Source organism: Neltuma alba, unplaced genomic scaffold, assembly GCF_004799145.2.
Source record: "Neltuma alba isolate B1F8T4 unplaced genomic scaffold, ASM479914v2 tig00002358_pilon, whole genome shotgun sequence".
NCBI classification, from domain to species: domain Eukaryota; kingdom Viridiplantae; phylum Streptophyta; class Magnoliopsida; order Fabales; family Fabaceae; genus Neltuma; species Neltuma alba.
In genome coordinates this window covers 1,227-63,874 of record NW_021632830.1, presented here as the reverse complement: position 1 = coordinate 63,874, position 62,648 = coordinate 1,227, and the positions used below count along the sequence as shown (strand labels likewise).

Sequence of the window (62,648 nt, the reverse complement as noted above, 5' to 3'; positions counted from 1 at the left end):
CTTTTTGTGTCAACATCATCCCAAACAGAGTCTAAAGCTGTAAATCTTTGATTCTCATGCCCACTCTCTGCCTCTTTTTCCTGAGTGAACACTCCTTTTTCTCCCCTCTATATACTTCAATTCATTTCGCATAGCTTCGGTCAGTATTAGAATTCTTATTTCATTGAACAGCACATCGCTGGGGCGATAATGAAAATAAAGGTAGAATAACTTTTTCCTATGCTTTTTAACAATATTTTTTATAAATATATATTTGCATATATTTATATTTATATTTATTATTTATAATTTTTTTAATGATACATTACTTCTTTTATTTATCTAATACCAAGGTGCTTCCCCCTGCGTTGCGCGACACCTTCTCCAAGTTGTAAATTTATGTAATCTAGTTTTAACAATTACAAAAACTATTTATAGAAATTTTAATGCATGTTAAGATTAAAAATACCTTCTGAATGTAATTTAAATGAAACATAAACATAAAGCTCACATTGAAAATGATAAAAATTCTTCAAAATTATAAAGAAAACTATAAAAAAACACTGTGATTTTTAAATTAAAAATAGAATGACATGAACTATTTCACATGAAGGATGAACCGAAAATCTTGCTGTCATTGGGCCATCTCATATTTGTTGTTTTCAACTTGTATTAAAATAAATTGAAACTATCTGCATAATATGATATAATAATACAATATTATCAATCCAAGACACTCATCCGATGACTGTAATAATGAACTTGAAGGAAGGAATTTAATTAAATTAATGACTAATTGGAAACATCTGCCTCTAATAAAAAAGCTTTTGAATTGCTAGCCCCTGTATCCACAGTCCATTAAATAATCTTACAGGTAACATTACATTCAAAAATCATATATATATATATGGAGACAAACAAAGGCGAACTTCTTGTTTTGGCTCCTTCCTACAGGTTACAGGTTGTTGGGAGAATCCATACCCAGGAAATATGTAAAGAGTCACAATATATATTACCCCTGATACTAAATATAAAAGGTAGTTAGATAATTTGAGTAGATTAAAAAAATTAGTTAAATTAATTATTTGTAACAAATAAATGTTGTCTTCCTTAAAATATCCTTACTAATCAAGTATATTAGTTAGAACTGTCATTTAATAAAACATGTAATATATGCAATTACTACTAGAACTATTTTGGATAAAAATAAATAAATATGAAAGATAAAGTGGATTGAAATTTTATATTTAGGACCAAATTGAATATCAAAATATGTTTTATACCGGGAACAGGAGGTAGTATAAGAACAATGCCAAACCCATACCATTTCATTCTTCCTCACAATATCCTATAGAATTGCTCTTCAAACAGAACCAATCAAATTACCTCAAACTTCTCCATCTTCGGTGACAACCAGAACCTTGAGTCCATTATAGAACTTCGTAACAGAAAGGCCTTGCATGCATGAGCATAACAGCAATTCGTACAGGAAAGTAGAGGTTTGCACTCTTTCACAGGCTAGGGGAACCTTGAGAGTAAACAGCTTTGGTGAATGTTATCTTGGAAGAACAGCTTTGGTGAATATTATCTTGAAAGAAATAAATACAGCTACATATACATAGACGAAGTCATATGTCATCAAAGCTCATAGGGATTTTTTTTTTAATTAAATTGTTGGCTATTACTAAAATACGATACAATCACGAACGTACCAAGGATTTCCCGTCAGACAAGTTAACTTCTGAGGGAGGACAGTAGCTTATATTAAGAAGAGGACGCTGCCAGTGCCGACAAAGCCGCCATAGATAATTTAGTGGATAATAACAAAAGGCAAACGGAAAAGAAATTCTACTGAGTATATTGTATTGCCTCCTACAAGTCAGTCACTCGATTCTCTCCATGCAAACATGTCCTTAGTTTACCAAAAAATTAAGAGCACATGAAACCGACTTCTCTGCATGCAAATTAAAATTTCAAATTATTTATGATGTCAAAAGTTAAGCCAAAAAAAAAAATCCAAATAGCCCTCTGAGATTCGCTTTGCATAATCGGTAGCAACATGTTGTCTTTCGGTACCACTAATTGCATCATGATGCTGAGCAATTGCCAAAGCACCTGCCAAGGCTATTTGACCCTGATTTACTCCTTCCTTTAAAGAATTCGAGTTGTTTTGCTGCCTAGAAGCCAATATATAAAGTAACAGATGGTAACCAAGGGACAAAAATTGATTATGATTAAAGACAGCTCATATAAGGGCATCGCAAATCACCCTAGAAGGTAGGAGAAGCCTGAGAATTTACCTGATCGTAACCAAGCTCATCTCTCTGACATAACCGTTCAAAGTTGGCCGCATATTCAAAATTGACTAACAGTGAAATATCCAAGAGAAACTCACGAACAGAAATCATCAAATTCGAGTGGCCATTGATAAGTTAAACAAACAGCAACTTTACATGGGGGATAAAACATGAAACCACTGTTTGGTTTAGAGAAATCTCTCTCTCCTCTTCGCTTGACCAATGGCCAGAATTAGAGAACAAAACCTCGCGACCCTGACTCCATTCTTCCGTGAACCTCATTGTCTTCCACTGTTCTTCATCACCATCTCCATCCCTTTCACTCATCTCCTTCACCGTAGCCACCATTGATGACCTCCACCGTTCACCTCCAGCATCACATATCACCCAAACCACAACAGAAGCCTCACGAACTTGACTCCATCTTCTTCGCTTATCACCAATGATTAATGGGAAAGCTGAGAAATGAGGATTTATATCACCCTCTAATGCTTGAGAGAGAGATTTTGAATTTTGAATCTGACACGCGGATGATTCAGACAAATGGGAATTATGCCAGTCTTGGGGAAGGGGAAAAGAAGAAGGGATCAGCATGAGAGGTATTGGGAAAACTGGAGAAGTCGATTTTTTTTTTCATACATAAAAAAAAAGAGTAATAAATAAGTAATTTAAAATTTGAATTTGTAATATTACAGTAGAGTGCCTTGGGTGACAAAAAAGTTGAGGAGAGACGTAATGGAGATTTTATGGCAAAGTAGGCACAAAGCTATGTGATTAGTTAATGCAATACGTGGTTTCAACAAAGCCCAAGAAATAAGGATAGCTAAAACCAAGCCACATCAATATTTAAAAAAAATTTAATGGAGCCGGTTATTGCTTGTGAACAGGGAAATGAGTCTGAAGCCTGTGTGGAGCCATACTACAATGAGACTTGTAGGGAAATAGTATAAAGGATAAATTAATGATGGGAGAGGAAAACCAATGAAAACAAGAGACATAAATGAAAAGAGAAATTTTTGGGAAGAAATAGAAACAAATAGCAACTTTATATGGGGGATGAAGCATGAAACTTATCATTTGGTTTAGGAAAATCTCTCTCTCTCTCTCTCTCTCTCTCTCTCTCTCTCTCTCTCTCTCTCTCTCTCTCTCGCTTAACCAGTCAGCCAAGACTAGAGAGCAGAACCTCACGATCTTGACCTTCATGAACCTCCACTCCATTCTTCTAATAAAATCATCGTCTTCCCCCATTAGGTGACGAAAAAGTTGAGGAGAGTCTTGGGGAAAATTTTATGGTAAAATTGGCACAAAGCCATATGATTAATCAATGCGTTATATGTCTCCCAGAGAGCTTGAGAAATGAGGACGGCTAAAACCAAGCCACATCAATATTTGACAATTTTTTAATGGAACCAGTTTCTACAATGCAACTTGTAGGGGAATAGTACTAAAGGATAAGTTAATGATACCCTTGTTTTTTCAGTCATTTTACATTTAAATATGATTTTCAATATATTTTTATATTAAACGTATTTAATTAACTAGAATATATTTTCAAAATTTTTCCAATAATAAAATTTTTTATTTTTATAGTTTTAATCTTAATTATGATCCAGGAATTATCACATTATAAATATATAATATAAATATGTATTATTTAGTAAAATTCATGTATATCTAGATTCGGTTTTATATTAATCATTTAAACAAGTTTCAACTTGCCGAACTATCTTTTTTAATAAAAATCAATCCAAATATAAATCACGTTGTACTAATTATATTTGCAAAAATCAGATAAAATAAATATCATTTTTGTTACCACCAATCTAAACACACCCTATATGAGCAAGAAATGCTTAATCCTCAAAGACATCGCTCGGGGCATGTAATTGTGTTTTTGCGTTTTTTATTAATTTTTTCTTTTTTATTTACTTTTGCACAAATACATTAATATAAAATTATTGTATAATCACTGTTTGTTTATTGGATGTATTTAGGAACCTTGGGGCTTGTAAAGTTCAAAGAATCACAAGCCCGAAGAATCGATTGGAATAAAAATAAATAAAAAATAATAGAAAGGAAGACAATGAAAATTTTTTGGCCGAGTGTTTGGTTTACACTAAAATTTAAAATGGGTTCAATACAAAATTTATGGTTAGTTGAGCGAAAAGAGATAGGGAAACTGAGTTATTTTACCATATTATCCTTAATAAAATGGTATAATATTATTAAATAAAAAATACTTTTTTTGAAAAAAAGACAAAATGATATAAATAAAATTTTTTTAAAACTTAGACAATAATAACATTAGTAAAAAAATTCAATAAATTATTATTTAAATAGATAAATATGAATAATTAATGTAAATATAAAAATCACTATACATATTGGATGATTAAAATATTAAATAAAAATAAAATAACAAAGTATAAATAAAATATATTAAAAAAACTCAATTCAGATATGAAAAAGAAATATAAACAATTTTTTTCAATTTTTTGTTTATATTTTTAATCAATTGAGCTTTTTTGTTGGAGACAATTTATACAATATATTTTAAGGTGATCCCATGCATTTTGTTTTTAAATTGTAAGATATAATATGATAAGGGAAGAGCATATCTTTCTTAATTTAAATATAAATAAGTAAATAACACATCACTGAAAAGCTTAATGAACTTAGTTTTTAATGCAACCCTACCCATTCAAAAAAAATATTTTTATTTTTAAAGTTATGTCTAGTGAACTTTTGATGACAATTTAATAGCTCGTTATCTTTGAAGCACTGTAGATGTCATTGCTTTCCTAAACGTGTTAGCCATTGTTATGGGACTGGAACATGATGACTAAAAATTGCTTAAAAGTAAGGAAATAAAAGTAATGAGAACTATTACAAGGAAGAGAAATAAATAACAGAATTCGAGAAAATGAATATAAAAAAGAAACTGTATATAAAAATTAAAGCTACAGGAAAAGGATGAATATACGAGGCCCAGAGGCTCAAGCATAGCAGGATATGGATTCAGAGTGACGTCGTAATGAAAATCCATTGGCATACAATTTGCAAGAATCATAAACAATGTATAAAAAAACAAGATTCTACTAAGTAAGATGTAGATTTTGAGTGAAAGAAGAGACCTGAAAAATTAAAAAAAAAGAAAAAAGAAAAAGAAAAGAAGCTACATAAGCTACTTATTTTTAGAAAGAAAAAATTTACATCATAGATAATCACTAACAAAAAGACAGTCTTTAGATTTTGCAAACTCCAGTTAATCAATGTTTTAGGGGTAGTGAAATGTGCTTTGGTGTGAGTGACTAAAAATTTGTTCCCACCACTTTGGGTGGGATCCAATTTTCAGCTATTTAAATAAAAATCACCTCGCGCTTTCCATTTCATTCCAACCTATTCTGTGAACCAAACTAGTGCTGCCAACGGGAAATGGGAAATTTTTTCATTTCCATGCCCAAATTTTTCTTGGACCGAATGGACCCTTGAATATGTTTTCAATAGCATCCTAAACTAATTTTAAGCATATCTAACATTTTGAAATATTTGATAGAACCACTCAGTATTTAAATTTAGGGTGTTGTATACAATTTTTCACACTAATAATAAGTACTCTACATTTGGGATATTAAATGCTACTAAAAAAAAAATTCCAAAGAGCAAGTAGTAGTGAAAAAATATTTCAAAGTATTTGATGCATTAAAAATTAGTTTAGGATATTAAATGCTACTGGAATGTTACTAAAAAAATACTTTATAAAAATTCGATGCATCAAAAATTAGTTTAGGATCTTAAGTGTTACTGAAAAATACTTTCAAACGTTAAATTCAATTTAGCTGTATAAAAAAGTAGTGGTTATTTTATAATTTTATGTTATTAAAGCTGTACGAAAATAAATAAAATGGTGAAAACTAATGAAAAAAAAACGAAAAATATTATATTACCCCAAAAAAACAAAAACAAAAATACTGTGTTTGGGAATGAGTATTCCTTGCTAGTAATAGATGTCGTGAACAAAAAATGCAGATTCAGTTGGAAAGTGTACCCAAAAAGTTTCAGAGTTGAGAGTCCACACGCAAAACATTAGTCCTCAGTTGAAGTAGATAGATTGGCAATGCCAATAATTATTAGTTTAACTGATAAGATTATGAATCTCTCTATTAATAGCAAAGATTTTGTTAGTAGTCAATCTATAAGTATTTTTTTTTACCAAAAAAAAAATCTATAAGTATTTTTGTCAGCATTCTTTAAATTTCAAAGCATGTCCTAATGTCCTGATCCTAATGAGTTTTTGAACCCAACTTAGATAAATTTTTTTTTTCTTTTGCACCAGAAAAAATAAATTGGCATTGGAGAGACGAACACTGGCGGACGAACGGTATATGGAAGGGGGCGGGGGGGAAGACGTGCTCGAACTCACCTGACTCATACGCATTGGGATCTGTTGGACTTTAAATATGAATCCGTTGACGTCGCCCACCCAAGTTCACGGCCATCATATGATTAAAAGGAGAATTTAAAAAATATATCATTAAATTTCAAATTTTCAAATCGACTGCTGTGTTTTAATAACAAATAACATCATTTAGTCATTTCTAAGACTTTGAAATTTTAGATTTTTTTTTGTGGTTTTTCCTAAATTAAATTAATTAGTCATGAGAAATTAATTAATTTAATTCTTTTAATTTATTAATATTGCAGGCTCAAGAAGAAGTAATTATTTTTTTCACTCACCAGGATCCTTAATATAAAAAATAGATAACTAATTTGTGAATGTAAGAAAAATAATTATATTAGTTATTTATAACAAATATATGTTGATTTTCTTGGAATACCTTTGTTAATCATGGTTCATTGTAATTACTCTTTGATGAAAACTCCTTCATTGTGTACAACCAATAGGAACACTTCAAAAAAAATCATAAATTCAGAAAATAAACCGCTCATCTAACTCTTATACTTACTTAGAAGTAAATGTAACATAAAATTTGAAAAATGGATTTCTTCTTCTGCCTCCTTGGTGAATCCTCCGTGTACAATTATTGAAGTCTACTATGTGATTTCAATACACCAAGTGGAAATTTGAGAAGATATGGACAAACCAAAGAAAAAAAAACTCAATAGATTGTTTTTGCTGAAATACGTCCGTAATATTTTCTAAAAATTATACTCAAATTTCTTTAGTGTCCGAAATTATATTTGTGGGAAAGAGATTGAGCATCATTTTTTTTTTGGGGCCAACACTTATTTAATTCTTTATAATCCACATCCATATATATATATATATATATAGAGAGAGAGAGAGAGAGAGACACATATGCTACTGTTTTTATTATTTGATGAACTTATTGAAGTGCACGCAGGGAGAATCTGAGCGGCATCCCATTAGAATTTAGGTTCACTTTTTTCTTCGGAGCTGGGCTTTTACGTGTTGTGCGCTTTTCTTTTAAATTTGCTAATACTGAATTGTTTTCAATAGAGAATACTTTCGCATAATTGTTACGCATTATTTATATAGCATGTAACCATAACCACTCATGTGTTTCGGCCTGCATAAATAATCCTTCCAAGCTGCCAATGAAAAATCTTGGTCTCCCATATGTATTTTCTAGATATAGTTCTGGTGCATGAACAAGTCACCGTTCCTATTCTTGATATAAGAATTTGTCGGGATTGAATCCTGTTCTAATTATCATATCTCAATATATTTTATCTCTTATATTTATCATATCTTTTTAAATTAATTTACCTAACTTCTAACCTGACATACTTTTCTAGTTCTATTTATAATAAACTTTCAATATATTTTATATAGACTAAAATTTTTTTAAAATGTATTAACTCTTTATTAAAATATAACAAATTAACAACTTTTCAATTTTATTCCTATTTAATATCTACGTATTTAAAAATAATAATTATCTATATTATAATAAATGAAGGACGGAATAATACATTTAAACTAAAATTTTATAAAGTGACCCTCTCTACCCTATAAATAAAATTTGAGGACTATAATTTAATCTTATGTGATATTTATTTAATGAATCTATTTAATTTTTTTATTTACTCAAATTAATTAAATAACTCTTGTATTAAAAAATAGTCGGAACAAAATACATGAGTCTAAATTGCGGCATCACCAGTTTATAAACTTCGGGAATAATAAGCACCGTCCAAGTTTTATTGTCCTCGCTGACTTACTTCAACCATCGTGCCAACATTTTTTATAGCAAACGCTAGTGATACCGATCCAGTTTTAAATGAGATGGGTTGAGACCAAGAGGAAGAATGGGTGGAAATGAAATGAATCAGCCTAACATTTTGAGGATGATTTGTTCAAAAAACAAAAGCCTTTTGAGGATGAGAGAGAACCCAAACATATACATTAAATAGAATGACAATAAGATATTAACAGGAGTTGGATTTAACGGAAGGAGCTAATCTCTCACAACGTGTTGAACTAAGGTTTGAATTCCCGTTGGGAGAGGTACTCACATTTAGTATTCGACAATGCCTCAAATAGGATTGTTTCTAATAGGAGAACACCTATGTTTTAGCAAAAAAAAAGAAAAAAGAAAAAAGAATGACAGTAACATCTAAACAGGAACCAGTTTCCCTGTTAACTGCCTGATGAGCAGTATTGAGCACCACGTCCTCATCACCAAAACGCTCCGTTTTCATAATTAAGAGAGAAATGTTGGCCATCGATTGCAGAAGAATCGTAACTATCCAATTCTGAAATTTCTTTTTCGCAGTGAAAAGGCTACATATGACTCAATTCCTCTTCTTGGCTAAGCGGATTTTCCATTGGCCTCATCACCTGCGAGCCACATTGGCGGTGGCTGTCACTGGACAGCGCATTAATTTTCCAGTTTTTTGTCAAATCTGAAACTTGGAACTCTGTGATGTGGCATTTAGGATTACAAGGGATTTCGAGCTCAATATTTGACGATGTTGTCTAATTTTTGCCAGAAGACTTGCAGTACCTTGATGATGCTGTTGGCTTCTTGAAGAAGAGCAATCAAAGCTATGTTCTCCTAAGAATAACAAGTTTTCCTTTAGTTATAAATTATACTTAGATTTATTGGATGTTTCTTTCTAAGGCTTAATAGAATGATTTCGAGCTTTGCTTTGAGAGTTGTAGGTGCAAAGAGTGCAGCTATACGTGAGCTACTTGCTGGTGGTGAAACTGTTTTTTTGCCTTGCTCATTGGCACTGGTACGTTGCTGATTTCCATTTGACTTATATGCGAATGCCGGTTGGATTTCAATGCACATTGTGTTTTACTTTTATATCCATTAATTTTGATTAAGAATATCAGGCCCAAAAAAAAGAAATCTACTAAGGATAGCCATTTTTGTCTGGAAGCCCCCCCCCCCAAAAAGAAACCGTGCCTTTGCTGATAATCCTGATGCATATAAAACGACTTCGTTTGAGTTATCAGCAGCAATGTAGCAGTTGAATGAATGGAACATAACTGGAAATACGGGCCAGTCCGCGGGTTGCGGGCTCACCCACCACAACCCTCAGGTTATGCGGTGCGGGTTGGAGCAGACCGCATTTTAGCAGGCTGGAAAAATCCCAACCCTAACCCGTCACAGCGGGTTGGCAGGCTAGCCCGCCATCTTTTTTTTTTTTTTTTAATTCTCAATTTTCAAATCTCATTTTATTTATTTTTTAAAATAATAAATGGTGATTTAAAAATTTAAAAGCAATCACAAGTATAAATGATGTTTAACCACATTTAAAATAGTCAATACAAATATAAAATAATACATAATAAATATTTTACATGATTAACATTCAATATCAACTCATCAAGTGATAAATTTTATAATTTTTTTCATACAAACGCCATGCTTGATATAAAACACTATCTCTTAATAAATTAAAAGTGCATTTATCTAATTTTTTTTTTAAAGTTCATTTACCATGTTTTTTTAAAACACTTTTTTGCTGTAATAAATATTGTTTTATATGTAATTGTAGTTATTGAAGTTTTGCTATAAATATAGTATGCTTATTTCTAAAAAATATTTTTTGTTTACATATGTATTATGTAACATGAAAATTGAAATGTAAATAAGAGAAGAAAATTTTTAAATATAATAACATATTATTTATATGAAAAATTAAAAAAAAAAGTGGCGGATTAGGCAGGCCAACCGGCCAACTTACGGGTTAGCCCGCCACAGCCCGCAGGTTATGCGGTGCGGGCTAGAGCAACCCGCACCTTGACAGGCTGGCAAGATGCCAACCCTAACCTGCTCTTTATGGTGGGTTGGCAGGCTGGCCCATGGGTCCCAACCCATATTCCCGCCCTGCCTGCCGCTATTAATTGAAACAGTGCGTGTTGATTGATGAGCAGTTGGTGCTTACCATAGTGCTTAGTAAGGAAACTGGTTCCGATCTCAGGATGAATAAATTAACGACAGTTAAGCTCTTGACAAATTTTCTTACAAATACTACTCCCGGTTTTTAATATAAAAATTGGTTTGACTTTTATTTTTGTCCTAAATATAAGACCTTAATTCACTTTATCTCTTATATTTATCATTATTTTTTAAGGTAGTCCTTATAACGATGATAGTTTTAACCAGTACACTTGATTAGTAAAGATATTATTTATCACAAATAATTAACTTAACTAGTTTTCTGAATTTATTCAAATTAGTCAATTAACTCTTATATTAAAAAACAGATGTAGTAAATTATAAATATTGGTCTAGACAGTTGCAAATTTAGAAGTTTTAATTGTTAATAAGGCATTCAAATTTTAAATGTAAATTTTACTTTGCAATTAGATTCTTGTCCTTGTTTGTAATTAGATATTTGTAACTTATTTTTCAGAAAACTTTTCGGAAGTCTAAATGCTGTTAATTCATTATTTAACGACTTAAATTTTACTTTGCAATAAGAAATACCACTGGAACAGAAGGAAAAAATCACATCAGAGGGAAACCTAGTATCCTATGCTGTTGAGTGTTGCTGGTGGCTTTCTGTAGTGACCTGATGCACGCGGAGCCTAAAGGTGCATGATTGAAGATGCAGATTTCTCTTTCTTTTGGCTTTGATCAAACCCTATCTCCTCAAGTATTTCATTAAGTTTTTACCAAAGTTGATCTAACTTTGAATCATGAAAAAATTTTCCATTAAATTTCATGTAAGAAAAATAAATACAAATAGATTCTCAATGTCATTTAATACTAATAATTCTTAAGAAATTTAATATTTATGCACAAAGTTTTCATGCTTACAAGTTAAGCTGCGTCATTAAGGCAAGATCACCAACTTTGTTAGATGTGATTTTCCCTTGGTAAGCCCCTTTTCCTATATGCTCTCCTTTCTCATGTGTGGCTGCAAAATGAGGGTCATGTAAGTGTTTGTTGCAATTTGCTGGGCGGTAACTTTAGTATTCATTATGTAACAGCCATGGAAGCTTTTCAAAGCCTGGGACAATTGGTGTCTGATTCATATATTTGTAGTGTGCCGTATTGAAAACATTTCTTGTTCCTTTCGCCCTTTACCACAGCTATTCAGCTTGTCTTAATTGGATCTGACAAACACCTTACTCTCATAGACATTTACACATAGAGAGAGATAGATGAAAAATGTACAACCTCCAATTTAGGACAGGAGGTTGTACTCCCCTGGTCCTAAATGTAAGACCCGTATACTAGAGTGTATAAAGGTCTTACATTTAGGACCGGAGGAGTAGTATTTATGACAAGTGATATCCAAAACAAAGTATCAGATATGGTTTAAGAGTGTTTAACAACTCCAAAAAGCATTTAAAAAAATACTATCACAAAAATTGAAACAAAACTCTTCTCCTGTACATATTTTGTATGCTAAAATCACTTTTAAAAAATTAACCCTAAACTCTCTAAAAATGCAAATATGAATGCGTACATGAAGAAGCTTATGTGAGATAGAGAATTCCTCTACAACTTTTGGAATCATTTCTACTTTCTCTTTTTTGGAGTCAGTAAACAAACTGCTGGAAACCACTTATACAAACATAATATAAATGTAGACCAGGTTCTGCATAAATCAGATTCCCTTTTCAGTACAAGATGATAAAGATGCATATAGCAAGGGCATGACAAAATGAGAATAAGAAACAAACAATCGACATGTACATAGTATGGATATAACAAATCAAATAAAAAAGGCAAATAATGGGATACACAAAAAAGTAACTTAAAACAAAAGAAATAAATATTGTGAGCATAATAAAAAATCAGATAATATATAGGAGACAAATGCTGTTGGCATAACAAGACCAAATCAAACATACTATTGACAAAACAGAATGAAATGAAAGAGGCAAATACTAAGAGAACAGTAAAACCCAATAAATACATTAGACAAATACTGTTGGTATAACAAAACTAAATAATGTACTACCTTCGGTCCTTTATATAAAAGCTAGTTTTGAGTAAATTAAAAAAAATTGTTAAGTTAGTTATTTATAATAAACAGGTTGTGTCTTTCTCAGCATATTCTTGTTAATCATGTTTATTAACTAGAACTACCATTTGATAAAACATTTAATATGTGCAACCATTACAAACACTACTCTGAAAAAATGAATAAATATGAAAAACAAAGGGAATTGATATTTTATATTTAAAACCAAATTAAAAATCAAATTAGCACTTACATTAAGGATTGGAGGTAATATAGAAGACAAATATTGTGTTAGCGCAACAAAATTAGGAAATGTACATAAGACAGTTACCATGGAAACAACAAAACCATATAATGTACATGGCGTCACTTTTGTGTCCATGAAACCTGCAGAATGAAAGCGACCATGGGACATTGTAAACACAAAATCTCAGAGGAAGAAACTGCAATCTCTTCGAAGAAGAAAAGACAGCATGGTGCATAGGCTTGAACTTCCCCAAAGAATGGCACATGGAGACATTATTCAGAGACATCACATGCATTTTCCCCTGCTTTACTACTTATTGCAGGAGGAAGCTGTGGGAAAATCAGAACCACAAGAACACAAGCAGAACCTTTCGCTCCTATTTTGACTGTGAGTTTTGTCTTTTTATTAAAAATAATAATGTGTCTTCTCTATCTTGATATAGCACAACAGTCATGCTAGTGTCTTCTCCAACTGAGCTTCCAAACTGGATAATAGTAATTAAGACCTAGCACAAGGCTACCAGCATTCAAACTTGGCTATATAATGACAGCAGATTTGATCAGAAAGACTATCAGCATCATGAAAGTAGGAATAAAAGTTGTCAATAACACACATACAACAATAGAACTATGTACTTTACTTAAAATAGCAGAAAGGAAAAGGAAAAGCCTCACGCTTAAACAGTTTCAACTGAGAAGTTTCTTACCAGAATAGCACTTGATTCAATTTCCATCTCTTGCGTTCCATGTCACGTTGTCACTTTGTTTCTCTGTGTTGATGTGTTCTGGATGTACTCATCTTGGACAACAACTGACAGGAAGAGTTTTTGAAAACTTTACTATGAATAAGCTTCTAAGGCCAGAATAACTTTGTTAAGGGCAAATTTCTCTTAGTATTCAGCATGCTGATAGGAAAAAAGCAAAACAAATAGCCCATAAATTAGAGCCATATGATCCAAACTAGTTCCACCACAACAATTCTAGTGACAAACGAACCAGATATAAGAACATTGTACAATGACCAAGCATGAAAGCATTGTTTGCCACTTCAAATCAAAATCAGCATTCCTGCACGCAAATAAGATTTACTTATTTGTTGCAACCAAGCCAAGACTTTGTTCTCGACAATTAAAGAATAAAAAATGGTTTCAGAATTCTTCTTAATTAAAAAAAAAAAGGAAACAATTGGGCCAAAGTGTATGTAACTGATCATGGTAACTTTCTGCTGCTCTCATCCATAACTCTTCTCATCTGAACGTGGAGGTTAAGAAGAATTAACAGTTCTACCATCGGCAAGCTGCACTTTTCCTTTCCAGTTTCATTCCATCCTCTTCATAAATTTACCTGCAAGACATGACAGACTGAACATTATACAATATACATGTAAGTTGTGCTACGAATACATGCAAATTTAATTACCAAGAGACAATATAAACTAAGAAAGAGGGAATGGATTAAAAATTTAAAATTTTCAATTACAAGTGTCGATATCTCATTTTTTTCCCCCACACATGGTTCTTCAATATGACAGCACAAAATCGTGAGTGTGAGTATTCTCTAAATTCACCTGCAGTTATTGTTATTCTTCCTTGAGATCTTCCCAATTTTCCGCCAAACCTTGTGTTATTATTTCAGATTCATCAGGTATGAAATCATAAATAAGATCTAGTAGAAAATATAATATCATCTTTTATTATATTATTGACAGGGCAGAACTATGGAAACAGAGGCAAGAAGTCCTCAGATAGGTCTCATGAGAGAGGGCATAGAAGGAATAAGCAAAGGTAAAAACTGATAAAGAAAATTTCCATCAGCATGCTCTTAACTGCTTAAGCCAAATAAAGAATCTCACAGAATGTTTACTCTACTGCATCACGTTCTTGGAATCCTTAAAGGAAATATGTAAATGACAGGAAAGGGGTAACTGCTATCTTTTAGGAAAAAGGACGGGGAGTAATATATCAAAAAGCAGTAAACTTACTTTTACGGGCAGTAATGATTTATTTAGCATCCAACCAACTTCAGACAGGGAAGCCAATTTCCTCATTCTCTAGAGACTGTTATTTTCAATGCCCAAGTTACTTCCAATAGGTCCTTTGGTACAGGCTGTAAGACAAAGCCAGAGAAAATTTTCTTGCAACAACCAGATAACAAGACCATATGACAAATGAAATAATTCCCAACAATCGTAATAAGATTATGCAGACCACCTACCCCAAACTTAAATTAGCGTCACAGTTATGTGGGCCAAATAGATGGATTGAAATTGATGGTTATCACTCATTAGCTTAGGCTTCAAAGACAAGTGTACTTTTCATCTCGCAAAAGACAAGTTTACTGATAATTTGACATACATACAATTTCTGTCCCAACAGTCCCAACACCAGGTGAAATGAGCACCCCTCACAGACCAAGCAACACATAATGAAGTTTCATAACAGAAACGATCTGGATTCAATTTTTAACACTGACAATAATTAGAAATGAGAAGATTAAGAAAATGACGGCGTACCACACTCAAGCTAGATAAAAAGGATGTACTATGTCAGTTGAGTGTTCTAAGATAGTGTAGTTTGGAAAAGAAATGGCTCCAAATATAGTAAGAAGACTTGGAACAACTTTGGTTTTTTCAATTTTAATATAGGTTGAAGAAACTTAAATCTACTTACCCATGACTTTCCCATGTGCTTAACTGTGCAATGCAGCACAGGTTGACAAAAATGCAAGCTAGTACCAGATCTGTTGCCTCCAAATTTTTGTAACATGACAAAGCAAGGTTTGTGCTGACTGTATCTTAAATTCTAGACGATAGTATATGTTTTAGGTATTTATTCCATCCACTTTCATAGTACAAATGTGTTATTTGGTGATAGAATACTCGGGAGATAAAGAAATTTTAGGAATAGATATTATTTCAAGTTATTTTACATATTTTCTGTTTAATATTATTATCTAGTTTGTTACAAGGAAAACCCTTCCTGACTTATTTTAGGAGAAATAAGAGACATACAAGTTAATCAGCATTTTTATTTATTTAATTTCTTCTTTTTTTACCGTTGTTTCAAGTTCAATTATGGTTGAGAGTTACTAAGGGTCAAATACGGATTCACAAGGTTGTTACAAGGATCCCAACATCTAGTCTGTCATTGTTGGGGTCAGTTTCTATGATCTTAGGGATTATCAACATTTTATGTACTTCTTTCAAATGTATTCCAGCTTTATAAATAGGCTGGTCATGTGAGAAGTTAAGGCATCGAGAAATAAATTGAGTTTTATTCCTTTTAGAGACTCTCCTTATGTATCTGGCAAGCAAGAATTCTAGAGTGAAATCCTTGCTCTATCTTCCCTATTAGAGTTGTTTTCTTTATTTTCTAAGAGTTTTGCGCCCTTATCATTTGCACATAATTTTCTAACATTTTAGCAAGAGTTAGTGAGTTTACCAAAGCTGAAGCTGCATGTTTCTGTTAAGTTGTATTTCATCCTCTCCGCACATTACCTGTAAGATATTACAAACAGAGCATTACACAATATACATGCAAGATGTTTGAAGAATGCTTGCAATTCAACTATGAAACAAATAGATCCTCAAAACTAGGGGGGAAAAAATATCAATTGTGCTAAAAGTATGTGCAAATTTAATTACCAAGTCAATGGAGACAGAGCAAAGAGAATGTCTTCAAAAATTTCAATTACAAAGACAGATTCTATCAAAGCATAAATACCCTTGGGAATCTTACAGGTTCTTATACATAATGCAGCATAAAGTTTGATCATTCACTCTATTTGGTTGCAGTTATTGTTTTCTTCCTTCTTGCTCTTCCCCCTACCCCCATCCTTCCATTATTATTTTAGACTTTATCATATCCAGATATGGAATTTCTCCTCAATATGAATTAATGGAGTCTCAAATATATATATCTTTCTTAATAATTATCATCGTAGCAGAGCTTGCAAAACAGTGGCAAGAAGCCCTCAGATAGCTCTCACTAGAAATGGAAGAGCAAGAGGGAACCTGAAAGCTAAAAGTTGACAAAGAAAAACTCCCTACAGAAAGTTTATTGACTGTTCAGACCAAATATTGAATCAAGTAGAATTCAGACACCACCGCACCCCATCTTGGAAACCTTAAAGAATATATATTAAATGAAAAACACAGGATTTTTGTCCATTAAGCAATAAAATTAGCCTGATTCCTATGGAAAGAAGACTGGGAGTAGCACATCAGCACAACATCAGATACAGTAAACTCTTTCATTTCATATTACTGATTTATTTAGTGTCCAGCCCAAATTTAGACTGGGAAGTCAATTTTCTTGATTCCGAAGAGAGTGTTTTCTTCCACTTCCAAGTTACTTCCTGCGGCTCCTTTGGTCAAGGCTACAAGAATGTCATTGAAAGTTTCCTTGAAACAACATGATGACACATTTCACCATAAACAGAGCCCATATAATGAGTGCATACTAGATGAATTGGAAATTAAGGTCCTTCCTCAAGCTATAATGACAATCATACTCATAGGACGGCCTACGGACAGTCCCAAGACTGGGTGAAACGAACAACCCCTCACTGAAGAAGTAATGCATGACAGTGAGCTTTCAAAATGAAAAATTCTAGATTTAGTTTGACCTGATTATAATTAGAAATGAGCACAATAGATCAAGAATGTTGTGCCACGCTCAAGCTGGGAAAAGGGATCCATTATGCCAGTTGAATGTTCAGCTCTAATGTAATTTGTATAAGGAAATGGCAACAAATTCGGTAAAGAGGCTTGTAACAGCTTTGCTTCTTTTTTCCCTCACTTTTAATGGATTGCGTGGTTGTAAGAAACTTAAACTTTACTTATCTCCCGATTTCCATCTTCTTAACTCTGTAGCATAGCGCAGGTTTACTAAAACACAGACTGATAGCAGATTTGATCCCTCCACAGCTGTGAAACTTGACAAAGCAAGAGGCATGTTGCCGATATCTTAAACACTAGACGATATATTATACTTTAGGTATTTATGCCATCCACTTACAAAGTCTAGACATATGGAAAAGAAAAAACCAGACAATTTTCCTATTACTGTTACTGATTGATTCGATAACCAATATAATTCAAACGTGCCAATTTTAACCGGGGGGGAAAACCTCCATACAGATAGGTTTTTGTTATGGCCAAAAGAAGCTTCAGACGGGTAACCCATTCTCCTGAATCCCAATAGAGTCACTTTCTCCCATGTCAAAGTTACTTGTTGCTGTCTGACGTGTATGAATCTGTAGAATCATGCCACCAAGGCATTGAATAATTTCTTGAAACAATCTGATTGTTGGCCCAACCGCCAAGAAAGCCCATATGATGGATGCAGCCAAACCCAGGAACAGCGTCAAGATGAAGAGAAGTAGAACAACAAGAAGAAGTCCAAACAGAGGAGTAAATTGCTTCATGATAGCAAGGTAATTAGATTGATTTTGAAGTTTTAATTCCGCCATCAAACACATAACATACAAGAATAGCATCACAAAAACGGCTCTTATGATGTTTCCATGCTTATCAAACAGGGACAAATTCTTAGATTGAAATTGAAATTGCACATAACCACCTACGGTAGTAATCAGAGAAATTATGACAACATGTAACACTGCAAAAGATTCCCCTTGTCGCCGGTTGAAACTGCAGCCGCAAAAAATAAGTAATAAATAAACTAAATTAGCATAATAAAGTAGCAATAACAATAATAGGAAGAAACCACGCAAATAGTGGAAATCGGAGATGAAATTTGTTTAGTTGAAATTAATAAGAAGAACGGAATACAATGACTGGGTAGTGCTGATTAAACCAAAATAATGGGAATAATAGATGTAAAGTTAATTAGGTGTGGTAAAACCTTTGTGGAGAGCTAAAACTAGGTGGAGCTAGAGGCATGTTGGCCGGCGTCGGGGATCTACGATGGTGGCAAGATCAAGGGTCCCAAAAACAGAAGAAAGAAAACTCACAAATGATGCGCTGACTTAGGAAGGGCCATGTGGTCGTCTATATATAGCGAAGGAAGTGGGAAGAGTGTAGGAGAAGTGGGGAGCAGAAATATTAAAAAAGGAAAAGCGACTATTACTTTTACTTTTGCCGCAGGACGCGGGTGGACGACACCTCGCTGCCTTCCTTAGCTTCCTTTACCCAACGTTGCCGTTTTGGGTGTAAAAAGTGGGGTCCCCAACTTCTCATTGCCTTTTTTTTTGAATTTTTTTTTCATGCAGCGCCTATTATCTTAAAATGAATTTTGACGCACTCAGTAAGATAGAGCATTTCTTTCAAGAGCACCTCGTATGGTAAACAAATTTTTAAAACACTCAGCATCCTAAAATATCTTTTAGTAGTATGCTACAATAATTTTTGGTATACTTAACATCTTAAAATATTTTTTTAAGTAGTACCCAATATCTTAAGATAATTTTTAGTACACTCAGTAGTGCATTCAGCATACTGGAATATCTTTTCAGAAGTATCTAATATCCTAAAATAATGTTTGATATACTCAACATTATAAAATATTTTTCTAGTAACATGCAACATGATAGTTGTTTTTACCTTAAAAGCATTTTTGAAGTAAGCACTTAATGTCCTAGATTTAGTGCTCGTTGCTAAGAAATATATTTGAAGATATTAGGTATTACTGAAAAAATATTCTAGGATACTAATTGTAACAAAAAATACTTTAAAATACAAAGCGCTCCTAAAATAAATATGGGAAAACCATATTAAAGGTACCTATACTTTCTCTCAATTTTTAATTTGGTACCTATGTGTTTTTTTCCCTTTAATTAAACATTTAATTTTATCTTTTTGGCAACATTAGCTCTTATAACTTTGTTCTATTGATATTTTTAGTCTCTACATAAGGATTAATGATGTTAATAGAGGAAAAATAAAGATTTATTTAAGGACAAAAAACACATAGGTACCAAATTAAAAATTGAAAAAAAGTATAGGTACCTCCAATATAGTTTTCCCAATAAATATTCTAGCTTGCTAATTGTGTCAAAATTATTTTAAAATATTGCGTGACATATAAAAAAAATACTTTAAGATACAAAAAAAAAAAAAAAGAAAAAGATAGATCCCTTCTTTTTGCACCAAAAACTGCAGTATTTTGGGTAGAGGAGGGCCGTGGGCTGGACATGGCAGCAAAGTGAAGCCAGCTCCTCGTGAGCATTGTTAAGTTGGAATAAATAAAAAGAAAATTACGATTAGATCCCACCTAAGGGAATTAGATACAAAAAAATCCTTTAAAATAACAAAATTATCCTGAAATCTTAAGGCACTTTTTTGTAATAAATTTTATTTGTTTAATTATCAAGCTATCTTTTTTTTTTAAAACTTACATCGACAATTGAAAGAGCAGTCGTTGACAACTTAAGGTGTAAGGATTGACAATTATTGTGGCAGATATTAACAAGACAATTTCTCAGCACATCGCAAAATGTAATGTATTAGTTGTCAATATCTGCCGTGTCAGTTGTCAATATCTGCCGTGTCAGAATAATTAAATGATTTCAAGAGATTATTTTGTATTTAATTATCTTAGGTGAGACCCAATTGCAATGTTCTCTTAAAGGAAAGCCAGCGCTGTAAGGCGGAGGCCTTTAAGTTTGCATGCAGTTAGTTAATAATAAATGCTAGTTAAGTTAAGTAAGTCATTAAATTTGTTTCAAATAGATAAAAGTTACCTTTGGCCGAAAAAAAAAAAAGATACAAGTTACCTATTTTATTTTTTTATTAAAAATGTAATTAAAAATTCTCTTTTATTTCTCCTGCAATCAAAACTCTCTTTTCTTTGCGGCAAGGATGAAAAGTGAAAAATTATTATTAATTATTATGTCAATTTTTTGTATTTTGAACTAAAAATTTTTTAAATTAACTTCTTATACTCCCTCCGTTCCTTATTATAAGAGACAAATAACCGAAGTATGTTGATCAAAAAAACAGTTAAAATTAGTTAAGAACAATTAATGTATAAAAAGTATAATTTTTTTTCCAAAAATGCCCTCATTAATAAGGAGAGAGAGCATGAGAGAGAACAATTAAATTATTAAAAAAAAAAGAGAAGTGGGAGGGAGAGAGAGTGTGAGTTGAAGATAATAAATATGGGTAAAATAGTAAATCAACACAAAAAAGTAGAGACAACTTGTAAGTGTCTCTTATATATAGGAACATGCCATAAGCATCAAATGTCTCTTATAATAAGGAACGGAGGGAGTATTATGGATCAGGAAGTACCGTTATCTCCCACCTTCAATATATTACCTCCCGCTTACAATATACTCCTCCGGTCCTAATTATAAGACCCAATTGACTTATTTGAGGAGATTAAGGAAGTAAGTTAAGTTGGTTATTTATAATAAATAAGTGTTGTTATTCCTAAAATATCCTTGCTAATTAAATATATTGGCTAAAATTATCATTATTAGAAGGATTATCTTGGAAAAAAATGCATAAATATAAGAGAGAAAATGGATTGGGTCTTATAATTAAGACCAAATAAAAAGTCAAATTGGGTTTTATAATAAGGATCGGAGGAGTAAGATCTAGCTCAAATCCCAACAAGAAAGCCCGCTCTTAAGGCCAATAGTCGTTTAATAAGTTGCATGTTATTATCTTTGATACTTAATATAATACTTACTATAAGATCTAATTAGTAAATTAGTGTGAGGTTGTTGTTGTGCTGTCATCCCACTATTCAGTTACCGGTTCAAAACCTCTCATCTTCTCTTCTCCACTTTTTCCTTTTTCTAACGCTTAGATTAATATTTCAATGGTTAAGATTTAAATCTTTTTAAAACTATTATTTAAATATTAAATTATAAAAATAAATAATAAATTACAAACTATTAAAATTAATTCTAATGATTTGTAAATACACTAAATATTTTTAAAAATTTTGTTATAAATAGTTTGTAAAAAATTAAAATCTGAACTGTTAAAATATGTTAATCTAATGGTTAAAAAAAAAAAAAAGATAGAAAGAGAAGAAAAGAGGTTCCCGAACGATTCAGCACACCCCCCACTCCACAATTCGCACTTCCCCATCTCTACCTCTACCATTGGCACACCGTTTAATTTTAAAATTTTCCCTATGACGGGCATCTCCAAATTTAATTTTTTAAAAGCTAAAATATACTTCTAATCCTTTAAATTTGCACAAAATTCACTTTTAGCCCTTTAAGTTTAAAAAAGGTATCTTTAGTCCTATAAATTTAACACTGTTAATTCCACAAACAGAAAAATGTTGAATTGGCAAATTTAAAATGCTGACTCAATAATTCAATTTTGACATGCTTAAATTTAAATTTTTTTAATATAATTGCTTTTATATGTTAAAAATAAAATCAACCAAAGACAAATTAAGAAAGGGAAAACTATATTGGAAGTACCTATACTTTCTCTCAATTTTTAATTTGGTACCTATGTGTTTTTTTCCCTTTAATTAAACATTTAATTTTATCTTTTTAACAACATTAGCTCTTATAACTTTGTTCTATTAATATTTTTAGTCTCTATATAAGGATTAATGATGTTAATAGAGGAAAAATAAAGATTTAGTTAAGAACAAAAAACACATAGGTACTAAATTGAAAAATGAAAAAAAGTATAGGTACCTCCAATATGGTTTTCCCATTAAGAAAGGCTATATGTCTATTTCTCTTTCACTCTCTACATATCTCTACCCTCTCTCTCCTTCTCCTCACCTCATCCTTCCATTTGTCCTTCACCTTCGGTCTTGAGGCTGTAGCATTGATTACCTTGTGAGCCGCAAGATTTGAACCTACACCATCGATCAAGGAGGCAATGGCTTTGGCTACTTCAATGAGTCACAAGATCTGAAAGCAATCATGGGTTTGATGCTTTCTCTATGAATTCTGACTTTGAGATGGAAGACTCGGCAGCCATCAGTGACACTGCTAACCCTCGGCGTCGCACAAAGTTGTGAGAAGGCATTTGTTGCAATGGCTCAGATAGCTCAAAATTAGCTGCTCTCTTAAATCAATGGTCACCATTCGTTGCTTCTTCGCAACCATGGAAAGTTGTAACTTCAAACCGCGGTTTTAAAAGTATTTTTTTGTGAAGTAATCTCCTCCACATATTTACTTCATAATCTGTAAAAGCACTTCTGAAACCATGGTTTTGTTTTTATCCAAACACCCCGATTCATCTATTTGATGTTTCTAAGCTTAGGTAAAAGCAGCATACAGTGTCGCAAGATATCCTAGAATTAGTTTCAAGCTCTACGAAAATTCCGCTAATACGTAAGCTAGCTCATCAAGTGCCCCTTCTATGATGCTATTTATGTCAATGATGGCTACGAAATCCACCACTATAATTCCAGTGTTTGGGCTTCAACTTCTCCTATTCAAAACATTTGTCATGTCAAAGCAGCCAAAACTGGATTCTTAAGGTAAATAACTTCTCTCGCAGGTTTTTCTTTTGGGAATTTCTCAGGTATTGGATTGGTTAATCTTTTTGGCCGTAGTCCACTCAAGATGAATTGATGGATGATTTAAGTTTGGTGAACTAAGTTTCATAGTACATTAATATATTGTTAATCTTTGGTTGCTGAAAATGCTGACAAATTCTCGCTCATTGATGAGAAGGAGATTCTTGTTTAACACTATATTTTGTTGCTTTATGGTTTTGTCCCTTCATATTTTAATTGCTGCTCATTTGGCTACTATCACTGATACAATGAAGGCATATTGTGGGAAAAACTTTCCAAGAGTTGAACATGTATTTTTGAAAGTCAAAAACGAAATAGATAAGAAATATTTTTTAATTTTTATAAAACAAGTGAAGTTAATAATTATACTATTTTGTTGGGAACCTATCAACTTTTAACTTTAAAAGTAGTATAAGGGTTTATTGAACTTGTTGGCAGTATAAGAGGGTGTGATGATGGATTTTGAGACTCAAAATATTTGTGCTAAAATAGTACAAGGGTTTATTGAACTTGTCAGTGGCAATATTGAACCAGGTACTTCCAAATTCTTGTTGGTATATATGTTTTCATTATTTGTCCTACTCATCCTTTTAATATCTAAATAGAAGTTATGGGTACGGTACATTTGAAGGATTCTTGCAAGGTCTTCTTGAAGTTAGATTGTGCAACATATTATACATTTTATCAAACACTGTGACAAACATTTAACCATCCCAAATTGATATTTGAATATATAGGCACTAATTACATATGGACCTAAGCATAACTAACTTCTTTAAACAAATAAATAAGAACAGAACAATCTAAAACCACCACATAATTGCTAAATCAGTAGCCGCCGCCACACAATATTTTTGCAAACACCTTATCCCCGGACTATATACACTTATTATATACGCATAGATGGGCAGTACTGCTATGTCACATAGGAAATTTGGACATGCCAAATGGAACTTTTTTTTGGTGGAGAAGATTTCTTTTCTAGGCTATTAGTATGTTCTAATATGACCTTCAGTTTATAATCTTTGTACTTACTGGGTAATTAATAAAAAAAAATTTAGGAGAAAAGATACCAAAAGGTGAATCAAAAAGAGGCCAAAGGCAAACAAGAAGGGATCCCCATTGTCGCCACAAGAGCAAACCCCGCTGACATGGATGAAATCAAAGAACAAAACGTACTTATCCCATAAAATAAAAGAAAAGGGACGTACTAGACTTCTATTTGTAGAGGAGAGTTATCAAAGTTTTAGAACAATTGGAGTCATTTAAGTCATAGAACAATGGAGACAAGGGCTGCTGAGATATTTCTCTTTTACTCTTTTTAAATTCAAAATGATGGAGGTTTTGAATATTGACATAACTTTGAAAATTCATTAGTTTTTTAATTGTTTTTCCAATTTAGACATTTTAAATTTCATATTAATATGTCAGCATTAAATTGTTGAGTCGGCATTTTTAATTTGCAAAATCAACATTTTTCGTTAGTTCCACTAATGGTGTTAAGTTTATAGGATTAAAAATACCCTTTCCAAACATAAAAGGACTAAAAATGAACTTTGTATAAACTTAACAGATCTTTATCATTTTTTTTGAATTTGTACTTTATCTTTAAATAGTAAAAAAATCCCTTGGAGGGAAAAAAAAAATTAATGGACGAGCTCCCTTTTTTCTTTCCCCGGAAATTTGAAAAGCTAACTAGCGTCTTATACCGACACAACAAGCTCGAACCATCAGCCAAAAGGAGATCAGTATGACGCTTAAGGGGTTCACAAATGAACACCGGTCGGGATGAAAAGCAAGACAGTCTCGCATGGCAACTCAACGCTTTCTTCACCAAAATGTCATCTGCCTCGTTTGTATCCCTAGAACGGAGCAGAATTGAGACCGACCAATCTCTGTTTGTCATGCCCCGTATTTCCTCTGCGGGGCATTCTCATTACTCACTAGACAATCCATGTGTATCCATTTAACGGCCATAGCTTAACCACTCTCCACTTCAACCTTTCGTAATCCTTTGTCCCAGGCCAGCTTTAGCGCCTAAAGGATACCATCTCCGTTTCTTATTATAAAAGTTTAATTAATTTTTAATTTGATTATAAATATAAGATTCTAATTCTTTTTTTTAACATTTATTTATTTTTTAAGTAGCCATTGTAGTAGTTTCATATTTTAAATGTTTTATTAAATAATAATTATAGCTAATATACATGATTAGTGAGAATATTTTAAAAAAGACAATACCTATTTATAATAAATAATTAATTTAATTAAATTTTTTATTCTCTTTAAATTAATTAACTAAATCTTATATTAAGATCTCACGGTAGTATTATTGCCCCCAACACCCAAATTTATCATGAAACCGCTCTCTGTTGGTCCCACATGGTTACAAAGGATTCCGCCATATGCTATCTGATCCGAGTACCCGCTCCAAGCTCTATCCACGTTGATCTTCATCCTTGAAATCAATCCTGCGTTTGTTGGCCCACTTCCTTGTTTATGACGACTGCTGAGTCCTAACCACTGCCCCACGCGGGCGCACCCTAGACTAAAGTTCCCACGTTTGCTTCTCCGTCGTTGGAAGGTACATTAATCGCTGAATAAATGTTGGCAAAAAAATAAACTTTTTTTCCCCACTGGAAGGAGTTTTTGGAAAAATAAATAAATAAAATTTATGTTTTTAAAGACTAATTTATGCAAAATAACTATATTTTTGAAGGATTTCAATTTGAACCAACAATTTGATTTGGTTTAGTTTTAGACATTTAAACATTAATTTGACACTTTAGCTTGCCATTATTTATTATTTTAATTAAAAATTTTATTTTGTAAATGTTTAAAGCTTGATAATTGGAAAGAAATATATGCCTTGCAACGGTGAAAGAATAATAAACATTCGATTTAGAATTTTTTTAAAAGAATGGTAGCTAATTTTCTTAGCATTGTGTCTTGATGTTGATATTGCTAATTTGTGACTTAAATTTGATAATATTTCGTTTTCTTAAAATTAAGAATTTTATTATATTATTTTTATTTCTTCAAAAAAGGCCAAAACATAATGAACTTTGATTAAACGGCCTCAAAGCCTATAGGACAACCCTAAACGAGCAGGTTTATGGGCAAGTTTCACAAATAGGGCAGCCTCATGAAAGGTGGACTGTTGGGCCTGCTTGATTCAGACCTAAGCCCATCAAGAGCCCACTTGTTTTCGGAACTCTGGTATCTTCTTAATTGAAGTCAGCGTTCTATAGTGTGCAAAATTATTTGTGCGGAAAAGAGAATGCGCATCATCTTTAATTCTTTGTTATCCACACGCACACAAAGCCCATAGTGTTGACTGCGGAATACGAGTGCCAGGCCTATTACAATGTGAGCCTCAATATTTCCTGGATTTAATTCGGCTGATGGTTGGCAAAACAAGATCTCCTTTCCTGTGGCATTTTGATATTTCAATTAAGCAAGAGAGTGGCTTAAAAAATTCCATTACAAGTGCACATATCTTTTTTTCTTTTTCTTTTTTTCCATTAGGAAGATTGCATCAAACACGAACCCCCTAGGAACCATACATGGTTCTTCAATGCCACAAAGCATAATGTCACGGGTTTGATTATTCTCTAAATTTATCTACAGCAAACAGCTATTGCCGTTCTTCCTCTGGATCTTTTCAATTTTTCCTCAATCCTTATTATTTCAGACTTGATTATCATTTCTAAATATGACATTTTTGGTCACGTATAAATTCATAAAATCTAGTAGAAAATATGATATCATCTTTTATTGTTATCTCCTATTCTTAATATAAAAATTAGTTAGGAGTTGGATTCAATCTAAACATAAAATCTTAATTTACTTTGTCTTCCAAATTTATAATCTCCCCCAAAAAAATATCCATATTGATTGTAAAGGATTCTCACCAAGATGTAGTTTTAATGCACATGATTCAAACAAACAAACAACAAGCCTTATCCCATTAGGTGAGGTCGGCTACATGGATCACATAACGCCATTGTACTATGTCAACAACCCAGTCTTTAGATATGTTGTTGATCAGGAGGTCTCGTTCAATAATTTCATTGAGCGTTCTTCTCGATCTTTCTCTGTCCTTTTTTATGGGACTTCATATTGTCTTATCTACTCTCCTTATCGGGGCCTCCAATAGTCTTCTCTGTGCATGTCCAAACCATTTTAAGTGATGTTCAACTATTTTCTCTTGGATAGGTGCCACACTGATCCTTACTCTAATGTTTTCATTTTGAATTTTATCTTTTCTTGTATGACCACACATCCATCTCAAAATCCTCATTTTTAATGCACATGATTAAATAGGTTAATTTAGAAAAGTCAATACATATTTATTATAAATAACTAATTTAACTAATTTTTTTAATGCTCCTAGATTAGTTATCTAGCAAAAAAAGTAGTACATTATTGACATGACTGGAAACAGAGGCAAGAATCCTCAGATAGGTCTCATGGGAGAGGGCATTAAGAAGGAATAAGCAAAGCTAAAAACTGATCAAGAAAAATTCCCAGTGGCACAAAACAGAGATTAAAGGCCCAATAACAATTTTAAAAAATAAAAATATTCCATTGCTTGACAAAACAAAGAAAGTCTTCAACCATTAAACACCTCATGGCATAATGATTAATTCATTACAAGACGCTAATATTGAAAAAATCAAGGCATATGCTCCCCGATTCCTATCAATAAGAAAGAGATTTTCCTGAAGCTGCAATATGATGATCTTACTACACCAAAATCATCAGTTACAATCCAGCTGCAATATCATGCTGAATGTGTTTGAGAAGCACCGGAATAACAATGTCAGGTGAGCTCAGCTGCGGCAAATGGCCGTCTGATGACATAACCTCCACAATGGACTGACCGCCGAGGTGTTGATGAAGATACTCTGAAACCACCACCGGAACTGCCATATCCTTCATACTCTGTATAATATGGCAAGGTACTGTGACAAACCCCAGAATTTGCCTCATGTCACATTGATAAATTGTATGCAACACGCTTAGTGCTATGTCTGGCCTCATATTGAACAAGGTTCGGCTAAACTCTTGCACTGCCACAGATTCCATGTCTCCACCCACACATAGGGGGGCCCACCCCAAGCACCATGCTTTGTAATTGGACTTCATTGCATTGAATAATTGGTCCAAATCCTCCTGCTCAAATCCTCCATAGTAATCCGCATCATTCAAATACCTTGCTTAGACAGAAAATTCACAACTCTCAATTAGTGACTTCATTCAAATGTTGAGTTAGAGGGTGTTTGGCTTAGCTTTATGGAAGTGATTTTTCTGTTTACAAAGTACTTCTCTGGTCCTATTTATAGGACAAAGAGAAAAGATATTTTTTTTGTCCTATTTATAGGGGTAATTGAGAGAAATTTTTTGTATAGATATATAATTTTACCCTTCATTTATTATTGTGTTGACTTTGTTTATATGAGACATAATGCATATTGAATAGGGATAAAGTTGAAAACTTGTTGGATTTTAAATGAGAGTCAATGAAATTTAAGGTTTTTCTTGGTCTGTGTGAAACATGTAAAAAGTGACTTATAAGTAAGACCAAAAGAGTATGTAAGATGAGTTTTGTTTTGGTTTGCGTGAAAAAACTTCTGAAAAGCTCAAATAAACACCCCTTAAAGCATCAATAAGCAAGATCATGTTTAGATCGATTACCTAGGGGACGCGGAGAGCATGACGATCTTAGAGAAGATATCAGGGCGATAAACAGAAGCAATAACACCAATCATGGCAGAAACAGAGTGACCAACAAAGATGCAGGAATTGATTTGTAGCTCCTTCAAAATGGCAAGTAAATCATGTGCATAACCTTCTAGAGTTGAGTAACGTTCGAAATCGAAGTAGTCCGGGTTAGTGGTGCCGGCTCCCATGTTATCATAGAGAACAACTCGAAAATCCTCAAGAAGGTGAGGTACAAGGTGTTTCCACACTGATTGGTCAGTGCCAAAACCATGAGCCAAAACTATGAAACGCATGCCTGATCCCACAATCTTCACGTTGTGTGCTTCCTCCACAATTCCCATTTTCATTCTTTTTATCTTGCTATAACAATTTCCCCTTAACTTGGCTATATCATAATTGGGACGTTCCACCTATGAGGAAAGATGACTTCAGACTTAAAAGAGGATGATGAGGAATAAGCTGCACCACACCAGAGGCTAGGCCATTATTGTTATTGCTCTTCTGCAATTAATTAAAGCACTGCATTATTGAATAAATATACTTAAAGTCCAACCCAGAAAAATTAAGAATTATTGAATATATATCACTGTAAGAATTACAAACAATCAGAAGTTATTCAATGCATGTGAGGAACTGTGAATGCTTACCCAAAAAAACAAAAACAAAAAGAAAAATCCAAACATGAGATGTCATATAAACCACCTCCTCCAAAGGGGAAAAAGGCAGCCATAGTACATAAATATCCAAATAGAAACATCTCAAGTGCAATAGGAATACTTGATCAAAAGCTGAACTATTGCATGAAGTTGCACTATGTACGGATTTTCATAAAATCAGTTCAAGGTCATTGCAGATCCGGAACTTCATAGATGTCCTAATTTCTGAACAGCATTATCATAAATGGAGGCAATAACAGCACAAATCCCATCACTAACAGCATCGTAAGCATCGATCATATCGCCAATTTTGAGCATACTCCGAAAATCCTGATAATTACCTAACCTAATGAACTATAAAATTCACCAAATTTTGCATCGGTACCCAAAAAAAAATCATCAAAGTACGCCATTGACCTCTGTCTTTGTAAAAGTTCTAATAAATTCAACTTCCGAAATTCAAAACATTAGCTATAAAGATTAACATGGGACCCAATTTTGGCTTATTTTAAGGCCCTATACATATTTATGCCATAAAAATGTTAGAACTAAATCACACTAACAGAAGTAAAGAATTTGAGCACAACTCCATCATCTTGAAGTGAAAATGACAGCAGCAGCAACTTTTCCGATGTTCAGACTCTAAGCTAAACTTTGGGTGATCAACTGGCCAACTCTTGTACGTAAGAACCTCCATGTGAGGTTTAATAACATGACAAATTTCATCTTGACCCCTCCATTTGGATTCCCAGCTGCCCTGTTTCACTGCTTCTATAAAAATTTGGTATTCATGTTGCTGTTTAAATATTGCAGCCATTTTAAAACCTAACAAAATCAGCCAACATAGTACATGATCACAAGAATATGCATTCTTTGCTCCATTAGAACCAGAAAATTCAACGACAACGCACTACCAGTTTGCTTCGCAATTGGTCCCAATAGAACAGTTCGAATATTCAGACCCGAGTACGGAAACCAAAATTTCGAATGTCAGAAAGATGGAATTACCTCCCAAACAATGCACCGAACTGCTCCTTTTCTTCCCTTCAGCAAAACAATCCAAAATCAAACCGCCAACCCAATCTTCCCCCCACTTAAAGCTACAGAAAATATCACTTTATGAGAAACTAATGGGTGAAAAATGGATAGGGGGAAGTGTAGATAAATTTTTGGGAAGCAAACCTGGTGGCTAGGAGCCATTTTCAAATCCATGCAGGGAGATGAAACAGGCTCATTGTAGCAGCTGTCCTTCAAGTTTTTTCTATTCCTTTCTTGGTTATGAAGGAGAAAAGAAACAGGCCATCTATGATGGAAGCGGGCGGTTGACCAAAGAAACAATAAAATATAATTTGGTGGCGGAATATGCGATGGTATCGATCCACGATGTGTAAGGAAATATACTAATAAATACACATTTAAGAATAAATGTCCGCATATTATCAGAATATTTAAGTAGTTAACTAATCCCAAATAGGTTGAGAATTAATTAATCTTATGAGTTCCTTTTAACTCATAATTACATGACGAAGTTGGTCTGAAGACGCAACAAATAATCCATCGCATTATGAGTTCGGCAATCAAATCATCGGGCACGCTCACCCAAAAAAGACAGTTCAATTTCTTAGAATGTCTCAGCGCTTGGAATGACGTATTTGCAACCAGGTAAAGCATATATTAAGGGCTAGTTGACTAATTTAAGAAGATTAAGGAAATAAGTTAAGTTAGTTATTTGTAATAAATAGGTGTTGTCTTTTCTAAAATATTCTTACTAATCAAGTGTATTGGCTCGAGCTATCATTGTCAGAAGGACTACCTTAGAAGAAAATGTATAAATATGAGAGATAAAGTAGATTGAGATCTTATATTTAGGATCAAAATAAAAGTCAAACAAATATTATATTAAGGACCGGAGGTAGTAATTTAGAGTTAATTTCTTGGTCTAAACTTTCGTCACCATAAATGAAAAAAAGGCAACTAATGAATAGATAAAAACTTGTCATTACTAAGGTTAAAATCGTACTACCTCCGGTCCTTATTATAAGACCCCGTTTGACTTTTTGTTTGATCCTAATTATAAGACCCCAATCCATTTTGTCTCTCATATTTATGTATTTTTTTTCAAGATAATCCTTCTATTAATGATAGTTCTAGCCAATATACTTAATTAGTAAGGATATTTTAGGAATGACAATACTTATTTATTACAAATAACTAACTTAACTTACTTCCTTAATCTCCTCAAATAAGTCAACTGGATCTTATAATTAGGACCGGAGGTAGTATTAACTAAGGTTAAAATAGTGTTACTTAGCTATCAACAAACAGTCTGGCAGCATAAGGTCCCGCTAGATCCCCAAAGTATTACTTAGCTAGGTAATTTCAGTACTCATCATCAAAATCTGGATCATATGTATTTTGTATAATGTAAAATCAATTCTCTGCTATTAATTCAAATTATCACTTGTAATTCAGAATAAACTTTTTGCCTGGTACCGCTCCAATTTTAATTTTAAGCACAAAAGAGAGTAGCACTTAAGATGGTCTTACTAGAATATAACAAATGGATGAGCACATTTCAGGTTGAAAAGGAAAATCAAAACACAAATACCTTAAATCATGGGGCCAAAAATTTTGACACAATCATGGATTACAACTGAGAAAAAAACCTTATGCAATACTACCTCAATACTTAATATAAGAATTAGTTGAAAAATTTAAATAGATTAAGAAAGTTTGTTAAGTTAGTTTTAACATTTGATGAAATATTTAACATGTGCAACTACTACAAAGACTATCTTTAAAAAATGAATAAATATGAGAGACAAAGTAGATTGAAGTCTTATATTTAGGATCAAATTTAAAATCAAACTACTTTTCATATCAAGGGATGGAGATAGTATTTTAAAAATAAAATCAACCGGTTGTACCGGGAACAGGTCACTGGTCTAATTGGTATGTGCCCGCAAACTAAGTGAGGATCAGTCAAATACCTATTGGACTGATTCTGATTTGGACCCAAAAAAAGACAAAATAAAAAGGGAAAAACAATTTTTAAAAATGTTTTGGGCCCAGATTTGTAATTAGTTGATGTGCAGCTCAGCCTCATTTGATTGGCGACATTCCTTGTATTCGGAGGGGACTCCCCACCCCCTCATTTCGCGGGCGATGGCGGGCTTCACTGGGAGGGCGGGAGTGACTGAGTGAGCTGTAATCCAACCCAATCCGATTATTAGCCCTTAAATTAATATCTCATTCCATTTAATAATTGGTGGAAAAATAGAGGGGAAAAAAAGATGAGAGAGAAAATTTTAATACTCTTCTGATCCTTAATATATGACCTAATTGTTGAGTTAATTTTAATCCTAAATATAAAATCTATTTTTTATATTTATCAAGTTTTCCTACATTATTCCTATGGATATTCCCTTAATTATAATCAAATAGAAGAGGGAGAAAGGATATTAAAGAAGATGACTATGATATTTTAGAAAAAACCTGTCATATTTCTTATAATTAACTAACTTACCTAATTTCTTGAATCTAATCAAATTAGTTAAATAGGTCTTATATTAAGGACCAGAGGAGTATATTCAATTTAAAAAATAAAAAAGGATTATAAAATTTTATTAAAGAAAATGTGTAAAATGAAAGATTTAGAAAAATTAATTAAAAATTAACTCTATTTTCTCACTTTTTTAAAGCTAGTCCATTAAAAGTTTACCTCCCCTCCTCCATTTGTCTCATACTAAACAGGTTAAAGTGTTTGGATTTGCTATTTAGAAGTTATTTTATAGAGTTTGAAACAAGTGGCGAGAAAAATTTTGTTTCAATTTACATAAATACACTTTTTAAGTACTTCCAAACTCCCCCTAAATTCATCTGAGAGAATCCAAACTTCCCCCTTCACAGTTTGAATTTTGAAATCACCATCAGTAGTGATTCCCAATCGTTCTTTTCTTTTCTCCAATTTCCAATTTGTCTCCTATACCCAGCAGCTAACTGAATTCCACTTAAGAGTATTTGCCTCGTGTTAGCAATAGGAAACCAAAGTGTAAAGAGTGAGTTGAAAATAAGCGTACCTATAAGGAATAAAGCATTAATTTTTCCTTGGAAGTTCAAAATATGAGGTTAGATGTTTTTTTTTTTTTGCCCCCATCCTTTGTAATACATGAATACCTACGCATAAATTCCCATCAAATAGATACCAAACTAAAAAATTTTTTCGATACACAAACTAAAATATTCGATTAGATTTGAAATTCTAATAAATTACATTATCTAAGATAGTTCAAAATCATTTCTTATGATTTTTTTTTGGTTCATTCAAATGGGATTTGAATTAGAGTAGTGGAATTTAAAATAAACATGTGAGAATTCAAAATTAATTAATTATTCTATTTGAACCCCCAATTGACATACTATTTGATAATGATGCTTCCATTTTAATTCAATATATTCAAATTCCAATTAAAATATTATTTAAATTCAAAATTAATTGTTAATTTCTTCATTTGAGTTTCCAATTAAAATCTCATTTAATAATTATGCTCTCCATTTAATTTAATATATCCAAATCCCAATCAAAAAGTTATTCAAATATAATTAATTGAATATACTCAGATCTCATAATGTTATATCCGACCCGTTTTGAAATGAATTGGCTTTATAAGTTTTCAAAAATATGGTTAATAGTTGATAGTTGATAATTGATAGTTAATTAGATAGAGTCCCAATTATGCCTTCAATAACAATTGCTTATCCATTTTATCTAAACTAATGGCTTCCAATTGCTTCTATATATGATTTAACATGAGATCAGTTCACAAATACAAAGGGGAAAAATTAAGATGTGTTGATCATCAACAATCATCTGGATTGTTCCTCATAAGCCATGGCTAGTTGGGTATCAAAATATACATAATTACCTTCTTCCTCTTCCTCATCGTCTTCATTATCATCACCATCATCTTCATCATCACTATCAACAACTGGAACGAAGCCATTAACTGTGTTTAAACTGCTATGTCCTACAAGCTCATTAGCTTCATGCATTTCTTCTTCTGTTTTTGCCAGAGATAGTAGAATATTTTTTGCTTTTTGATCAGGATGAATTCCATTAGATTCCATTTCCTTAAACCAGAGAACAGCACTACCGAAGTCCCCATTTCTTCCATACGCATCCATGATTGTAGTTAAGATAGTTTCATTGGCCTTGATACCGCATCCAAGCATTTCCTCGTATTTCTCCACTACCTTGCCAAGATCATTCATCTTAGCATACCCTTTAATTAGGGCTCCATAAGTGACAACATTAGGCTTAAAACCATCATGTTTTAATCTCCTGAAAAACTTCTCAGCTCCCTCCATATCCGATGCATTCACATAAGCCGACAACATAGTAGTGTATGAGCAAAGATCAGGTGAATATCTGCATTGGAAAGGAGAAAAAAACATACAATGATGGCATAAGAGAAGCATGATCTATGTCATTCTCAACACAAACAGAATGGAATCTAATGGCCATGCATTTTTCTTGTTCAGTGTAACAATTGGAAAAACATCATACTACTTGCACCAGGAACCAGAGCATATGGCTCTGGAAAAACAACAGGCCATTTGCACCAGAAAAATATGCTGGCACCAGGTGACAGCATATAAGAGGATGTTATTTGTCAATGACTATCAGCCTGTCATTATGATCAAAGCAGAAATTAATTTTGACCAGACATCTCCCAAGAAAAAATTTCTCAAATACGACGGACGCCTTTGAGCATGAAACTCACATTAGCTTTCCTTCTCTACTGACAAAAATTACTAGGAAAGATAACTTTAGAGGATTTATGCTTTTAATTAAACAAAACTATCTTTCTATCTCACTTGTTTAAAATATAGAAACACGAATTTATAATATAAAAAAAGGCATTAAAGATTTCAACATTAGAGACACAATTTACCTATCCCTTCTCATGCTCTTGAACACAGTCCGAGCTTGCTCTACCATTCCCGATATTGAAAATGCATCAAGCAAAATATTATAAGCCTTTTGGGTTGGTCTGTGAAAAAGGATAGGATATTTAACGTTAAAATTGTTTTACTGAGCTGGAGAGTTTAGCAACTAAACCAGAAAATAACAGGAGAATTTTGTCGTCATAACATATATGCAGAAATCAACTGAAAAGTTGGTCACAATCTCTACACAAAAAAGAAAAAGTTTGTCACTAAAGGTATATTAACTGCATAGGCATGCAAGATATCATCGTAGTTGGTGTAATATGGTAGAAATGAGAAAACAAGACGTTAACCCATCCATTGCACAGAATTTGAGATGAGCTACACTACTTATAGCCCATGAACATTGCAAAATACCGACTTGATATTTTGCATTGATTGATTCCTGGTGATAAGGGTAGATCAATTTGAATACTTTATTCATATTGGCTTAAAAATGTTTTGAATACGTCACTCATAATGGCACCATGCAAACTGTGCTGCATTCATAGGTAATTGCTTTGTAAAATGCCTAACAAAGATTAAGAATTTGGTTACATGATTATTAGAATAATAACACATGAGACTCAAATCCTTATTACAAGGACGATACTATTATTAGAACAGTCAACAAGACTATCTTTATCATTGACTCTTTGACTTATCCCCTCCGAGAGAGAAGATTACAAATATTCTAATTATGTAATTTAAATGTTCAAATCAAATAGAAAGAACTAACAAATGATAGAACGTAACATGTGCACCAATAAGCTGCTTAGAAGGTTAGCTTCAAATTTAAGGGACAATTGATTTTATATCATCACTGTGAGATTAAATTTTATATAAAAACCTAAAAATTAAAATTCAACTGATTAACTTTTAGTAAGATTCCGTATTGTTTACACTTGAGATTTGAGACGTCAAATGTATATGCTAGTATATGCTTAATGTGCAGCTTCCGGAACATTGAGGTCTTGCAATAAAATATTTTGGCTTGCATACCTGACACCAGCATCAAGCATTTCCTCAAAGACAGCTAGTGCTTCGTCCTCCCTTCTAGCCTTCCCGTAGGCATTGATAAGTAAGGCATAGCTCACAACATCAGGCTGGAGACCAGCTCTTTGCATCTAAAATTAGGCATTCACTTCAAAATCTGATGAATTAATTATAAACAAGATATTAAATGCAGAACACAAGGAAAAACATCGTAATTGAAATCCAGTCCTTCAAAAACACCTCAAAGGTTTGTTTTTAAATGACATAAAGTGGGCAGTCATCAACATGTAGGAATCAGACAAGCCTCCTGTGTGTATCCATGATTCCAAAGCGATACCAAAATAGCTAACAATGAAGCCTTCAGTTAAAGAGTTACAGGCTATCAAGAAGCTGACGGAAACTTTACTGTTAAATTATTTTCAGCTGTGAAATAGGAAGCTTAAAGGACAAAATTCTGATTAAACCAACAACTTCAGTGGGAGATTGACAAAGTTTAACCAAGGCCTCACAGCTTAGCTGCCTACCACTCTGAAACAGAAAGATGAAGAACAGGAAACAAAATGAAACCTCACACACAGGTCTCACCCCCTCCCTAGCATTCAAAAGGCCAGCGCTCTCAATATTTCTATCAAGTCGTCGTTTACCCTTGTGATTGGCATGAAAGTATTATCTTCTTGAGCATAGTACCAATTTCCCTCTCGGTTACTTATATGATTCCTTTTTTTTTTTCTTTTCCCCAATAATGGGTTACGTATATGATTCTCCTTTGGGCATGTCTGATTATATTGAATTATCATATAATTCTTTTCTAAATGAGCAATTTAAATTTTTAGGTTCAATGGGAACTTTAATAAAAGTTTGATGCAAGTGCACAGATCCCAATTATATTCTTTTAGGAGTATATGCACGTCTATATATTGGATTAGCATCTTTTTTTTTTTTTTTTTTTGGGGGGGGGTGTTAAAAGAAAGAACTAATTAAAATATACAACATTTCCCTATTCTGATTTTTATCATATATTAGCAGACATGCAACACTATCATCTTATATAATGTTACACTAAACACAAGTTACACGGCGTAGTACGAACAATTCAGAAAGCCTTATACAGTCAAACTTTATTCTGTATGATATACCAAATGGGTCCTAGTGCTCTGGTACCACATTGAATGATCACAAGGCAAAAGCAGAGGGAAACATTCTTCTCTTTAATGAATGTTCTAATGCATTACAAATGTGGAGAGGCTTTTACTTATGGCATGAGGCAAAGACAAATATGCAACTTGAGCTAAGAGAATATAGGATAGTGTCCTTAGGAGCTAGTATATTTATAAAAGAACCAAAAATAGAGTTTAATACTTCCAGAATAGGCTTCCGCTTAACTTTTAAGTTTTTCTGTTGAAATAACCCCAAACAAAATAAAAGAATCCTAGACCTATCACTAACAATTGAAAGGTAAATCTGATCAATACTGAATTTACCTGGTCATATATTTTTGAAACTTCTTTGTAATTTGTTTCAAATGACATCAAGCTGTTATAAGTAATTGTAGATCGTTCAATTCCTTGCTCAGCCATCAAAGCAAATGTCCTACGAGCTTTTTCATGATTTCCAGCCTTTTTATGCATGTAAATCATCATATGAAACATTTTCTGATCAGGTTTCAAAGGTGGGTTTCCATTGTTCAAAAGGCTATCAAATACTTCTTCAGCTTCCCTATACTTGTTTCCCTGGAAGTGCACCAATAATACACATTAAAACTAAAAGTCAAACAAATATTTTATTTCTCAACACTCAATTCTAATACAGTAACTTCAGAAAAACTAGGCTAAATCCAGATCTAATGCAGTTAATTATTGCAAATCTAAAGTTCAGCAAAGAAATTTAACGTGTTGGAAATCAAGCAGTGGCATAAACAATCATAAATGTACAACTACATTTTTGGAGGAAGAGATACTTGACATGCCTATGCATAACCTCAGAGTGAAAAACAGAACAATATGTGGATCTTGAATACATTAATAAATAAGAGGAGATGCAAGAAAATTTCAATACAAGATTATAATTTGTTTCAACCCAAGGTTGTTGTCAAACAGTACCAATGGTGGCAGTTCAAGTCTAATTTGCATTCAAGTGAGAAGGCATGTACCATGTAGGACTTATAATTCCACTCTCGCAAAATATGCCAAAACATTCCTTGAAAAAGAACGAGGTCATATTCCATATCCGTTATCAAGGGAAAAGGTAAAAGTTATAAAAGCAAGCAATCTTGACACTTTGCTTCCACTTAAATTTATTACAGGGGGAATACAACAATACATAATACGCATATTTACCTCAACAAATGTTTTGAGTATTATCTGATAAGACAAAGCAGAAGGTTCAGGGCCTGAATGCTGCATCCGACGAAATATTGCTTCAGCATTATTGTACCGGCCCCCTCTGCCATATGCTTCCATAAGAGCAGTTTGAGATATCACATTTGGCACAAAACCCTTTTTATTCATCAAACACAAGATTCTCTCAGCACCATTGAAGTCCCCTAGCTTTCCATAAGCCGTTATAAGCATTAGGAAATCCATCTCTCCGAAGTCCCACCAAGTTTGAGTTAGGAGCCATTCAAGAATCTAAAGCAAATAGAAACATGCATGTACCAGCCAATCAGAATGCACTGCAAATATTGATAAAAAATGGTAATAAAGCCAGAATATAATCACATTAAGTTCAGCAATCAGAACTAAATTACATAACAAGTTACTACTTGCGCTCCACCGCAAAACCATAATGCTTCTGCATTCAGATGACAGAAAGCAGAATAGTACCATATCACAAATAAAGACGTAATCAAATTCTTAACCGGAACGTAATTGCTTCCTTAAATTCAAGTGACAAAATGTCCCTTGCTTACCTCGCAGACATGGTTCCATCTCTTCAGCTGCTTATATCTAATTAAAGTACCAACGACAAGGTCCCTAGGAATATTCTGGCTTTTTGTCCTTTCACTTCTCAGCACTGAAACAGCAGAACCAGTCTCATCAATTTCTTTCATCAATCTCCACCAGTTCTTCTTATCTGCTTCCTCAGCCGCATCCTTGAAAAATTCCATTTTCTTTCTTTTCTGCAAGAACTTTCTTGGTGCTAACATACCCATAGAGACTACTAGCGTTCTCCCACTTATTTTAACTCGGGCAATTCCATTGTCTGATTTACTGCAAAATATATATACAGTGCAACGGTTAGCGTATAATATAATAGAACCCAAAAGGTATTCTTATGAAGATATGCATGAGATAGAGAACAATTTAATTACAACATACAACAAACAAAGATATGAATTCTTATGAACTCAAAAGGTGTTTATGCGAAACCCGTTGATAAACCAACACAAACATTATTGTGGAACTTTCCTAGTCAGACAGAGGAAAAAAATCGAAAATTTCAACAAAACAAGTGAAGGGGGGGAGAAGTTTATGTGTAAGAGAATGAAGAATTGAAGGCACGGACTAGAATTTCACCTTTTGTTGTTAGGTAGTAAAGGAAGTTTCCCCCAGTGCGACTTGGAAACCACGCTACACATACTAAGCGTTGGCTTAAAAAAGGATACTACACGTTCTCCTTTCCGCCTGAGCAATACCAAGAAGATATGAAACTGAGCTAGCTGAACAGCTGAGCTATCTCATTCTAATTTTGCAGGTAGTATGCTTTTTAAATCCGAGCGAGATTTTTCTTGAGCGGGTCCAAGTAAGAAACTCTATCCTGGAGCTATGAAACCGGCCGCCGACTCGTATCACAATTTGTGCCCCCTAACTCTACGAACGGGTCCTGCAAATCTCGCCATAGAAACGGCACCGTTTAGGAGCCGTGAGGCTGATAATGATAATATGCCAGTATGTTTAACTTCCTTTTTTTTTTTTGCGCCTGAACAGTATGTTTAAGTGTTTAACGCTTCATCATAGTCCCTGAAATATAATCCGACGCCCACAGCCAACAGTTACGAGCCAAAATCAACGAAGAAAAATCATATGAAGATGGATTTTCCCCTTTTTTCCTCCAGGATATCAGGGTAGGAAAAAAGGGGAAATTTTCAACTTAGAACCGTAGATGGGAATTAATTTCAAACAGTCTCCAAAAAATTCTGAAATTTTAGTTAAAGATTCTGAAATTTCACTAAAGGACCAGAGGGCAAACTGAAATTAATTATTGAAACCATTTTATTGAAATACCCGGCGAAATTGTTGCCTGAAATTTGAAATTGCAGCGATTACACAAACCATTGAAAAATCAAGTGCTAAAAAGGGATTTCTAGCGGTTACGTGAACCGCTACACAGTATGGTCAAAACACCAAAAAAACTCTTAGCAGTTAGAATAACCACTAGAAAAAACAAGTACCAAAAGTGGAAATTTCTATCGGTTACGAACCGTTAGAAATATCTGAAAAATTTAAAGCGGTTAATTAACCGCTAGAAAATTCTGAGCGAAATTTTATTTTGCCGGGAAACAAAAATTTTCATTTTGGCGTCATAATTTTCTAGTGGTTATTAATTGCTAGAAAATTCGGAGGAAATCAAATTTTGCTGGGAATCGAAATTTTGTAATTGGCGCCAAAATATTTCTAGCGGTTAACCACTAGAAATGTGGTGGATATTTGAATTTTACGAAATTTGTCCCTCTTTTATTCATTTTCTAGCGGTTTGAAAACCGTTAGAAAGTTTATGTCAGGCAAAAAAATAAATTAAGTTGTTTGATTATTAAAAAAATATAATATTATAAATTTAAAAACCATTAAATAGATTATATTAGAGAATTTTTGTTAATATGTATAATTACTAATATATTACATGTTATACATTTGAATTTTGTAATGAATAATAAGTAATTAAGTTATGATTGTGTCAAATGAAGTGAATTAAATTTAATAAGATAGATGAATTAAAGATGAGATAGTTTATAATATTGAATCTAAACTGTTATGTTGAGCAGTGCTTGAATCAGTTGACGAAGGTATGACAAATGTGAAGAAGAAAAATTTGAAAGAAAAAGAGAAATAAATATGTTAGTAAATTATAAATAAAAACAAATAAAAGATATTAATACTTATAAAATAATAATCATTTTGCCATATAATGAAGAGAAAAAAACCACCACATCAGAGAATAAGAAAAAAAGAGAGAATTATAAAGAAGAATGGGAGAGGAAGAAAAAGAGATGGGATGAATGAATGAAGAGGTGATGTTTGTAACAGTTTTTTTTGCAGTGTTTTATTCATTTTGTAGCGACTTTACATTTTCTAGCGTATTATAAAACCGCTAGTATTTGTAGCGCTTTCACAATTTGTAGCGGTTATGTAACCGCTACAAATTGTAATTTTTTACTTTTTAAAAAACTGAACTAATTTTAATTTATACATATTTATTTATGAAAGGCAAATTTTTTGAATGATAAAAGTTTTTGAAACTGCTATTCTTGATCTTCATCCTGCTTGAAAAGAGATATTTAAAAAAATTATGTTAGAATTATAATATATTTAGAAAAAATTAGTAATTAGTAGTTAATTATTTAAATAATTTTAAAAAAAGACATATACCTAATAATTGCCAAATTATCGTCTCCTTGAAGAAAGAAGTTTTCAAAATTCGAGGGTTGGAAGGGTTCGTTGTCGTAAATAATGTCACCATCACCCATATCATAAAGATATCGTGGCTTGAGGTGAACGACCATATTCTAGTCTTTATTTTTCTCGTCCTCGATATAGTAAACTTGGTGTGACTCGGAAGCAAGAATATATGACTCATCATCTTTAGATTCCCACATATGAATAAGTCTTTAGAAATTAACAGAGGTAATGCCCAAGTGGTCAGTAGCGAGTCCTCGTGAAGTTGTCGTATTTGCCCAGGAGTACTTGAACAGAGTTACGGTGAAAAGCTGGTAACTCAACTCAATGATGTCAATTAGCTTTCCATAGTAAGTGACGCCTCCAAAGTGCATATCGCTGTCACTACTGCTAGCATAACATCTCGTTCCGAATGTCACGCAAACTCCAGAGTTTTGTGTGAGCAATCCCTGATCACGTCCAACCGTACAGAACTTGAAGCCATTGACATTATATGCGGTAACCCTTCGTGCATGGCATAACAAACCAAGGGAAAGAGTTTTGAATTCATCTGTGTATAGGCCATTGTCATTACGTATTCGACTTGTAAACCAATCAGAAAACTCTTTGTGGACTCTTTTATCAATGTCAGCGGAATGCGCACGCTCTTGTAGCTGCCGCCTAAGGTAACTTATAAACTCACTACAGTGAAGTGTAATTTGCTAGAAGAGCCAGTGAGAAACAAATATAAAGTGTAAAAGTTAGTGAGCTTATATAATACTTACTGCATGAAGGGTTCAACTTGGCTGTAATTTATCAAAACATGTCTGTATGCCTGGAGTTTCTCTGTGGGAGTGAGTCTGAAGAATTCATATCCTCCAACTGGTTTCCTGATAGGAGGAAATAAAGTTGATGTGGAAGGACCAGGAGGAGAATCATCTATGCAATGCGGGCAGTTAAAGGATGTCTCCATGTCATCAAAGTTCCTTGAACAGAAAGTTAGGACCTCATCTCCTGAATAACCTTCTGCTATTGACCCCTCAAGTCACGTCTTATTCCTAACATATGATTTTAATTTTCCTAAGTACCTGCAGGTTAATATTCCATTAATAATCGCGAGAAAATGAAATAACAATGTGAAATTTAAAGAGGCTACTGAGGATAAAAGATAATCAATTGTACCTCTCTGTAGGGTACATCCATCGATAGTGAATTGGGCCAGCAACCTTTGTTTCTTGAACAAGGTGAACAGTCAAGTGAACGATAACAGTGAAGAAGGATGGAGGAAATATCATCTCCAAGTGACAAAGTGTAAGAATTATTTTATTTTGCAGCCGATCAAGCTCTTCCGCTATCAAGACCTTCGCACACAACTTCTTGAAAAATGAATACAATTCTACTAAAACCACTAATAAATCAAAAGGAAGTGTATTTTTCAAGGCCAATAGAAGTAACTGTTGCATAAGAATATGGGAGTCATGACTTTTTAACCCAGTAACTTTTTGAGCCTGTAGATCGATACACCTTAAGATGTTGCTAGAATATCCATCTAGTACTTTTATGTTCTTTAGCGTCAAAAGGAAGATATCCTTATTCTGCTTTGTCAAGGTGAATTTAACTGGTTGAAACTTGTCGTTTTCATCAGGCCAAACCTCTTCACGAATTCTCCAGGCCCGTAAATCTTTTCTGGCTGCGAGGTGGTCTTTGGACTTTCCAGCTTCATTGAGCAACATATATAGTACATTATCACACATATTTTTTTTCAATGTGCATAACATCCAAACTGTGTCGTAGCAAATTAGATTCCCAATAAGGAAGAGTGAAAAATATGCTTCTCTTACGCCATTGCATAAGTTACGCATCAGATGTTCCACGAGATCGTCGTCCCAGTCATTTGGGATCCACATTCTTACCAAACTTAACATTAACATATTCTAACTGCCACAAAATATCCACACCAGACAAAATAACAGGAGGATATCTCTTCTCCTGTTTCTCATCAAAGCGAATCCGTTGCAATCTAAATCTGTGCTTGGAATCAAGGAACCGTCGATGTCCTATGAAGCACACTTGCGACTGTGTGGAAGGCGACATGGCACAGAATCAAAATTGCACTTAGGACAGGCCAACCCAGTATGCAATTTCCAGCCAGACAAAGTTTCCAAACCAGGAAAATCACTTATTGTCCACATCAAGGCTGCACGGAGATTGAATAGTCGCTTGTCATATGAGTCATATGCCTCAACACCATTCGTCCACAGGTCGATTAATTCGTGTATCAACGATTGCAGGTATACATCTATATCATTTCCCAGTGCTTTCTTGCCAGGAATGATCATAGAAAGCAAAAAAGAGCTCTGCTTCATGCACATCCAAGGTGGTAGATTGTATGGAATTAACATCACTGGCCAGATATTGTAACTTGTGCTTATGTTTCTAAAGGGATTGAAACCATCGGTTGCCAACGTAAGACGTACATTTCTAGGATCACTGGCAAAGTCTGGAAATTTCGCATTAAATGTTTTCCACGCCTCTGAATCTCGTGGGTGTCTTAACCTGCCATCTAGATTTTCCTCAGTCACATGCTACCTCATGTGCTGAGCCATTTTTGATGATATATACATTCTTTGCAACCGCAGTTTTAAAAGAAAGTATCTAAAGAAATAATGTATTAAAAATTTCAAATATCAAATATTTAAATACTGAACAAGTAACATATTATAATCAATTGTATTGATAATTTCAAACATCGAATATTTAGAGACGGAACAAGTAACACATTATAATAAATTGTACCTAAGAATTTTGGCTGGTTTCTTCTTCTGCTTTTTCCCCTTCTGTATCAACTTATAGCGAGATGTCTTACATCTCGTACAAATCTCCTTGTTTGCATCATCTCCCCAGTACAACATATAGTCGTTTGGGCATGCATCTATCTTCTTGTAGTTCAGGCCAAGCTTGTTAATAATCTTCTTTGCTTCATAAAAAGATGGAGGGAATTCAGCCTGAGGGAAAGCATCTCCTAGCAATTCCATTAGCATGGACATTGCCTTGTTAGTCATACCACACAAGCATTTGATATGATACAACCTCACCAAGAATGACAACTTAGAATACTTTGTGCACCCAGAATAAAGAGGCTCGTCAGCTTCGCTCATGATGTTAAAAAATTCTCGAGTAGTTTCGTTTCTAAGAAACTCCTATTGAGGCCCCTCTACTTCATCTTCATTGGGATCCTCACTTTCATGAATGCCAAAAGCATCATGCACAGCATCGTTCACAATATCGGCTTCATCCACTCGAACTCCTATCCGTGAAACTACTGGAACTAACTCAGCAACCATATCTAGTCGTTCCCCATGTAGTTGCCAAAATACATGCTCTCGCGGGAAGGGCTTAAAGATCAAATGTTCTCTAACAATATCTCTGGGATGCCACTTCTTGAATTACATTTAGGACATGGACACTGAATCTTACCATTTACGGCGGCATTGGTGAAAGCAAAATCCAAGAAATAGTTCAGACTAGCCAAGTATTGCGGAGTCGAACGGTGCAAGTTGATCCACGACTTATCCATCACTAATGTTGCTTAAATTTTGTGAACATATGACATAGGAAGCTCAAAAAGAAGTTAAAATGAATTTCAGATGGAGTTCTTTAGCTTATAAAGGAGGCTGCCAACGGTTACATAACAGTCAATTTTTTGTAGCGGTTATAAACTGCTAGAAATTTCTAGCATTTTTAACACCTAGAAATTTGCATTCAGGCGGTTATACATTTTCTAGTGGTTCAAAACTGCTAGAAGTTTTGAGCCGTGCAATGGTTACATATTTTCTAGCGGTTTATAACAACTAGAAATTTCGAGACAGCATGAAATTTGAATTTCTGGTGAATTTTGTAGTAGTCAATTAACCGTTAGAAATTTTTTATTTTCTAGCGGTTTACAACCGCTAGAAATTTCGAGGGAGGAGGGAAATTTGAATTTCCAATGAGTAGGGAAATTTGAATTTTCTAGCGGTTATTTAACTGCTAGAAATTGTTAACATTTTTGTTTTGTAGCGGTTTATAACCGCTACAAAATATCTGTTAGAATAAATTAATATTTATTGTATTAACTTTTACAAAAATATTAAAATAGTAAATAGGTATTAAAAGGTATTAATAATATATGTATGCATAAAATTTAAAAAATTTCATGATATGTTAAATATTAAAATACATATTCTAAGAATGAATTTTAATGTTAAAAGAATATATGTTTAGCATGTTTTATATAGTGCAACAATATATTAAGTAATACTTGATATAAATAAAATTATAGAAATAAATAATAAAAGTAAACAAATAAACATAAAATTTAAATAAATATCCACATAAAACATAAGATAATAAAATCCAAATCCAAATAAAATCCTACACAAGCAAAATAGGGGAAATCATGAGTGAGGGGCAGAAGCAGCATCATCGTGATCGTCGGCCGCTGGATCCTCCTGCTAGTTTTGCTGGGGGTGGGTAGGCAGTTGATTGTGTTGGGGCGGGACTGATTGCTGGTCATGCAGGGGCAGAATTGGTGGTAGGTGTACGTCAAGGATCTCAGGAATCGGGATGTTTGGAGCAATAATGATCACCACATCATGCATGGCCATAGTAGCTGCCTTCAACTGGTCAAGCTGTAACTAGAACTGACGATCACACTCCTCCATCCTAGCCTCTGTCTCTCACTTGAGCTCTTCTCGCAACTTGTCTGAGGATGAGGAACTCAGCCGCTTCGCTCTTGCCCTCGCCTGAGAGCTCCCTGCAGTGTATAAAGGGCCAGCGCCACCTGAGCGGCGCAACCTAGTCGGTGCAGGTCCAAGACTGAGCCCGCTAACTCAGCCAGGGTGCTGCGCTTGGCCACGACTCGCTAAAAGTGAGGTGGTGGGATCCAAGGCAGACCCCTGAGACTCACGCAGCTCGGCATTGACCCGAGTTATCCGCGCCTATCAAAATTAATATAAAGATATTAATTAGTATGAAATAATATTTATACTGTGATATTATATTAATATTTAATTAATTACCTACCGCCATCTCCTCAACCTCACCCGGCGCAGGCCCGTCTCGAGGTCTATACAGAATCACCCACATCTCACTATAGGTGGGTGTGTATCCCCGCTCCTGTCGCGTCTTTTCCCTCTGTAAATGAAATGAAAGGAATTATTAATTACAAATTAAATACATATACATATTTAACAAATTCTTTTCAGATACTTACAATCTCGTCATAGGTGATAGCAAAGCTCCTGGATCCAGTCCTATGACGTATTGTTTGATGCTTGATGCTCCTAGTATTTCTCTGGGAAAGAGCCTGAAACAAAAGATAAAAAAATTAAATTAAATTAGTCAAATGGGACAAAAAATAAAAAAATTATAATTAATGCAATATTATCATACCATTTGATCAGCCGACATCCTAAAATAAACATAACTCGACTAGTTTTGCTCCGAGACTCCACCAGGTATATCTGCCAGTATCTCCTGCAAGGGCCTCGTCCCGTCACATTTCTTCTCCCCCCACAGGTCAGCTCTCCTGTTCTTCCATGCCACCCCTAGTCTCTTGATCATATCCGCCCTCAACTCCTCTCCTAGTATAAATTTACTCCGTAATTAAAAAAATAAAGAAAAACAGTTGAGCAATTTAAATAAAAAATATATATTCATTTATTTTATTTAAAAAATTATAAATAAGAAATAAATTATATCAATAACAAATCATAATCAAATAATTAAGTATTTTAAATAAAAATATACTTTGATTCAACTAATTTAAAATTATTATAAGTAATAAATTAATGAAATAAATAACAAATTATTATCAAACAATAAAGTAATTTAAATAAACAATATATATTCATTTAACTAATTTCAAAATATTATCAATAAAAATAAATTACAGCAATAACAAATCATAATCAAACAATTAAGTTATTTACATAAAAATATATTTTCATTCAACTAATTTAAAATTATTATAAAGAATAAATTAATGAAATAAATAACAAATTATAATCAATCAATTAAGTAATTTAAATAAAAAATATATATTCATTTAACTAATTTTTAAATATTATAAATAAAAAGAAATTACATTAATAACAAATCATAATCAAACAATCAAGTAATTTAAATAAAAATATATATTCATTCAACTAATTTAAAAATATTATAAGTAATAAATTAATAAAATAAATAACAAATTATTATCAAAAAATAAAATAATCTAAATAAAAAATGCATATTCATTTAACTAATTTCAAAATATTATCAATAAAAATAAATTACTGCAATAACAAATCATAATCAAACAATTAAGTAATTTAAATAAAAAATATATATTCATTAAACTAATTTAAAAATATTATAAATAACAAGTTAACTAAATAAATAAAAAATTACAATCAAACAATTAAATAATTTAAAAACAAAATATATATTCTTTTACTTAAATTAAAAAAATTATAAATAATAATTTTATATTACCTTCATCATTTCCCAGTCTTGTTGCTTCTTGTCTTGAGTGATTTTCTTCCAATCCTTCACATAAATGGGGAACAGGGTCCACTGCTAACCAAGAAAGCGCACATACTTGTTATACAGCTGGCCACCTTTCTTGGTTGGTTGGCCCAATTCATTCAGCGGCACAACCACTCATCCGCTAGTCATTATAGACAGCTCTCTGGCTGTCAGCCTCCTATAAGACCTGTTTCCCTCAGAGTCTGTAAAATTTAATTAACAAATTAATTATATATTAATGAATTAAAACAATTTCTATATAAATTAAATAGTTACCAAATTTAAAGAAGTTAAATAAATACTTACCCTCAAATTCCACTTTAAAACCGGTCTGGCACCTAGGAGCAGGATGCTGCTCAGTATGGGGATTCTCATTCCCCTGAACTTACTGCTCCTCCTCCTCCTTCTTACCAGCATCACCATCGGGTTGTTCATCTCCTGAAATGAGCCTCCTCAGTCTGCTGGATATCATCGTGCTCCATAAAGCTCAGGATGTCCTCATCGTTTAGATCGTAGTCATGAATACTCGGGAATGGCTCACCAGCACCATGACCACCACCACCACGATCCTCACTGGGTCCTGCTCTATCAGAATCAATCGGCTCCTTCCCTGGTCGACAACTCATCCTAATAATAGCAAATAGCAATTGAAATTAAAAAATATATTTTACAACTAACAATTATTCAAAATAAATAATTATATCAAATAATAATTATTTCCCTTAACTCTAAATAATAATATCAAATAATGTTAATTGAAAAACCGATATTCCTATATCTAAATTTTCCGTTAACTCATCAAGAAAAATATAACTACTTCTATTAACTCTATAAAAAGTAACCTACTATAAAAAAAATTTCTATTAACTCTAACTAAATTAAGCTAGTCTATTAAAATTAATATAAAAATATAATAAAATAAATAAAATAAAGAATAAAAAATTATTTATAAATAAATTACTATTCTTACCTAAAAATATGAATATGCAACTAGATCTGGATCTGGATTTGGATCTGGATATACTTCGTGGAGAGAATTTGATAGAGCTTTTCTTTAAAATTGGCCAAACAGTGAAAATGATGCGGTGAGGGGGTATATATAGTGAAACATCCTTACTTTAACCCCTTAGAGTACGTGCCTGGAAGCATTATGGTTCAAGCGATTCCAAAACAAGCCCATAAATTGGACTTGGGGTTCGTTCTCGGGTTATTGTTTACTGGGTATTTTCCAGATTACAGGTCCAACATCGGGAGGGCATAACTCTCTTAGTACACACATCCGTTTTAAGTGATCTACCACTTATTTTAAAGATTAGGATGTGTACTTTAATCATGCCAAATTTTATGAGCAGAGTCAGTCATTTGCCATACTTCTACTCTGTCACTATTTTGTTACTCAATTAGGGATAGCTTATCCCTTGACTTGTACTAACAGCTCATGATTAAGACTTTCTATACATAATACCATTCCATTCATACACTAACCATTCCCATACATTATCATAGCTAATTACACAAGCCAACATCATCATTTATCATCATACACCATCAATGGCACATTTACCACATACATTGGTATATACAGTGTACAACGAAATACTACAAATTTCCCCAAATCTTTTCTTCTTTCCTTGCTTCCACTTCATGTATCCTTTGCTTGATCATATCACCTATTATGGTTGGTTAAGGGAGGGTGAGATTCAAGAGAATCTTAGTAGCAAACAATAACCACCCCAAACATACATGGCAAGCTTGGCATTTATAACATGTTTGTAACTTAACATCTTTATAGCATAATGGCATGTTTGGAAATCATCATGCATTTATCATAAAACACATAGGCCTATGGTATATTCAAACACATTCACAATCACAACACATGAGTTCATACAATCATATAGCATAGAAACATGCCATACATGCAAGCAAATACCAAGCACATAAGAGTAAGGTCAAGTTTGCTACCTTGTGTCCTTAAGCTTTCTTCTTACTCCCTTTTTGTTTCTAACCATTAAAGTTTCTTGCTCAACCACATCCAAACCTTCTCTTGAATGTCTCAAGGTCCTAATCACAACCACAAGGGTCACATATCATTAGGACCAAGAATTACACAATATGGAAGACTTATGTCCTTAAACTTAATCCCTTTTTCCTTGATTTATAATGTAGTGTTATAGCTTTGTAAAAATTATTCCTTTAGGCCAATCCTACATAATTTTGCCCAAGGAATCCAAATATGAGCTTATATTCATCAAACTCCAATTCCTTCCCCTGCTTCTAGGCCAAAAACGAAATCTATCACTTAATTTTTAGTTTTGATTCCAATGCTTCCAACTTCATTCTTTCATCTTATCCCTACACAATTTTTCATTTTAAACATATTGGAAGCATCAAAATCATCAAAATCACATCCTAGATACAAGAACCAAGTATGGCCGAAAGAGTACTCAAGTTACACAATCATGAAATTCAACCAATTTCAGCATAAAACCACCTGATTCGTGTTCCTTTCAAGCCGTTGAACATTAATCTAACATCAATTTCATCTTCCCCTATCCTTAACAATTTCGTGCAGAACCTCCCCCAAGGGTTCCAAGCTCCCAAATATCATTAAAATCCATAACCAAGCTCAGCAACAAGAGTAGTGAAAACTACATCAGAAACCATAAACATACCTTATTTTAGAGCTTGATCTTGCCTGGGACTACTTGGCCTTTCTTTCTCCCTCTTCTTTCTCTCTAGAAACCATTTTGCCATAGCTTCCTCAAGGTTTCCATGGCTTAGGACGAAATAAGAGGGAGGGGAGGGGGTATTTATAGAAAATAAGACTGAATCTAGGCCGTTGATCTTAAAAACGTGTGGGTTGATCTGGACCGTCCATTTTCTCTTTTAATCTTATGGTGACAAGTGTCTTATGACATCATGCTTACCTCATCATGATGACATCATGCTTACATTATCAATCCACATGCTTTTAATTCAACCGTACACGTGTCTTGCATCCGACCGTACACATAATACCTTCTTTTACCATCACACCGTACACTTGTCTCTTCCATTTTCCTTCATCATTAAAGCATTAAAATAGAGAGAAAATTAATATAAAATTCGTGCAAAATACAACCCTTAGGCATTCCTCCACCTATCTTGCCATTCTACACCGTGTAGGGTACTTTTTGGGGTCTTGACTTTCCTGGGACCACTAGGACATGTTGTGGCACCATTTTCTCTCCTCAAATAAATCCACATGACATTATACAACATGCCCAAAGAGAGAGTGATGCTCTTTCCTTGTTCTTCCATTAAAATAATTAAAATAATTAATAATATTTATTTTAGAGTGATCTTGACCGAATTCTTTCTATCAGTCCACAACTTCGAGAATCTATCTCCAGGTACCAATACTATTTATTCATCACAGGGAATTCTTCTAATTTTTCTTAAGTCCAAAGTCAACCTCTAGACATTTGACTTTAACTTTCCTCGGATAGTATGTAAATAGGCTTTAAATTCCATTAAAGCCAATCTCTTCGCTTTCTGTGGACGGAATTATTTTTAAAACCTATCCCATTTTCTTCCAATTATTTGAGGCCCTCCCTATACTTTAAATAATTCATTTTTAATAATATTTCAAATCAGTCAAAACCCTGGGAATTCCACAATTTCCTTCAAGAGGTATTTTCATCATTTTTGGCCTCACACAGGCTTCTGAATCTTATTCCTATTTTTTTGGAATTTTTCTAAAGTGTTCAGGCCTTAACATTCCATTTCCCATTTTCTGGGATTTTTCTGAGATTTTCGGGTATAATTTCCATTTTTGCCCTTACTAGCCCAAAACTTTGTAAAATTACAATTTTGCCCTTGGTTTGGCTTAACATCAAAATTCACCTCATTAAGGCCTCCAACATAACCTTTGGCCTACATTTATCTATTTCTCATTCCTGGGACCTGAGACTTCTTCTGAGTCTCTAATTTCCTCTTTTCTCAGTCTTAGAAAACTTTCCTTTTATGATTTAGTCCCTGAGAATCCCTTTGCCCCTCTAGGGAACCTCTAGGACCTCTGCCAAAAGGGTCTGGTAGCCTGCCCAATTCAGGTTAATTTTAGTACTTCTAGGCCTAAAATTCGAGATGTTACATATAGGCTGCGATTTTCTAGCGGTTTTATAGGAACCGCTAGAAAATTGTAGCGGTTTTATAGGGACCGCTAGAAAATTGTAGCAGTTTTAAAGGAACCGCTAGAAAATTCTAGCAGTTTTACCCGCGCCACCCTTATATTCAGCCACGCGTCACAACTCCTCAGGAAAAATAAAAAATTTCTAGCGGTTTCCGTTAAAACCGCTAGAAAGTTTGTTCAATTACTAGCGGTTTCCCTAATCACTAGAAAATGGAATGGCGATTTGCATTCTCTAGCGGTTTCATCACCTGAACCGCTAGAAAATAAATGCTAGAAGTTTGGCGCGAACTTCACGCTAAAACGCGTGAACGTTTCTGACAGTCACTTTCTAGCGGTTTACTATAACCGCTAGAAAATTCTGGGGCCCACACCGGTTTGGATCAAAACGCTACAAATTTATTGCGGTTTGAGATAAAACCACAGAAATGTTTTAATTTGTAGCGGTTTTATTTAATCGCTAGAAATGTTCCACTGATAATTCTACTTTTTTTGTAGTGTTTTTCCTCTCTCATATTAGTCACTTTCCCTCTTCCCTCTCGGCACAGTTGCGGTTCTGTGTCTTTGAAAACTGTCAAACAAATTCAACCACCGAAGGAGACTGTCGTCATCACCCTGGCTGTGTAAAACCCTTAACCTTAAAACATTATAACTCGTCATAAGACCACTACTATGGTAGAAAAAGAAAGATGTTACAACAACTACCATAGTAGAAAGAAATTGCGTAATTTTAGAAAAATTAACATTTAAAACTTGGTTCCATCTCAAACGCAGTTGCATGCAACTATCATCATTCAATCACAATCACTAGGCCTCTGAGCCTCTGGCTCGGGTAACAAAAGACAACAAAATTAGCCCATCCAAATGGTTTCCAACCATGTAAATCCAAGTTTCATAATCAGTAAAAAGGGGCCTCCGGCCCAATTAAAATAAGAAGAAGATACACTTCCTCCAGTTTACAAATAAACCGGGCAATCAAAATAGTTTAAAAGGACCCTAAACGTGGCAATATACAACTAGCCATACATAAACAAAGGCTAGAGGCCTAAAGCTAACCAAGCTCAAGCCTCTGCGTCTCTTCCCGAAGGCGCACGCCTAGAACCTTCACCTGAAAATATTGTAAACCACGGGGTGAGACAAAGTCCCAGTAACCAACCTTTCCAATACTAGGTACTACTAAATAGGTGCTCGTGAGGTGTCAAGTGGGGCAGTTCACAAATCATATATATATATTGATAGCCACAACAATTCATGCAAGTGCAATGATGCAATCCCATCAATCAAATCCCTCACTTTGGGGGATTTTCAGGAGCCGAACCCGGCCTATCCCTCACTATGGGGGACGTAAGGAGCCATAAAAGGCCTATCCCTCACTCTGGGGGACGTAGGGAGCCAAAAGGCCTATCCCTCACTATGGGGGACATACTAAGCCAACCATCATGCATTAATGGAGGCCTTACCACATGGTAGTAACAGACAAGACTCTCACCAATTCCCAATTAATGCATCATGCTCAAATCATAAGCAAAGAGTAACAATCATTTCACAATTAACCTCATTCAGTGGCATATCTTTCACAATTCCAAGATTCATTCATCATAAATCAAAACCCCACAAGACGGTTTTCCCTTTTTATATACAACATATAGTTTGAACACAATTACTATTTGGAGCACAAAACACAAATCTACTCACAATACCACAGAAGCAAGTACTAAGGATTGGAAAGTGGTTACCTCTCGCCTGAGCAAGGAATAACAATCAATAATGTGGCCCCGTGCACCACTAAGACTCACAACCGGTCTACACAAGCACACAAACATACAACCAACATATATTAGCTTTCAAACTAATAATGTGGCCAAAACAACACTTGGGGACACAAAATTCCTATCTTCCATCAAAACTCTACCCAACTCAAAGGGTATAACTATCAAAACAGCACTCCAAAGTCCTCAAAGTCTATTAAAACATCAAGTCTCCTTCCAAGCATCAATTAGAGTTCAAACCTCAAGGACCCACTATAGGAATTCAACCTTCAACATCTCATTTGAGCAATTAAGGTTCCAACAACAAATCTAAACCGATTAAACATCCAATTTAACCCTCCTTAACATAACCCAATTCACAAAACTCAAAATCAATCTCTACATTATCATCCTCAATCCCAAATCATCCAATTCCATAAACCCTAGCTCCAAAAATTCAAGATTCTTTAAATCCAAGAAAACTACACCGATTAAACACTTAAACTAACCCAATGCAATCAATTAAACTCAAAACAATCAGTCAAAAACCTTAGTTCCAACACAACCTAGAAAATCCTAGGGTTTCACCATAATTCCTTATAGATTCCAAGAAATCCCAAGAAAGGAAGAAGATTAGAGGTTAAAATCACTTACTTGAGGTAATGGATCCTTAGAAATGCCTTTCCCAAGCCTCAACAACGAAACCCTAGCAGAACTAATCCCGAGAGGAATTTGTCGCCTGAAAACCTGACTTCGCCGCGGCGAACCCCAATTTTCGCTGCGGCGAAAGCTTCCCGAGAGGAAACTCTCGCTCGCCCAGAAAACATTCGCCGCGGCGAAACCTTCCCGAAAGGGAAGCCTCGCTTACCTAAACAACTTCGCCGCGGCCAAACCTTCCGGAGAAGACACCCCCCTCTGAAACTCCCGGTGCGCAACTTCGCCGCGGCGAACATACCCTGAGAGGGGTACATTCACCTATGCCTCCAACCAACCTCAAATCCAACCCAAACACCAAGATCAAGATTAAATCACTAATCTATCCTCAAAATCAACCCAAAAGAGGCCATTAAAACCCGATCAAACTTAGGATGTTACAGGCTGTGGTTCCAGTATAGCCATTGCTGTGGATAAGGGAGGAAACTTGGAAGACCAGTTCTTTGGTGCATGATAGTCGGTAGAACAACAAGAAGAAGAAGGAGAAGCAGATATCGATTGGAAGGCAGTTGAAATAGGACGAACGAAAAGTAGAAGAGACTTCAGGCAAATAGAAGAGTGAAGTTCGGTGAAGGTAAGCCTCCTTATGTATCTTGAATGTTGTTTTTGTGTGATTGGGTTTATTTGTAAGTGAGATAGGTGAATGAACCTCTATTTGTGCGATTGAATCATCTATTATTTTGTTAGTATATTGAGGAAAAAACATTGATTGTCTAGGTCTATTATTGTGGTGGGTGCTCTGTTTTTTGCATTTGATAAAGGTGGGTTGTGCGTTTGTCTACATTTGAATTTTTTTTTTTATGAGTGGTGGGTGAACGGAATTGTGAGGGGGAATGTTATGTTTGGGACAAGGTTTGGGTTTGAGAGAAGAACTTTTTGTCTGTGATTGTTTATAGTTAGTGGTGTAACAGTTGAAGTTAGGCAATTTGCCAGAAAAACTAGTGCATTTACAAGTTGAAAGTGGTTAATTGATATTCAGTGGTGTAACAACTAAAGTTAGGCAATTTACCAGAAGAAGTAGTGCATTAACAAGTTGATTGTGGCAACTTCATCTTTAGTGTACTGACAATTTATTCTAGGCAATTTACATGACGAATAAATGCATTTACAACCTAACTGGAACAATGCCAATTGTCACCTTGTAACAAGTAAAGTAAAGAAATTTTCAATAATAGTCAGTGTATTTAGAAATGTGGAAGTCATTTAACAAATGGAGTTGCATGCGATAGATGTTGATGAACTGTGTGCCGTACTTATTAATGAAATAATAATTATTGTGTGCAGGGTTAGAAAAGATGAGTAAGAAGGATCCAGACCTCAAACTTCCTGTTTAGATTTACCTCATTCTCCATCAATCTTAAATTCCACCAACTCTTGATATATGCAACTTGTAAGAATAGAGAACCATAAAACTCTTAGATCCTTCATTAACCTCCATGGCCACAATGAAAAAATTATCTGTGTGATTAAGGATTGATGCAATGGATGATGATCTTGATTCATATCTGTCGATCATCCAAGAATAGGAGTGAGGCAAATCAGAAAGCTCCTTTCTCCATTATTAGCCAAAATCGCATATCCCTTTTTTCTTGCCCATAAACAACTCTTGCATAATATTTTTGCGAAATCACCACTTTAGAACTGTAGATCTTGCCATCTTTTTCCCTACCTTTGACATCTTTGAAGTCTTTTCCACTTTCGCAAATAATCTCAGCTTTAGCTACATGCGCTCGTAGATTGACAACCATCCTTGAGACACACAGCCGAACGTCCTTGAATGTATAATTGTTGTTGACAAATACTTTATTTTATTTTATCCGACAAAACTACTATTATATAACAAGATTAATGAAATTAATTAGTAGGTTGTATTAAGAATTATTCAATAGTAAACAGCTAAATATATAAATTTGGAAAAAAATTAATGTTCATATACAAGAGAGCCAATCAAAACAACACACAACATCAAGCACCCTTCTAAGCACAGTGGCGATATTTTGGGGGAGACGTGATAGGTGATAAGGCTAGGGTCAGGTTTCTTATCATCTAAGAAATAATTTATAGAAAAAGTTCAAAAAACAGCGTGGAAAATGAACACGATATTCACAATATAAGAAATTCACATATAACAGGATAATGATTACATATTTTCGTTTAAAATACGTTGGTTCGAGTCAAAACAATGTGAGAGTAATTTTAGTTCCAACGTTGTCATAGATCTCTTTTATTCCAACGTGTATCCCCGTACATGCACTTATTACCATTTCTATCTTTTTAATTAAAACTCTTTAGTGCAGCAGAGGTTTTATTAACATGCAAACCTGAAGCTATATTTGATCGCTCCAAATATTAGATGCCAAATAATTGCATAAAATTTCGCATCCCATTTTTAAAGATGTTCATAGGAAGAAAGAGAAACCATTAGTATCAAAAAACCTAACTCTAAATATGTAACTTTTTATGTATGAATAGATATTGGCATATACATCTATTGTGTTTAAGCAACCAAAATTTCCCTACAACTATACAGGTAGATACGTCCATGGCTGTGAAAGAGACTGCTTGTCCATGGTGGGAACTGTAACGGCTGGAAGTGAAAAGCTAATGGGGGTTCTAAGAATTTGCAGCATCGATAATAATTATATAGTGACTTCAACCCAAATAATGGGACACAGAGAGAGAGAAGCATCAAGAAATTAATCTGAAGATGACTATATATTACATATATATCTGTCAAGTGACTCAAAAGTTTGCCCACTTTTACCATGATTAATACAAAATAATAGAAAAAAACTTACATATCAACATCCATGTCTACATGATATGCAAAAAAAAATTTGGGGAAAAAGCGCTCAAGTAGTTTCCATCAAGTTTCAACTCCATCGTTGCATTGATCTCACGGATATGGATGTAGCCTTCTATAAGAAGAAATTATATTATTATATCATCAAAACCTGATTGATCGGCGTGTTGAGAGGTTCATTTTGAATTTTTTTGCTCACTTGACCATAGGGCACCCAAGCATGAAAATGACGGCTCTACTATAAATAAAGTTGGATCCCTTCATGCAAACACTTCCCACATATCGTCTTTCCCTGCAACCCCATGTAGGGTTTGATACACATAGATCTCCTATCGTCCTTTCATGGAAGCTCACGTTGAGCAACTTTCTCATCCTGGTGGTGGTGGACCCTACTTTAGACTCCGCCGTGCCTACCATCGACAGAACAACTTTATCATCATATGTTCTTGCTCACCAGTCCCTCATGACGTGTTCGAAACTCATCAAAGCTCAAAGGGAAGGTTAGATGACATTTCTCACTTGCTTTAAGATTACTATACTAGACCGATTCATACTAGACTATACGAATCCAACGAACTTGCCATAAACCTAAAACAATTATCCTTTAATACCTTTTTTTGTGCTCTTAGCTAGTGAGAAGCGAAACACAATGATGCCTATATTATCCGGTGCCGTGGAAAGCTGGTTCTGATCTGCGAGCATCCTCGTCCAACCCCTCCCTTGTCCCTTGCAACTTTTATGGTTTAGTTTTTTGGATTCGTACGTTCAAAATTATTACAAGTTATGTATGATTTAATCAAAACTTTCTAGAATGCGAGCTATATATATATATATATAAAATCCAATTTGATGTTCTTGCACTGTTGCAGTTCCTACAGGAAGAAACTCCACGCTGTCATTATGTTTCTGATTTGTACGTTCGGCGGTTACGTTCAAGTTGAATACCAATCCAAACGGAAATCTCCATTGGATGAGCATGCAACCATTATGGCAGCCATTTTTGTGAACCTTTGCCTCTATGCTCTGAGTTTCATTGCAGAATATGCCCTTCCAACTGAAGAGTCTTGCGTTCCCACCGTCATTAAAACCTTTGGTCCACTGTTCGGATTTCTGGTCGTTGTGCTGCTTCTTATGATCTTATCTCCATTGTTGGGCAAAATCGCATTCGCCATATGGGGTTTCTTTATAGTGAAAGCCGCAATCATGTGGTTCTCAAGGATCGTGCGATATCTTCGTCGGGTAATCTCAGGTATAAGACGATACTTTGACGTCTCAAAATCAAGTCAATCTCTGGAGATAGTGTGAACTCATTTGTGCAATCTGAAGCAGAATAAAACGGTGTTCTCCCAAGTGTTCACGATCGTTAATAAATTGCATATATTTTGCAGGAGGGGAGGGGAGGGATCACTACTCTTTCTAATATGTGTCCTCACTGCTTCAATAAATAAAGTTTCAGTTGCGTAATACTACCTCCAGTTCTAATTATAAGACTTTGTTTATAGACTACAAACAAAGTCTTATAATTAATACCGGAGGTGGTAAATAAAATGGAGTGACTCAGTTAAAGCAGTTATTGGGTATATAGTTAGTTAGTGAATTGGGTGTAGGAAGCGTATTTGGGTGCGTTTGCTTCCTCCTACTGCCTCTTAATTTTTCCCAACTTTCCAAATGCTTTTTCTTGTTATTTTTATTAGATTCCACATAAGATAAGTGAAATTTTGATTTCTTATGGAAAAAAGTGGTGCGGTTTTGAATTTTTTTATGATTTTTTAGAAGGACAAAACTCAAATTGTGCAGTTTCTTTTTTAATTAGAGTTTTTTTTCTTTAAAAAAATCTAAAACAATTCAAAACTATACCATCTTTTGCTAAAAAGATATGAAAGTGTCACTCATTTTCTGTAGAATCCAATGATAAAAAAAACCATAAAAAATTTTAGGAAGTTAGAAAAATTTAAGACATAAGAGGAGGCAGCAGACACCAAATCTGTAGGGATTATGTTCTATAAAAGGGTATACGAGGGGTTATTGTAATAAGCTTTTTGAGAATAACGGAATTAAAATTGAGCTTCCCTCTGTTTCTCTCTTTTTCTCTCTCTCTCTCCCCTGCTTTCTTCTCTCTTTCTCCCTGTCTCCCTCTTTCCTACCCTTTCTACACATAAATTTCTTTTTCATTTTAGTCATATTCTCTTTATAGATGGTACTTTTATATTATTTAGCATAAATTTTTAAAACCATACTTAGTCCTATACTTAGGACGATAAAGATGAAATCCTTCATTTTAAGCAAAAAAAAGAAGAAAAAAAAACTTATTCCCATTTGATTGTAACAAATAATTGGCATGCATGCTTTTAATTTTTGAACAGCACTTTCCTTTATTCATTAATTTCAGTGAAGGATAAAATTGAAAATTCACACGTTGGCAAAGAAGAAAAAAGAAAGAAACAAAATCCACATAATTTTCTACAAATATAAACATATATCAAACTACCAGCCTTTAATTAAAAACCGAGTAGTTAAATTTGTCCTATAAATAACGGGAGGGAGTATCTATGTATGTTAGTGTCTCCATGATCCGCCTACTTACCATATAGGCAGTAGTTAGGTCACCAAGGAAATAATTAAAAAATAATTAGGCCCATGACAAATTTAATTATGTGAAAAACAGTAAATTCAGAAGTCTTAACTTCTTTACAATTGATATTCCTATTTATAATTATCTAAATTGATGTTTACAATTTACTTTTCGTCAGAAAACTTTCTTAGAGATCTAATTGGCATTAAATATTATTCTCCCTACTATATAGTATATGTAGTAATTCTACGGGAAAATACAAATGAAAAGAATGGCATATGTTACAAATAACAATCCAATGTCAACAAACCAAATAGGAAAGTGAAAAACTTATATATAAGGTGCTTGTCTTCAATAAGGCATGCAATTTTTTTTATATACTTTCTATTATTTTTAATAGAAAAGCTATTTAACTAATTTGGAAAGATCAAGAAAATGAGATAATTAAGTAGTTAGTTATAACAAATGTTACATGACATCTTTAAGATGCTGTTATATAACATTAAATTATATTACTATTGGTCCCTAATATAAGAGCTAGTTAGGGAGTTAGATTGGATCCTAAATATAAGATTTAAACCAGTTTATTGTTCATTTTTTTATTATTTTTTCCAAATTAATTTACCTAACCTATAATTTGATGTATAATATGATCTTATACAGGAGATCATTTTCGAAAGATCAAGTCCCATTTGTTATGATCAACTATTGTATTTAACTTTCATAATCTATTCAAATTAATTAAGTAACTCATATAATAAGGATTGGGGTATAATATATTAGTTTATAAATTAGATAAATTAGTTTGAAAAAATAATAAATATAAAAAGTACATAGATGTCTTATATTTAGGATTTAAAGCCAACCCAATGTTTATTCTATAATAAACTCGTTATTAATATAATTAACACTATTAAATATAAACATATCAAATATATAAAGCTAAATAAGTAAGCCTTCTTGACTAGGAAAATAGATCAAAACCCAATTGAAAGCATAAAAAAGGGTGTTAGTGTGCATCTAACACCTCAAAATATTTTATCGAGTGCATTTAATACCCTAAAGTATTTTATGGTGCATCCAGCATCATAAAGTTTTTTAAGTGATTCCAACAGCAATTATTTTTTAATATACACAGCACTCTAAAATAATTTTTTAGGAGCGTCTAGCGCCATAAAATATTTTTAGTACATCAAGCATTAGGGCAAAAAAAACTATTTCAAAGTGCTAGACAAACAACGTGTAAAAATATTTTACGGTACTGAATGAACCTAAGAATAAGAAAGCAAGATTCATTAAACCTTAACGGCAAGAGCAAGTGATAGAAACACTGAAAAGAGAAGCAGAGAAGGGAAGTAGGAAATTGTGAAGCATAATAATACCTTCAAATTTGGGCATATATGTCCTAAAGCGATCGAACTGGTAAATGCTGAGATTCTTCCATCAAATTTGGCCAAAAGGACCAAATGAGAGAGTAATGGAAGGGGCAGGAAATGGATTATTGAAGAGCTTTGAGCTTTGGTTCAGATTTAAGGAGCTCCAGCGACGACCTTGACGAACAAAGTCTTTAGTCTACGCTGCTACAGGTTCCTGAGAGTTGTTAAGAACTCAGCACTGAAAATATGGGGGCCATTTTACACAAAAAGACAGAAAAAATATGGGGGTCAAGTTTTTGAACAGGAACATATGTACGAAATGAAATAATGTACAATATAGTAAA

General features: G+C 33.7%; 2 protein-coding genes and 1 long non-coding RNA gene across 5 annotated transcripts; all 3 read right to left on the bottom strand.

The window, feature by feature from the left end:
* Positions 1 to 14,015: 14,015 nt before the first annotated feature.
* LOC114722597 (uncharacterized) lies at positions 14,016 to 18,583 on the bottom strand. 2 transcript variants are annotated; one of them, XR_003738175.1, is made up of 5 exons: positions 18,524 to 18,583; positions 16,382 to 16,437; positions 14,923 to 15,047; positions 14,509 to 14,558; positions 14,016 to 14,285 (listed from the first exon to the last, which is right to left on the bottom strand). It is a non-coding gene; the product is annotated as an uncharacterized LOC114722597 (long non-coding RNA). The 2 variants fall into 2 exon arrangements; XR_003738173.1 differs by having other exon boundaries at positions 18,528 to 18,572.
* Positions 18,584 to 27,976: 9,393 nt separating this feature from the next.
* Positions 27,977 to 31,045, bottom strand: LOC114722624 (probable esterase D14L). 2 transcript variants are annotated; one of them, XM_028908711.1, is made up of 4 exons: positions 30,976 to 31,045; positions 30,802 to 30,893; positions 29,111 to 29,656; positions 27,977 to 28,628 (listed from the first exon to the last, which is right to left on the bottom strand). In XM_028908711.1, the coding sequence occupies exons 3-4, from the start codon at positions 29,482 to 29,484 to the stop codon at positions 28,178 to 28,180; spliced, it is 825 nt and encodes a 274-aa protein (XP_028764544.1). In that variant the 5' UTR covers positions 29,485 to 29,656; positions 30,802 to 30,893; positions 30,976 to 31,045; the 3' UTR covers positions 27,977 to 28,177. The 2 variants fall into 2 exon arrangements, with proteins under 2 accessions (XP_028764544.1, XP_028764537.1); XM_028908704.1 differs by having other exon boundaries at positions 29,111 to 29,638.
* Positions 31,046 to 34,514: 3,469 nt separating this feature from the next.
* Positions 34,515 to 40,503, bottom strand: LOC114722578 (pentatricopeptide repeat-containing protein At3g59040-like). The gene is made up of 7 exons (XM_028908650.1): positions 40,293 to 40,503; positions 39,686 to 39,986; positions 39,114 to 39,404; positions 38,259 to 38,507; positions 36,784 to 36,908; positions 35,748 to 35,846; positions 34,515 to 35,221 (listed from the first exon to the last, which is right to left on the bottom strand). Exons 1-7 carry the CDS (start codon positions 40,352 to 40,354, stop codon positions 34,660 to 34,662), a joined length of 1,689 nt encoding a protein of 562 aa, XP_028764483.1. The 5' UTR covers positions 40,355 to 40,503; the 3' UTR covers positions 34,515 to 34,659.
* Between the last annotated feature and the right edge of the window lie 22,145 nt (positions 40,504 to 62,648).

Bases quoted from the DNA above. Each gene is read 5' to 3' on its own strand.
- LOC114722624 (XM_028908711.1), bottom strand. From the start codon at position 29,484: ATGAAAATGGGAATTGTGGAGGAAGCACACAACGTGAAGATTGTGGGA. The intron at 28,629-29,110 runs GTAATCGATCTA...TGTCTAAGCAAG, and splicing joins ATGCTCTCCGCGTCCCCTAG to GTATTTGAATGATGCGGATT.
- LOC114722578 (XM_028908650.1), bottom strand. From the start codon at position 40,354: ATGTGTAGCGTGGTTTCCAAGTCGCACTGGGGGAAACTTCCTTTACTA. The intron at 39,987-40,292 runs GTGAAATTCTAG...TATATTTTGCAG, and splicing joins TTACTACCTAACAACAAAAG to TAAATCAGACAATGGAATTG. The intron at 35,222-35,747 runs GTAAATTGTGTC...TTTCCAATGCAG, and splicing joins AAGAGCATGAGAAGGGATAG to ATATTCACCTGATCTTTGCT.